This window comes from Polypterus senegalus, chromosome 2 (genome assembly GCF_016835505.1).
Source record: "Polypterus senegalus isolate Bchr_013 chromosome 2, ASM1683550v1, whole genome shotgun sequence".
Taxonomy (NCBI): domain Eukaryota; kingdom Metazoa; phylum Chordata; class Cladistia; order Polypteriformes; family Polypteridae; genus Polypterus; species Polypterus senegalus.
This window is the reverse complement of record NC_053155.1, coordinates 224,536,992-224,609,080: the sequence shown is the minus strand read 5'-3', so window position 1 is coordinate 224,609,080 and position 72,089 is coordinate 224,536,992. Positions and strand designations below refer to the sequence as shown.

The 72,089-nt window shown below is 37.2% G+C and overlaps 1 protein-coding gene across 1 annotated transcript; it reads right to left on the bottom strand.

The window, feature by feature from the left end:
• Positions 1-38,648: 38,648 nt before the first annotated feature.
• Positions 38,649-68,470, bottom strand: LOC120524463. Its single transcript, XM_039746313.1, has 3 exons — positions 66,514-68,470; positions 64,539-66,059; positions 38,649-38,746 (listed from the first exon to the last, which is right to left on the bottom strand). Exons 1-3 carry the CDS (start codon positions 68,468-68,470, stop codon positions 38,649-38,651), a joined length of 3,576 nt encoding a protein of 1,191 aa, XP_039602247.1.
• Between the last annotated feature and the right edge of the window lie 3,619 nt (positions 68,471-72,089).

The window sequence follows — 72,089 nt, the reverse complement described above, 5'->3', positions numbered from 1 at the left end:
ATATAAAGGAGCTTTAAAAATTAACTCTTTTCTACACCATTATAAAAGAAGGACATAAGATAATTTAGAAAAATAAGAGAAAATTGATGAACCAGGTTGTCTAATTACCTTATCCAGATACATAGCAAAAGCTGCCTAGGTTTAATCTGAAAGCACATCGCTTAAAGTGCGCTTCCACATGTCACTAACTGAAAAGCTGACTGTTTTTCCAAAGCAGATACTACCCCATGTACCTATATTTTATGAAAGCTGGGAATGCATGCAGGACATGGTTTATACAAAATAAATGGAAATCGGAAAATCTTTGCACTTGATACGCTGTACCTAAGTGCTTCCTAATCAACTAGTAACAAAAATGCTTGACTAATAAAAGGAACGGTGAGCATGAAAATTAAGCATATTGTAAAACTAGGCAAGTTGTGCGACCTCCCCTGCACACTGCTTCACTATTTTGTGCCATTAACAAACCAGGGTGATCCAGTTTTATTGATTTGCCTTCAATGATAGATGCTTTCATTTCCATTTTAGGAATACAGGGAGCAAAAGCCTATCAGACTGCATCGAACACAGGGCAAGAACATAACAGTGATTCATCAGATGGTACAATCATAAATAACTGCTGCTTTTTAACTCACCACTTAACATGCAAACCCTTGGAGTTTTGGAGGAAACTACATCACCTGGAGAAAACACATACATGAACATGATAGGGAAACTGCTCATTCAGCTGAGAAAGTGACCAAGACAGAAAGTGATCCTGGATTCCTACAACTGATGAGACAATGCAAACCACTGGAACATCGTGTTACCTTCTTTCACACTACTTGGAGTTAAAGCCATTGCTAGAAAAATGTGGGTAACCAACCCAAGCTGGAGTGCAATGAGTAAGAAACTGTAGAGCATATAAGATGAAACTTAGCAGTCGTAAAAGAAAAATTGTCAGAGGAAGAAAAAGGTTAGGGGATGGACACCCTGTCCATATATTGAAAATCAGGCAGCAAAACAAAAAACACAGCTTAACAAACGAAGTTCAAAATGTAACTGACTAACAAGGAACTTCTCTGGTTTTTATATTGCTGAAGCAGGAAGAGGTGGAGTCAGGGAGGCCGGAAAAGATGCTGATGTCTGTAGAGGTGGGTTCGGGACTGGATAGGAAATCATTAGAGCGTGCTGGAAGTAACGTCATCAGAGGGTGGATCCGAGGTCCTTCTACTGGGTGGTATGGTCTTCTGCAGAAGGACAAAAGGAGAGAGTAGTAGAAGGCAGCACCAATCCCTGCTCCGACTGAGAAATAACACTATTTGATCCTGTAAACCATCTCCCATGTGCATGTGTGTGACAAAGTCCATATAACAATATTGGGAAAAAGACTCAGTGATAAAAAGTAATTTTCAAAACGAGGTAAAAGAAATCTCAGGTTTGTGATTTAGGTCTAATGCAGATAATTTCTGCAATATTTTAGATGTTGTGTAGGATATGTTTGTGTTATCCACAGAGATGCAGAACACGACAGGACAGGATGATAATTTAAATCATCTAAGACACATATAAAAAAATACAATATAATTTTAAAAAAGTGCTGAAAGCAGCCTTTCAAACCCAACATTGTTAACCAATTGTTAACCAAAAACTTGTTAAGGGTAAATTTCGCACAAACATTAGGACGTTTTTCTTTACACAAAGAACAATAGACACTTGGAATAAGCTACCAAGTAGCGTGGTAGACAGTAAGACGTTAGGGACTTTCAAAACTCCACTTGATGTTTTCTTGGAGGAAACAACTGGATAGGACTGGCGAGCTTTGTTGGGCTGAATGGCCTTTTCTCATCTAGATTGTTCTAATGTTCTAATTACAGTTTGCCTATTATTATTAACATAATACAAATTGAAGTCTATGCTGTAAAGTCATACAATACATCAGTAGATAACAGTCCTGGACACTTTTATCCATAGATTGACCAAGGAGAACAGCGAACCCAATAAATGTATAGTGTCTCTGTCTTACTAGCAATTCTGTGTGGGCATTAGCAATAAATGGGCACCAGCCTGGTTCTCCATCTCTTTCTGTTTTATCTTTGCAGAGCAATTTACCTCATGATGTATTGTATTGATTTCTAACAGCTGTTGGCTGTGCCTCAGAGGATGGAGTTTGCACCTCTTTTATTTAAAGATGGATAGTAATTGACTGGGTGTGAGAAAACAATTGACCAGGTAGAAGTGGACCAAAAGTGTAAAGAAGCTGCAGAGAGGCCAGAGTCATCCTAATGTATTGTCCTGTACACCAAACAGCAGGAGGAAGAATCTGGAGGCAATGATGCAGGATTTATAGGAAACAAAGTGCTCATTGGCACTTCAAGGTCATCAGCGAATTAAATTGTCATGTCCTTGATTCTAGGTGTTTTTGTAACACATGGATGTTTGTGTATATGTGTGTTTTAATTGGTATGAATTTTTTTTACAATGTTTTGTTTTGTACTACAATTGTGTTTTCAAACTCTTTTAGCCCTTTCAAGGCAAAGGGCACTATAAAAATACCACAAACTTGTTGTTAGCTAACTTCTGTTTGTTTTGGTTTTTTTGTTGTTTTTTTTTTGTTTCAGGGTCAGTGAGGTACCCCAGCTAGTTATTCAAATAACTAATACATTGAAAAACCTCAGTCATCACTTCAGATACAGTTCATGTCCAGTGATTAGCACAAGGAAGATGTCTGCTATCCCTTGCTGTCATTATGTTCATTAATTAATTGTCATATTAATACATACTGAATGTAAGTTTACTTAAACTCTGTGCAGCCTGAAGCACATTTCTGCCAGATTCCCTACAGTACTCTTCTTTTTCCCTGGAAAGGTTGGTTTCCTGTCAGCTACTTTTGACTTTTCCCTGAATTGCTGATGATAGTCAGCATTTAGTTGATACTCTTGGGCTTAGCTATTTTCTGGATGCCCCAGTTTCATAAAGGCTTTGATTTCTGTGCTGGCTTCTCATTAGACTTCAGCATATTATGCTGACTAGTAAGAATTTTACAAGTTACATAAGATGCTATCAGACACTAAAAGATTTAATAATTCAATGAATCACAGAAAAATTTAGTTGTAATTTACTTTTCTAAGTTTATGTTAAATGCAAATCATATTTGACTTTTTGAAAACTGCTGGTACATGGTTTAGACTTTAAAACCACAGTAGCAACTCAAATACAAATGCCTTCAGATTTACTATATTATAATTTTCATGAACATTGAGGAACCTTGGTATCTTATTATGCATGGACCCTGATTTGATACTCAAAGTTTATATGAAATCTGTTTGTTCTATGTATTTCTGCATAGGCAATAAAAAAAATGACATTTGCTTGTTCATTTGGCTACTTTACTGTAGATAGCTTTAAACATTTGGGCAAGAGAGCTTGCAATTTCCCCAAAATCTGTTTGTTCTTAGATCTAGAACAAAAAAGTAATAAATACAAAAGAATAATTTATTATATACTCAGTGTCACTCGGTATAAGACTGAACCTTGCTCTTCATTTGATGCTACTGGGAATGGTTGCAATTTCCAGTGACCCTAGAAGTAGATAAAATGGGTAAAGTTAATGAATGGGTAGAATTTATATTCAAAAATACAAATGAACTGAGCAGAAAATTTGAAATAAAACATTTCTCCTTTCCTCTCAGACTACACAGATTTTCAGTCTTCCAGTTAAATTACACGGTGTTCAAAAAGCTAAATAAAATTCCCTTCCATTCACCTACTCAATAGAACACATTCTCTATTCATATCTTATCAGTGTACCAAGACATTGTGAGGTGGTAGCTTATTTACTATTAGTTGTGTGATTTAACACACAACTTTAAAATATACGTTTAAATACACTATTCAGCACAAAATACCATGAAAAAAGTTCATTTATGATTGGACTAATATGAGCTCACTGCAAAAGATGCAATTATATTACTTGACCTGCAGTCCTTAGCATGAACAGACCCTTAATATCTGAAGTTTTCCTATTGTCCTCCTATTTGAGCCACCTACATGAGAGAAAATGTAGCATTGAGGTCACTGATTTACATTCTGGAAAGGAATGAACTGAGGGACACATTAACTTGAGTGCATAAATAAAGAATAGTATTAAAGTGGTGTTCAATTTGAGGACTACTGTGATTTGTTGTTTAGCTAAAATGGAGGGCTTAGCTGCACCCTCTGCAACTGGGTTTTGGACTTTCTAACTAGTAGACCCTAGCAGCATCACATCCTTCACAATGTCCCTCACAGGGTAGAGTGCTGAGCTCCCTTCTGTAGAGCTGAGACACAAGAATAATCGGATTGGTAAAAAAATATATATTTATTGATGAATTAGAGCATTTTAAACATTGTCACCTACTGTATACTAACCACTCCCGATCTCTATACCGTTCCATATGTATCTTCCATTGATTGAAACTGTGTTGGAAGTCTTTTTTCTTGAGGCTCTTCAACAGGCTTGCCATTTATGTCTTCATTTCATCCACTGAAGAAAAATGTGTTCCCTTCAGGTCCCTTTAGATTTTTGGGAACAAGTAAAAATCGCAGGGAGCTAAATTGGGTGAATAGGGAGGATGATTGAGGACAGGAATGTTTCTGTTAGTCAAAAACTGCTTTACGGAAAAAGAGAAAATTTGTGAGAAATTTGATGTTGATTCGCTTCGATTTTTTCACCCAACATTATCACTGCAACTCATATAGTAATTGGTATGCAAATGCTGACTGGGCTATTTACAGGATATAACTAGACAGTCTTCGGTTTGAGAGGGCGTGTAGGAGGGGATATAGTTCTATGATTCACATCCGGCCAACCTCCAGACGGTTTTCCAGGAAAGCCCCAAGCCCAGTCCGGTTATTTTTGTGTCTCACCTTGTAGTAGTTCACCTATGAATATCTAGCCAGGCACACCTCCAACTTCATTATTAAATTTAGTAACGACACACCATCATATACCTGATCACAAACAATAATGACACAGCTTACAGGGAAGAGGTTTATCTACTGACGACAGGACAAGAATCTTACACTTAATGTCAACTAAATTAAGGAGCTGGAACCTCATGCATAACACCATGCGTAGAACTCACACTATAACATGACGTAAGCACAAAAGCCAAAATGTGCTTACGCACAGAAAAATCCAGATGCAGGAACACTGTGCATTCAACTTCCGCATTCTTCCACTACATAAATCCCGGTCAGCGTGAAAAGTAATGCTCGTGCATGCGCCTGCTGTCTCGCCCCAATTCCTCCCAGAATTACTCCTCTTTTCTGTGAAAAGACAATGACAAAAGCAAGAGGGAAAATGGAAAAATTTCAGCGAATACCAAGTGGAGGCGAGAAAAAACATACTATTTGTTGGTTTAAACAGTGGTATAAACAATAAAAAGAAGCTGATCGAGTGGCATAGCATGTTGGAGAAACTCGAAAGCTCAAGTTTACAAAGTCGCACAGTGCCCAAATAAAAAAGAAGTTGTCAGATATCAAAGTCACCGTGAAAAGGCGAGTCGTAGTTCACTGTTTGAGTGTCATATGAAAGCTTATTAGGGTACAGAGAAAAAAAAAGGCACACAGTGGGGAAAAAACACGAAATGTCAACTTCAATCTCGAAATTTTCACTTTAATCACGTAGTTTATTTTGTCATTAAAGTAGAACATCATAAACCTCATCTTAAAATTGTTTAATTAACTAGTTTCTCAAATCACATCGTAAGTAAAGTAGCACGTTAAATGCTTTGTTTTGTATTTGATCTTATATGTGCTCTATGTGTGTGAATCACTACGTGCTTCTTAAACCGGCTTTTTCTACCTCTGACAGGACACAGAATCCATTATATTCATGATATTACAGCTCTCTGAATAACTAAAATACTGAGATGTATACATGATATCATTTTCATGATGATGGGAATTAAAGCACATTATTAAACATGGGAACACGGTGGCCCAGTGATTGTGCGAGACCTTCGATGAAATAATTTATTGCAGCAGTACTCAGGTGCGGCTCTAGGCTCGTGGCGGCCCTGGGCCGAGGAAGAATCGGTGGTTCCTTCGCCCGCCAATGTCAATATGGTATCTTATGCATGGCGGATGTCCACGTCCGTTGCGGACACTGATGAGCCACCACGTGCTCATGACACAAGCGTTTAACTTTTGCCGAAATTTGCCGCTGCATTTTTAGCTGTGTTATTTTCTCTTTCTGTTTTATATTCAATATATATTGGCATGGTGGCCCCTGGGATTTGGCGGCCCTGTGCAGGTGCACAGTTTACACATGCCTAAGGCCGCCCTTGCAGTATGTCTCTTTCCAAACATACTAACCTCCAATTCCTGTCCTTCCTTTTTTTCTCCAAGTAAACGATCACCACACAATAAGCTCTGTAATAGAAGTCAAGCCATCTGTAAGCTTATAACGCCGATTCTTCAAAACTTTTAAGGAACATTGAAATATCTTCGTAGTACATGTTTAATTATTTTATATTTCACACCAGTCCCAGTGAAGCATACTCTGTGAGGCAGGAACAGCAACACCGTGTCCTTTAATTATTAACAATATATTATCGCCACACAATCAGCTCTGTAATAGATGTTAAGCCATCTGTAAACTTAGAGCACTGATTCTTTAAAAAGTTTAAGGAACATTGAAATATCTTCGTAGTACCTTTAATTATTCTATCCTTCACGCCAGTCCCAGTGAAGAATATAGATTATTTAAATGAAGTTAAAGTTTTATCTGTATAATATAATAAACATATTTTGCTGCATTTCATCTTAAAAATGATATTGTCATCATATGTAAATACATTCTTTATAATTTGGCTCTGTTTGCTCAATATTATAACTGTACTGCAAGTTTACAGTGAGGTAACTGTACTAATAAGTACTAACAGTTCTACAAGGAGCAGTTGATGGACTGATTGAGTGTGTTTAGAATTCTTGGGATGAAACTGTTTCTGAACCGCGAGGTCCATACAGAAGAGGTTTGAAGCTATTTGTTCAAATAGGAAGCATGGCTGAGGCAGCATGTGCTTGATGCTGTATACCGATAATTCTTTTTCCGATCAGCTTCTCCGAGTGGTGCAGTGAGAGTAATATGGAAAAATATGATCTGCTGTGGCAACCCCTAACAGGAGCAGCTGAAAGAAGAAAAAGATAGTGCAGTGAAAGTAACAATGCTAAAGCAGCTATGGTATTTAGAATAGTTTTTCCATTCCATGGACCATTATATTGTTACTGGTTAATTACAACCAGATGCATTACACTAATAAACAATATGCGGTTAATTTCAGGGTATTTATAAAGCCATGTCAGGAAAACAAAGGATAACCACACAGGAACAGTAGCACTGCTTTGACGCTGGATGCCACCAGTCTGCAAAACCGAGCGGAGAACTTGAGTACGACAGGGTATGAGGTACTGTGGAATGGCTTTACTCAAAGTTTAGGTTTTATACATCGCGATTTGAATGTAGAAACATTCTTACGCAACATTTCTGTGCGTACGCACCGTTTATACATGAGGTGGTCATATAGTTAAGAAGGCAGCCTACACTGACATCTACATCAGAGGGAATGCTATTGAAAAAGTGAGCAATTCTAAATATCTTGGAATGACTATCTCTGATGAATGAAGTGGACACAACATATTTCAGCTCTTGCTCAAAAAGCTCACCATCACCTTTTTGTCCTTTTAAATCTGAGGAAAGTTTGCATTTATCCATCTGTTCTCAATGACAACCAGTCACTGTCATCTGCGTTTGTTTTCTTTTTTGTGACCAATATTTTAATTATTTTTAACAAATTTAAATAAAAACTCAAAAAGCAGCAATATGAAAAGTTATACAAATGTAATAAAATCCCATCCAAACAGTAAATATATATAATCCACCCAACAGGAAAAAATGCACCACAAAACAAAATTAACAATGCTTGCACACTCTCAGAATATATTATGGGAAAGTACAGGGAACATCTTCCGAAAAAGAATAACACAACGGATCAGATACCAAGACCATTTTTTATCACCATCTAGGAATAAGCAATGTTCTATGAATTATCTGAAATTGTGAAAACTGATAGCTTGGGTTGTTTAAAGACAAACATACATTCTTAAATACAGTATCACAGCATATCATGAGAAAAGTCCTAAGTCGTTAGTCCAAATAGAAATGACAGAAACAGCTTTAAAAGAGGATGTAGATAATAAAGAGTAGATAGCCATTACAGGGCCTTTACTAGAAGGGAGAATAGCTAGACAGAGATAAAGAGGTTATGGAGGAAGATTAGACTGTAAAATAGACACCATTGGTCTTATGAGCTGACCTGAGATAGAGACAAAAAAAAACAAAAAACACAGAGACGGAGGGCAGATTGAATCATGCAATCAGCTCCTGAAACAAGCACAGTCCAGAGTCATTAAAATATCACCATTAGTGAGAACACCCTGAAGAGACTAAGGATAGTATGCTCATGGGTGTCCATCAATTAGGAAAGATGAATTATTAAGTATAAATATTCGTTTGTGCTACCTTGGTATAACACCAAGTCTCTTCTCAACTGAGTGCTAGGACTGACTAGTGTAAGACATAACAGGCCCAAGAGGAAGTCCACAAGTAATAATGGGAAATTTCCAGAATAAAATATTAGGCCATTTGTAAGAACTAGCTATTGAGGGTGCAAGGAGTTACATGGAAGGGGAAAATTAAAAACATTTAACCATACACAATAAAAGACCAAAGATATCATTCAAAGTCTGAGGCCTCAAGCAACTTTGGCATGAGTTAGAGTTGCATACTTTAACCACGATTTCCTATCATTCCAAATAAATATAAATAAAGGGGACTTAATATTGCACCAATAATTTGGGGCAGAGTGGAATCTAAAAAAATTTATCCAGGGAACAATATTCATTTCAACTCAATTCAAGCTGGAAAGGATAGAAAACGTGAGGACCAGTAGGAGAGAACGTTTTTGATTTCATGAAAATTCAGAGATAGTTTGAGGTAGCAATTGTATTCAAAAATGGATATACAGTATATCTATCTTTAAATATCAAATTTAATATAAAAATAAATACTAGTGAAAGAACGTTTAGAATTAAGTTTAATTAAGAATAATCTTATATCCAATACAAACTAATAAACAAATTTAAGACATTAGTAATGTTAGCTGGAGCATCATTCAGAAATGAAAGGATACCATCTGTATATAAAATGATGGAACATGAGGAGCCTCTGATGCTAACAGGAGAAATCTTAATGCAACTACGAACAGCTATAGCCAAAGGCTTGAAAGGTAATACAAACAGGATTGGAGAAAGTGAACAACACTAATTTGAACCTCTACTTGTAAGGGAAGAATTTTTAAGTATAACAGTTGAAGGAGAGTAACAGAATGTTTTAATTATGTTAATAAAGCAGTCTCTAAAACCCATGTAATACAGAACAACCAACCAACCAACCATTGTCTAACCCGCTAAATCCGAATACAGGGTCACGGGGGTCTGCTGGAGCCAATCCCAGCCAACACAGGGCACAAGGCAGGAACCAATCCAGGGCAGGGTGCCAACCCACCGCAGGACACACACAAACACACCCACACACCAAGCACACACTAGGGCCAATTTAGAATCGCCAATCCACCTAACCTGCATGTCTTTGGACTGTGGGAGGAAACCCACACAGACACGGGAGAACATGCAAACTCCACGCAGGGAGGACCCGGGAAGCGAACCCGGGTCCCCTAACTGCGAGGCAGCAGCGCTACCACTGCGCCACCGTGCCGCCCTAATACAGAACAGATAGACTTAATTTAGCCGGTGAAAAGATTGTTCAAGAACTAAAGACAAAAAAGCTTAGCAGAAGATTTAATATTAGGCAGAGACTCAATGACATGGAGCTACCTGCATAAAAATTCTATGATTTAACAAAGGCAGTTTGGTCTGGGTGGATTATTTTAGGAATAATCTATTCAAGATGAATAGTAAAGTTTTTGTAAATCCTTAAGAGAAATGGGGGCATCAAGTAATAAGGCCTCTTGTTCTGAAATGGTAGGGATATCAAAGTTAGATAAAAAATAATTCATTTCTTTATGGGTTGAAATATTCTCTGGAGGAAATAATTAAGAGAAGTAGGACAGAAATTTAAACTTGATTTCTTTAGGGCAACATGAAATATTTCCATTACTTGGTTTAATTGAAGATATTGTAGGAAATGATTTGGGCATACATAATGCAAGGTAATGTCCAGGATGGGCAGATGCCGAATACATTTTTGTTCTAGTTCTATGAAACTGAAATTCAACCCGATTCTTCAGTAAAGAGTTCAATTAACTTTAAAAAATTGAGGTTAGCAATTCAAATTTCGAGTTATGCACTAGATGGTGTGATTGTAGCAAAGCTGCCAGTTTACTTTTAAGTGCAGAAATATTTTTAAATTTTGTTTTGTAAACATGAGAGGCAAAATAAATTGAGTTATTTGTAATAAATCCCTTGATTGCTTCACATACAATAGAAGGATGTGAAACAGAAAATTGATTCTTCTAGATTTGTTTTAAACTGAGAACAAAACTGAACATTTTCAATGCTATTGTGTTGTATCTTCACTTTGGGGCTTGTAGAGGAATCTGTTAAAGGCATAAATTAGTTACAATACTCTTGGGATCTGAGAGTGACATTGGAACTAATATTGAGTTACAAATGATGGAAAAAGGGATTGAGAAATACAGAGATAGTTTATTTTAGATTGGTATGAGAAAAACAAGAATTATTTTGAGGAGGGTTAATGGCACAATATGAGACAATTGGGTTCAAATCACTAAGAAACTGTCTAATCACTTTATTGGATGGAGGAATACATTTAAATTAGGAGTGGGTGAGCGATAATTGGTGGGATTTATAACAGTATTAGCTTCCATGCCCAGGCACAACAAGTAATTGTAGCAAATCTATAATAAGTTTAAAAAAAAAAGGTTGGGTCATGTGGGGTAGGAGCATAACAAGAAACAACACCAATTTTCTTCCACAAAGCCCAGTAAGAAAATATATGATTTGACTTCTATTATAAGAAATAACATGAATTAGTAAGTTACTGCAAAATAAAATTGCCACACCTCAGGTTTTACATGCAGCAGAAGAATTTGCCGTAACGTAATATCATCTATTAGAACGTAAGAAGGCAGACTGTCAATAACAGGAACATAAATCCCATGTATTTTAGTTGTCAAATATATATTACTAGCCAACCCACGCCGTACCATATGGCGCATAATCAGGCCGTTTTTTTAAATAATTTTTAAGCACAGGGAGAAAATTTTACATTTGCAAAATCGGTAATGTAATAAATCAGCAAGAAAAGCAACATTGTAGCAATGCACAGAACGAACCAACACACAATCGTCCGTGCGACATAGCGAGGTGGGAGGGGGGTGTGTACAAAGTGCAGGAGCATCTAAGAAGACGCATGTTTGTCGCGGATGCGAATTGCTGTATGTAGCGTGTACAACACTTTGCTATGCTGCACGCGGTCGTGCGTCGTAACCGAAAACTCGTTTTTAAAGACTGCTCACTTAATTGTGTTTTAACCGATTCATCTCTGCGAGAAACATGCCTCTATGAACAGTCAATGTGTGGGAGGGGGGTGTGTACAAAGGGTAGGGACGAAAACAGTGGGAGCGTATGAGTCGCACTTAGTGGCAATTCCACGGTTTGCAGCCCGAATGGGGTTCAACGGCTTACCCACGCCTAGACACACGCTCAATCTCATGCATAATTATTTATTGAATGGTAAACACTTCTGGAAAGACACGGTTGTCTAAAACAGGTTAGTGTGAGAATACAACAGTGAGTGAATGAAAAGATGGAACTCTGGAGAGAGCAAAATACAACACAATAGTGAACCCGCGGCATAACAAAACGCCGCATAATTATTTATTGATGGTTGAGCACTTCTGGAAAGACACAGGGACACCCCTCGCAAACTGTTTTACACACTGCATACAGCGAATCACATCCGTGACATGATTTTTCCTAGATGGTCCTGTCGCGTCCACCCTCGCACTCGAAGCATACACACTGCCTGTTCATGTGCCCGGTCGCAAGAGAAACTCACGGAGAGCCGCCCACCAGCTGCCTGTGTGTGTGCCTCTGTCTGTCTCTGGCGCAGCTTTCTCTTGCGCTGCCTCTGTGTGAACCGGTCAGACACAGAGAAGGTCAGCTGCTGACAGAGCGTCTCGACTGTTGCAGGGCCTGCATTGGTGAAGCAGGTGAGACGGTTATGAAACAGAGGCACAGGGCTTATTGGTTTTTAAAGAATGATTCCTTCATTGTGCTTTAACCTCAGTTTTAAAGGATTGTTTTAAGGATCCCATGGGATACCCCTCGCAAACCGTTTCACACGCTGCATATGGCGATTCACCTCAGCAAGAAACATGCCTCTATGAACAGTCAACGTAGCTCGGAGGTACATGACATTAACCTGACCTGCACTGCATGTGGCCTCTACGACAGACGAACATAAATGACGCCATTTTTTCTGTGTCGTTGCGTCCGAGTTGGTGGGCGTGGCCCTGCGAGTTGTCGTCGTATCCAATGGTCTTGAAGTTGGTGGGTGTGGCTCCTTCCTGTGTGCGCCATAGGTGTCTCACTTGTCGGAGGCTTAGTGAATCCACGCCCCTTCCACCGTGCTTTTCATGGTTGTCTTGCCTTAGTGAATTATATATATAGATAGTGTCACGCCAGAGATGTGCAAATGTAAAATAAAAAAAGTCATAGAAAAATTAGTTATACAAAAATGCACAAAATAAAGAAATACAAATTTTGACTAATAGGTAAAATTAATTTAACAATTAGTCAAAAATCCTTAAAGGGCTTAAAACAAACATGCAGCAATTGGAAAAAACAGCAATTCACAATGGAGGATTTAAAAAACAGTTAATATAAGAGGAGGCAAAAAATTAAGAAGTGTTGTTTTCCATGGTTCATGGAAGCGCCCCAGCATGCCCAAAACATGCTCTGTAATAGTGAGTGCTTTGGTATGCGGTGTTATGACTCCCCTCAGCCATGGTTTAGGGATTCAAAACTGAAGTTGGTTGATATTCTTAAAAATGACACACTGAATCCCAGTATCCAACAAATACACTATCTCTTGATGTCTGACACGCTTCAGAATTGGACCAGATATAATCATCACATGTACTCCCAGGCTGCTTGGCCACAAGGTCTGTGAAAAGTCTCTGATGGTTGGTTGCATATGCAGTGTCGACAGGTATGGGTGGGATTCTAGGAGCTGAAAATGTGAATAAGGATGAGTGCTGTACCCACTGCACCTACAATGCCAGGTATTCCTGCAATGGCACAGAAACCAATTTTAATGTCTCACAAGTCATTGTATTATTTTCATTATGTACTTATTTGGCTGATGCCTTTATTCAAGGCAAGTTACAACATTTGACACAATTGGTTATATTTCTTTTGGTTTTCCAGTTGGAGCAAAGGCAGGTGAAGTGACTTGCTCTTAGTCTCATAGTGTCAGTATGTGGATTTGAGGCCACAATATCTGGTTTGTTGCAAGCATGGCACAATAGTAATCTGATCCCAGAATGCACATATTTGGACACAGCAGCCTTGCAGAGGCCACATGCATCACTGGTGACCTGAAGGACTGATGTAGTGGAAATAGAGGGGGTCAGTAGCTGCACAGTAGGACTAATGGGAAAAATTCTGGTGTGTTCCTCTTCCCAATACCAAGGAGTGTTAAAACTTCAATCTTGGGCAACTTGGGTTTCTCTGCTAGTTGTTGATTACTTAGCTGGTCTAAAAGGCTTAGTGTCCTCTAACAAAACAGCACTGAGTCCTGCAATTTCACTTCTTGGACAGCACCACCTCCAATGGCAACTCTGGTTGACTTGCATACTTCTCATAACATCTCCAATTGTCATTATTGATACAAAGGGGTGATCCAACCTGCAACTTTAATGGTTGTGAGTAATTACATAGGCAGTTTGATTAGTTAACTTATTATGTGGTCAAATTATCTACCATTGTTAAAGCTACAAGGGACCCTTTTTGCACTAATATATGGCCTCCTTTATCCATCAATCCAACCATCCAGTTTCTAAACATTAACCTATAGCCTGGCTGAAGTAAGGGAAAAAGTGAAGTATAGGTCCATCATAGGTCAAAAGTAAAGACCTCCAGAAAATCATAAGCATTTCTAGGAGATCAGTAAACCACAGAAGGCAGAAAATAAAAGTATGAGGATGTGTCAGTTAGGAGCCTAAGTACATGAAGTGAACCTGCATAACTTCTACCTCTCATTCCTAAAGGGATGGCAATCAAACTGGTTGCTTGGAAGTTATAAAGCCAACAGGGTCAGAGTGTTACGGACCCTCCGGTAACCCAGTAAGATTTATATTGCATCTTCAATTACGGACCTCCATGTCAGCCAGCATGTCACTATGTCTGTCTGTATTAAAATCAAAGCAATTTCTTTGGTTTGCTGCTGCTGTTCCTCTTATAAAGCAGTAATGTTGACATGGAAGGATTTTATTTCAGACAAAAATGTGTTGTGTTCCTTTCTTATGTCTGCAATAAATTCCTTAAGAGTGAAATTTAAAGTAGAAGACTGCTAATAATCTGCAAATTAAGTTTTTCTGGGGACTCATCTTGACACCCTGCCATTCTTGAAATCTCCTTTGCTTTCCTTGGGAATATATTAAGTACAGTAAAATAGCCATGCATCTTCATTAACTGATGGGCTTTAATATAATCTGCATAATTTCCAGAGTATTTATGAAAAGGCACTGCTTTTCAACTATAAATTGTGCACAACATGTACAAATAAAATAGCAGTCAAGGGTAGAGTGCAAGGTCTCATTCCTCCCAAGGATGGCGTGAATTCCAATCATCAGGAATTTGATAGAAGAAAAGCACTGATAAATACTTGAAAACCTTCCATTGGCATGACACTGTATATTTTTCATTTGCAAAACAGTTCTTGAGTAGCAAAATACATTTTCAATATCTGTATTTCTTAGATTTTGAACATCAAAACATTACATTGCAGTGCATTACTAATATGTCTTGTTATTTAATTGCACAGTATTATCCCTGCTGCAATGAACAGCATGGGAAATTCAGTTTCCCTTACATTCTTACGACCTTTAGATTAAGTTTAGTGGTAATGTCAGATTAGCCATATTTGAGTAGGTGCATAAGTCAAGCCTGTGGTAGACTGGCCCTCCATCGGCAGCTTCTTTCTGTATAGCGGCCATTGCTATTATAATAATAATAATATAAAGTTTGCAAACTTAAAAATGTAGCTGAATAAGACAATAAGGGAGAATAAGTCTGATTCTAGGTGCAATCTAATATGATCTTAGAGAGATTAATACAGTGTACAAGTAGCTCTGTTGATAATAATAATACTTATTAATAATAATAATAATACTTATTCATAGATTGACAAGTGTATTCATTAAAGAAAGGCTGTCAGCTCAAGATCTGTGAATGATCTTCCTCCTAGTGTGCCTCTTGGAAATCGAATACTGAGCTTTTTTCTGTGCATTGATGTGATTCTGAGATAAATCCTCTCTAAACAAGATAAAGGGTGTAATTTTGTAGGGTGAGGTGGATTTCAGTGAATAAAATCTCACATTTCAAGTAATGAAAATTTGTTTTTGCAGTAAATTATATATTTCGGTGGTCTGATGAATAAACATGGAAGTTATAGATCTCTTTTGAAGGATCTCATTTCCCTGCATGTTCCATTAAATTTGGGATACTTTAATGAAGTGGGAATTATGTCATTTACTTTTAGAAATGACAACAAATCAAAGTCTTTCCTGTACTGGCTTTAACATCTCGATAACCTAAACATCTGCAAAATTAGAATTGTGAACATCTGTTTTACTAGCGAATATCCTTAGAATCTGACAAAGCAGTTGCTCTCTTATTCTTCCATATGTCTAATAATGGAATATATTCCTGCATCCATCTCACAATGTGAACAGAAATGTTTCCTGCCATTATTCCAATACCATCAAGTAAGAAATACATGGTGTGATTTTAAATACATTATAGACCTGCAACATTTGCAGAATTACAAACTTAAAAAAACTGTTAGTATCTATTTTTGTTCATAATTATAACAGATGAGCTTAATTCCATTCTTAATGTCTGCTTTGTGCAACCTATACAAGTTATATTAAGTTCTTTTTTTCTTCATTTCACATTTGTTCCAGGCAACTTTTCAGATAGATAAACCTAAATGTATCATTATAGTTCTAAATTAGTCTTGTGCTCCTCTAATAAGTGTGAGGTTCTGTGTCTACAGTTTATTTGCTTGTGTCTTTTTCAGTCAGTCAGTTTGTTTAGGATGCAACTGCTGAAGATCTTAATTTTCTTGAAAAGTCTCTAATTAATCCTGTGGTATATACAATGGCAACTTTGGAGGAAGTACCAGTGGACTATAGCAGATTACGTAGAGCAAAATTTTCTAATATGTTAGCCCATTAAAAATTAATCTTTTACAAATCCGATAGCCTTGCCTTTATAGGTGTAACTAAACAGAAAGAAGCATTTTTAACTCTTTTAAATATGGACTTTAAGGGCTACCCATAGTGCATCTGATAGTCATTTACTGAAACATAACAAAACGTTAAAGATACATTATTGGTATCCCCTGTTTGAAATTGTTGTTGAAATTGAAGATAAGTGTTAACATCTAATATGTTTAGAGCTTGTTGCATGTAGCTCCTAATGTAAAGAGCTTTCCCAAAACAGTTCAATAAGGCAAATATCTAAGCACCACTACACTTTCCGCCCCACCCCCTTTTTGACTAGCAGAAGTTTTGATGGAAATTTTATAAATGTAGAGTTTAAGTAAAATTATTAGTTGAATGTGCTATTTGTGGACATCCATCCACTTTAATTAACCACTTTATCCATTACAGGCAGAAACTTACCCCAGAGTTAGAGTTGCACAACCACCAAACAAAAGAGTCAGATTGTGATGCAGCCTTATACTTTGTAGCTTACTACTGTATATGTTATTTTATTACACTTAATTTTGTCATTGATAATTATAGATTTAAACACCAGTACAATCTTATTTCAAATTTTCATCTTTCTTTCTAAAGGTTTTGGGAAAATTCTAATTTTACGTCTGAAATATTGTGAAAAGAGTTTCATTTACAAGAAGATGAAATTTAGTTTGGCTGGATCGACCCATTATTTATTTAATTATCCTGTTAATTATAACTCTCCTTTTAACATAACAAGGTTAGCATTAACCTGCCTTAAATAACATATTTACTATGTTCTTTACTCTAAAGCAAACTTTGCAATTTCAAAATACAGAACTACTTAAAATTCTAAAGGGAGGTAAAACTTTAGTCAAAATGTAGTTAGTGCATTGTATGCTGAACTTGTAAGTAAAATTGCACATTATATGAGTATTTACTGTAAATAATTTAAATTGTACAGCTCAAAGATGTACACTTAAGTTGTGTCCTAAATAATATTCCAATGATTTTCGATACGGGAAAAGTTACCATATCCAAAATATTCTTGATTTTATACTTACATGTAGCTTTCAATACTACTGGCCACAGCTTTCTACCATAAAATTTACTTTGTTTGGCAGACACTGTTTAGAGCGGATTTACTTCCCGATTAACAGATCTTTTTCTAATGTTGTATATGCCAAATCCTGTACAACAACAACATTTATTTATATAGCACATTTTCATACAAAAAAGTAGCTCAAAGTGCTTTACATAATGAAGAAAAATAAAAGACAAAATAAGAAATTAAAATAAGACATTAGTTAATATAGAAAAAGAGTAAGGTCCGATGGCCAGGGAGGACAGAAAAAAACAAAAAAAAAAAAAACTCCAGACAGCTGGAGAAAAAAAAAAATCTGCAGGGGTTCCAGGCCACGAGACCGCCCAGTCCCCTCTGGGCATCCTACCTAACATAAAGGAAACAGTATTTAGGGTTCTCACGGACGCTCTTGATGATGATGGTCATGCAGACTTCTGGCTTTTAATCCATCACTGTTGGAACATCATGGTGCTTTGAGTAGATGGTGGTGGCGCAAGCCACCATGAAAAAGACACTGGAAAAAGAAACAGAAGCGAGTAGGGGTTAGTTCCAATTTTAGAGCCACCATGAATAGTTATTATAATGAATTGGATATACAGAGTATCAGGATTAAATTACAGTGAGGTTATGAGAAGGCCATGTTAAAGTAATGTGTTTTCAGCAGTGTTTTAAAGTGCTCTACTGTATCAGCCTGGCGAATTCTTATTGGCAGGCTATTCCAGATTTTAGGTGCATAGCAGCAGAAGGCCGCCTCACCACTTCTTTTAAGCTTTGTTCTTGGAATTCTAAGGAGACACTCATTTGATGATCTGAGGTTACGATTTGGAATTTAAGATGTCAGACATTCCGACATATAAGATGGGGCAAGATTATTGAAGGCTTTATAAACCATAAGCAGAATTTTAAAGTCAATCCTGAATGACACATGTAACCAGTGTAGTGACATCAAAATTGGAGAAATGTACTTGGATTTCCTTTTCCTGGTTAGGATTCTAGCAGCTGCATTCTGCACTAGTTGCAAACAATTTATGTCTTTTTTGGGTAGTCCTGAGAGGATTGCGTTACAGTAATCTAGGCGACTGAAAATAAACGCATGAACTATTTTCTCAGCATCTTTCAGTCATATAAGAGGTCTAACTTTTGCTATGTTTCTTAAGTGAAAAAATGCTGTTCTAGTGATCTGATTGATATGCGATTTAAAATTCAGATTACAGTCAACAATTACCCCTAAGCTTTTACCTCCGTCTTGACTTTTAATCCTAATATATCCAGTTTATTTCTAATAGCCTCATTGTCTCCGTTATTGCCAATCACTAAGATTTCAGTTTTCTCTTTATTTAGCTTGAGAAAATTACTATTCATCCATTCAGAAATACAAGTAAGACATTGTGTTAGTGAATCAAGAGAATCGGGGTCATCAGGTGCCATTGATAAATAAAGCTGTGTGTCTTCAGCATAGCTGTGGTAACTCACGTTATGCCCCGAGATAATCTGACATAATGGAATCATGTAGATTGAGAAGAGCAGCGGACCCAGGATAGAGCCTTGTGGAACACCAATTAGGATATCATGGGTCTTTGAGTTGTATATCCCATAACTAACAAAGAATTTCCTCCCTGCCAGGTAGGATTCAAACCAATTTAAGACACTGCCAGAGAGGCCCACCAATTGACTAAGGTGATTTCTAAGAATATTATGATCAATTGTGTCAAATGCAGCACTCAGATCTAAAAGGATGAGAACAGATAATTGGCCTCTGTCTGCATTTACCCGCAAGTCAGCTTCTGTGCTGTGATTTGTTCTAAAACCTGACTGAAATTTATCAAGAATAGCATGTTTATTGAGGTGGACATTTAACTGCATAATGACTGCCTTCTCTAGAATTTTACTTAAGAAAGGCAGGTTAGAGATGGGTCAAGATTATTTTTCTTAAGTAGGGGTTTAACTACAGCAGTCTTTTTATATATATATATTTATTTTATTAATTTTATTGGAATCCATACAAAGCAATCAAGTTTTTACAAAAAGAAAAATTGACTTAAGAACAGATCGATCCCCACCCCTGAGAGAGAGAGTAAGCCAAACGGCATAAAATTTAAAGCTTGCAAACATACCTAAATTAATAAATTCTCTGTGCTTCATGAACTTATTTTAAAATATTACTGATTAGATCCTGCCATGTTTTGAAAAAAGTCTGTACGGATCCTCTGAGTATTTGATTTTTTCCAATTTCAAATTATATAACACATCGGTTTCCCACTGACTTAAAAGAGGAGAGTTTGGGTTCTTCCAGTTTATCAGAATAAGTCTGCGTGCAAAAAGTGTAGTGAATGCCATCACAATTTGTTTGTCTTTCTCCACTTTAAGCCCCTCTGGAAGAACCCCAAACACAGCTGTTAATGGGTTAGGAGGGATTGTGAGTCCAAGGCTGTCTGAGAGGTAATTAAAAATTTTTGTCCAGAATAATGTTAATTTGGTGCAGACCCAGAACACGTGACCCAATGAGGCTGGAACTTGGTTGCAACGTTCGCAGGTTGGATCATGCCCTGGAAACATTTTGGAGAGTTTTAGTCGAGACAGATGTGCTTGATATATAATTTTGAGTGGTATAATTGTTTGAAGATAGTAAAAGAAATGTGTAGCTGGAATGTTAAATTTGGAATGTAATTGCTCTTAGGATGCAAAGACGTTGTCTATATAAAGATCTCTAAGCAAGTTAATTCCAAATTTTTCCAGATATTAAAAACTGCATATGCTTGTGAAGGTTGAAAGAGGTGGTTCTCTTGCAGAGGTGCCACAGATAGAAGCTTCTCCGTCTTAAAATGCTTTCTACATTGGTTCCAGATTCTAAGTGAGTGGAGCACAATTGGGTTATTTGTATATTGCCGATAACGTGTGTTTATTGGAGCACAGAGCAAGGAATACAAAGAAGTACTGCAGGATTTTACTTCTATTGCGGTCCAAGCCTGTGTATGTTCTTCTATTTGTGTCCAGGTTCTTATCGCCTGTATATTTGCTGCCCAGTAATAAAACTGGAAGTTAGGTAGAGCCATGCCGCCTTCTGCCTTTTGTCTTTGTAGGGTCGCTCTTTTGATGCGTGGATGTTTTGAATTCCAAATAAATGAGGTTATTGTTGAATCTAATTGCTTAAAGAATGATTTATTAATGTATATTGGAATGTTTTGAAATAAAAAGGAGCTTAGGAAGAATATTCATCTTAACAGTGTTAATTCTTCCAGCTAGTGTGAGATGAAGGGTTGACCATCTATGCAAGTCTTGTTTAATTTTTTCCATGCAGACGGCAAAATTTTGTTGAAAAAGAGCTTTATGTTTACTTGTGATGTTTACCCAGTATTTAAACTGTTCTGCAATGATAAAAGGTAGGGTATCTAATCTAATATTATATGCTTGAGAATTCACTGGAAAGAGTACACTTTTATTCAGATTAATTCTGAGACCAGAGATCTTTTGAAATTCTGTGAGTGCTGCTAAGACTGCAGGCACAGAATTTTCTGAGTCCGATATATACAATACCAATACTGTTCCAGTCCTTCTCTGCTAATCCCCTTTATCTGATCAGTATTTCGACAATGTATTGCCAGTGGTTCAATGGCAATAGCAAACAGCAGTGGACAAGGGCATCCTTGTCTAGTGCCACGTTCTAGTTTAAAGTAGTCTGAGCAAATGTTGTTGATGCAAACTGAAGCTTCTGGGTTAGTATACAGTAATTTAATCCATGCACAAATGTTGGGCCAAACCCAAACTTCTCCAATGTAGTAAAAGGTATTTCCATTCAATCATGTCGAATGCTTTTCTGCATCCAATGATAATAATATTTCTGGGGTGTTTGATTTAGTTGGTGAGTATATTACATTAAACAGGCATCGAAGATTTGACGAAAAGTGTCGGCCCCTAATAAATCCAGTTTGGTCTTGTGATATTACTGAGGGTAGCACTTTCTCCATCCTTCTAGCTATGATTTTAGAGAGTATTTTAACGTCGTTATTCAGAAGTGAAATTGGTCTGTATGATGCACATTGTAATAAGTCCTTATTTTGTTTTGGAAAACAGTGATTAGTGCTTGGAAAGGTTTGTGGAAGAGATTGGTTATCTCTGGCTTCTGTAAATGTTGCTAATAGGAGGGAGCTAGCTGAGCGGAGAATTTCTTGTAAAATTCTGCAGGGTAGCCATCAGGGCCTGCTGCTTTCCCACCTTGGAGTGACTTTATAGCATCTAGTAATTCTGATAACACCAGAGGTTTATCAAGTTCCTCCACACTAAAAGCGTCTATTTGTGGTATCTGTAATGTATCCAGAAATGCATTAGATTGTGTATTGTCTTCTTTAAACTCAGTAGTATATAGGGATTTATAGTAGTCTCTGAAAGTGTGCATTATATTTTTGTGTTCGATGATTTTATCTCCGTTCGTGTTGGTGATTACGAGATTGCGTTGCACTTCTTGCTTGTGAATTTGTTGAGCTAAAAGCTTATTAGCTTTCTCTCCATGTTCATAATAATGATGTCTGGATTTGTAAATTAGTTGTTCAGTTTCTTTAGTTGTCAAGAGGTTTAATTCTGAATGTAGAGCCTGCCTCCTCCTATGTAGAGTCTGCTTGGTAGTCTGGCATGTTCTTCATCTATTTTAGTAATTTCGCTTTTTATCTCTGCTACTTTCTTGGCTTCGGATTTATTTCTGTGGGAAAGATATGAGATAATCTGTCCTCTTAAGAAGGCCTTAAGAGTTTCCCAGAGTATTCCTGCAGAGATCTCGGGGATGTATTTGTCTCTAGAAAGAATTTGATTTGTTTGGATATAAATTCAGTACAATTCTCGTCAGCTAATAGAAGCGGTTGAGGCCATCTGCGGGTGAGTGTATGGGGCTTAGTAATTTCAGCTCCAAGACCATAGGTGCATGGTCCGAAATAACAATAGCATCGTATTTACAAGATTTAATCTTAGGCAAGAAGTTATTGTCTATAAAGAAGTAATCAATCCTTGAGTAGCAATGATGTACTGGTGAGTAGAAAGAATATGTTCTTGAATTTGGGTTTAAAAACCTCCAGGGATCTGATAAGTTGTGATCAGTTATAAACTTTGTAATTATCTTTGCGTGTTAGATGCGTTCCCCTGTGGAGGAAGTCCTATCTAAAAGTGGATTTAAACACAATTAAAGTCCCCAGCCATTATAACTTTATGAGTGTTCAGATTGGGAATGGATGCAAATAAATTTTGTATAAATTCCTTATCATCAACATTAGGTGCATAAACATTTATCAAAATCATTTTACAGTTAGATAAGTCTCCCATGACCATTACATATCTCCCTTCAGGATCCAATACTACATCTGATGCTACAAATGGTACTATTCTATGTATGAGAATTCCCACACCTCTAGTTTTCTTTGTAAAACTAGAATGGAACATTTGGCCAGTCCAGTCTTTTGCAGCCGGAACTGATCCTTGCTTAGTAAGTGGGTTTCCTGTAAAAATACTATTTTAGCATTTAGACCTGTTAGGTGAGAGAGTACTTTTTTCTCTTTAATTTGTGATTCAGGCATTTAACATTCCAGCTTACGAGGTTAACTGTCCCATCATGGAGACACTGATTCTGAGTTTTTGATGTCATTTTATAGTCTTAACTGGAAGTGAGACAGCTTAGGTCTTAATTTCCTATTTCCCCTAGAGTTGTTGCCATGCAGCTTATTATTACGTTGATAGTTATAATTATAAAGATTAATAGATAGATTAGGTATAGATCAAGCCTGCTCTCTTTCTCTCCCCCCCTTAACCCCCACCCTCCCTTTTTGCCTCCCCAAGTGAGGCTAAAACCCACTTCACACAGTCCCAGTCCTCTGACATACCCAGAGACAGAGCACGTCCAAAGCAAAACAAGCCCCAATGCAGTGGCGTTTAGGGTTAAAAGATAGAGATATCTATTACCAATATAGTCTTTAAAAAGAAAAAAGAATTTTGCACTTAAAATATATATATAGTCTTCAGCAATTTTAGTGCATTAAGATGATACACCCAGATAATAAACCCGGTGATGGTGTTAAAGATGTGTCCAGAATAAGCATAACAAGTCTTAATGCAGTAATAGCAATAACAATAAACCAAGGGTATGATATTGAACAGTCTCGTTTAGGGTAGAGATGAAATAATTCGAAAAAAAAAGAGAAAGAAAAAGTAATTAAGCACAATAAAACAGATAGCGCCCTAGTAATACTAAGTAATAATGAGAATATATGCTGATAAAAACCCGTATTTTAAAACCGAATAGATCAGACAGTAGATTATTAATCCTTGCTTTATCATTAACCACCATGACTCATTATTATGTATCAGAATAGTCCCGGGATCAGCTTTCTTAATTCCTTTTCTGCTTCTTCCTTGCTAGCAAAGACATAGAATTGACCCTGCCATTCCACTTTCAGTTTTGCCGGATACAAGAGGCTGTATTTGACGCTGGCTTGCCGTAACCGCTGTTTAATGTTGTAGAAGGCTGCGCGTTTAGTAGCTGTTGCTGGAGAGAAGTCAGGGAAGATACGAATGTGGTTATTTTCATAATAATATCTTCCTTGTTTCTGAGGTGCTATCACCTCTAGCTTAAATGATAATCGTTCAAAACGAACTATAAAAGACCTTGGTCTGGGTCTAACGGTGTTTGATCTGTGTAAGCGATAAGCCGCTGCTATCTCAGATTCTGCTTTAAAGTCGTCCCCGATTATTTTAGAAAAAAGTTCAGCTGCGAATTTCACCGGGTTTGAACTTTCTCGATTCTCAGGCAGACCTTCAATTCTGACATTATACCTTCTACTACCATAATTTCAAAGTAGCCAGTCTGTCTCCAAGTTGTTTGCACTCAGAGCTGACATTTTCTGCTTTTTCTTCAGCACTGGTAGCTAAATTTTCGGCTAATTCAATCCTAGTCGTAAATGTCTCCTTGAGATCCTCCAATTGATCAGTAAGCATTTCAATTTTACCCAGCACCAGTCGCATCTCCACTTGCATTTCTTGTCGCAGTCTTTCATTTGCCTGTTGCAGCATCAGCCGCTGCGTTTCGTTTGCTTGTTGCAACTCCTGCTGCAGCGTTTTGTTTGCTTGTTGCAACTTCTGCAGTTGCGTTTCGTTTGCTTGTTGCCATTCCTGTTTTAATACCAGCATCTCCTGTTTCAATTCCTGTTTCAGTCTCTCATGTGCCTTTGTCCTTGCTTTCTCATTTGCTTTCTCGGTTTTCTTTATATCTTGTATGAGCTCAGCTAACATCACCTGCAGTGTAGACATTTCAATTGTGCTTTCTTGTACCGTAGGTGAAACGTCAAGCTCTACTGTAGCCGGTGTCCCCGCTATTCCTGGCTCGCGTGGAGTAACTGAGATCGCGGACTGTAAGGCCTTTTCCAATTTCAGGTGTTCTTCTCCGATCAGCGAGCTATCAAGATCTTCACTCACGATCATACATTCGCTCCCTTTTTCACTCTCAGCCGGCAACGATGTAGCAGACCTTGGTCCCGAAGAGTCTGTACTTTCGCTCAGCTGATCCAGGTCTCTCTCTGAAAGGCCGTATCTTGAGCTAGGGCTTGCTGACCTTAGCTTGGGTGCAGCTTTAGTTTTCAATTCTTTCGGACCCCCTTTCTTGCTGGCCATGTTTATATATGCTTACATATATACTGTAGCAGTCTCCTTGGGTTGAATAGATACAGGATATCTCAGGATAATAAGCAAATAATATGAAAACAACACCTCTGCTAGCGGAGCTCCACTTCAGACGTCCATCTCTCGCATCGAACGAGACCAATCTGCTAACTACAGCAGTCTTAAGACAGTTGGGAAGACCCCCGTATTTAGTGATGAATTTTCTATGTCAAGAATATTATCAATTAGCACACCTGATACTTCTTTGAAAAAATTTGTTGGTATTGGTTCAAGGATGCAGGTGGAGGGTTTCAGTTGAGAAATTATTTTATGTAAATCAGGTAAATCTATCCCAGAGAAAGAGTTTAATTTCTTTATAATGGAGTACTGTGGTTTAGGAGGATCCTTAGTGTTGGGGAGATATACTCTATTATTTCTAATATTTTTTTGATTGAAAAATACAGCAATAGCCTCACAGGTTTTACTGGAAGTACTTAGGAGGCATTCCTTTGAGTTACCTGTAGGCTTTCTCATTCCTGCCTGAATTTAAATGTTGTGCCAAATTTCTTTGTTCTCTTTATAGTAGATGCACATAATTAAAAGGTTCTCAACCTGAAAGGATTATGTCATCTTACTGATTTTTTTGTGGAAAGATTAGCAACTACTTACTAAAGCATATGAATTACAAATCTTTAACATTTGTTTTTATAGTTTATATTTCTTTTGTCATGACCAATACAATACAGAGGCAGAAATTTTTAAATCAAGTGTCGTACTATCATTCAATATCTAATGCTGTAGGCTACAATATGTCTCCAGAATGTAATTTTTTGCTTTTCAACATGTGTCTGTACCAGTGTCCTTCAAACGCCACCGTCTAAGATATTGGCTGAAGAACTTCTTCCTGGCAAAATGACTCTGGAGATGAATCAAATTCTGAATGTCCTTGAACAGCAATGACAGAAGACAATCTTGCCAGGGTGAAGCAAGTCACAATGGAGTTGGGGAGTGACAGTCCATAAGATAGCAAACACTATGTGACACTATATAACACTCATGTTATGGAATTAAACTGATGATTAATTTTACTGCAATAAGTTGTTTTTTTTTGTGACTTTTAAGCTCCTAAATGAGTGTAATGAGATTATTTTTTTCAATTTGTTAAGTAAGTCTTGTAATATTTAATTTGTGTCTACTTAAGGTTTATTTACATTTAATGTAGCTTTTCACAGTACATAAACTGTGTGCATTTAAACAGGAATTTAGCAAAAATGTTTGGACTTGACTAGTAGCCCTGATAGGCAGGCAGTTAGCTCACAGATCAAATGACTAATGACATCATGGTGTCTAAGGGATAGATTTCGCTGCAGAAAACAAGCTGCAAGGGCCAGTGATAGGATTAAAGTTTCAGACCACTTTTGAAGACGAGAAAATTTGTCAATTAGATCTGTTCTTTTGGCAATGTGTTTTAACAGAATATTGAATTCAGGGACACATTTATGTAAATAGACATGAATAATTCTAGGAAAAAATATGCAGATATAAAACAAATGTTAAAACAAGTTTTATTATTTATTACAATGTTTATGCATAAGTTCAGGTAAACTAACTAGTGTGTATGCTGTTGTAACAAGATGTGAATTCAAAGCTTTGGAACTTTGTTGTTTAACTTGTATGTCATAATTAGATAAAAATAACTTTAGGTTAACAGGTAGCATGACCAAGGGAACTTCTCATTGGCCTATTTTTTGACTGATATCACTCACTAAAAATAGCAATTAAGTCACAGTATAAGAGATGTTTTGATGCAGACACTATACAGGTTATGACAGATGGAGATGTCTTATGGCTTTTGATATGGGAGATGTGAAATGCAGTGTTGGTATGATAGAGTGAAGATGTGTGCAGTTTTGAAACATCATGCCACCCGAGGATGGAAGTACAGTGCCACCTACAAAATGAAAATATGCCCCAAGGCTATGCCATGATGACAGATGTGTTTCAAGAATCTTTCTTGGCTTAACTGACATTGATATAAATTGTTGAGGTTGTATGTTTCTTCCACTTTTGACGTTTAGTATCTGATGCCTTGTTTCTTTGCAAATAAACTTAAGTAATGATTAAATTAAAACTTGAGTATTATCTCACTGAAAGTGCCTTGTTTATTGATATCATCTGCCCTGAGTGATGAATGTAGACAGATGTGTATCTCTTAAGGTTTGAGCTATGCCCGTTGGAGTGATTTGTTATTTGGTCTGCTCATTTAGATGTAGTGTTGCAGGATCTGAAGAAGTAATCCTGACAGGAGGCAGGTTTTCCAAGCCTTTGTTAAAGTATTTTTGCAGCTTTTTCAGAAGTAATGATTTGGGAGCAAAGTACAACATCTGTTAAACCGACCAGAATGCAGCTAAAGTCTTTGCTAAGGTAATTTTAAGTATAGCCTTTTCGGGGTATAATGATTTAAGAGCTGAAGGATGGTATCCTGGCAGGAGTGCAGTTCATTAGAGTACTGATTTCTGTCTCCTACTAAAGTATTGAAGCTGAGGTAGCCACCCTCTCCCACTGTTAAGATATTCTTGCTTTGAATTTGAGGTTATCATTATAGAGACCCATCTGCTTTCCACTGTCTGTGATTGCCTGCCCACTGTTGAACTTCAGGGGTGCTGCCTTGTTCTGAGTGGAGCCTATTACTTTCTTGATGCCATCGTACATTCCTCTGATGTTGCCTATGATGTCTGCTGTCTGGATGTTTTCACTGAGTTACATCCAGTACTCATTAGCGTAACACCTAGTGATCTGTTGGACTTTGTTTCTGGCAGCCCTAAGTATTTATAGGCTTCTTTCTGTCGGGGAGTGCTTGTACTCAGCCAGGGCAGCACGGTTGGCTTCAATGATGGGAGTCATCTTGCTGGGCTTGGCTTCAAGCCAGTTAGTCATCTTTGAGATCTTCCTCACAAAGTTGGCCATGGCTGTACTGTAAATGTTCTCCCTTAGGGTTTCCAATTTCTGTGTGTCTGAGTTGTTTGGCTGTTAAGTGATCAGTTCCTTTTCAAAGGATTTAGTTAACTGATCAATTAGGTCTGAGAGGGACAGAATTCTGTTGTTGATGTGGGGGTTTCCTCCTAGCTTGGCTAGATGAAATTTCTTAGGCTGCATCCTGATCTTGCAGCAAACCATTGAGTGGTCTGTGTCTCAGTTGGTGCTATGGTAGGAGTGTGTCAGCAGTACACTCCTAACCAAGGAGAGCCTAACTAGGATCAGGACTAGCTGATGCCAATGCTTCGAACAAGGGTGTCTCCAGGATACCTTGTGTTGAGGCTTCTTTCGACATAAGGAGTAGGTTATGCACATGTTCTTGTAGAATTTGTCCTTTGCCTAAGTAGTGACATTCATATAGGTCCATAGACGTTGACCCGGGTATTGGGGCTTTCAGTGGTGTTGAGGCAGAGATTGAGGAGTCACTCTGTGCCATTGCTGCCCTGTTCAAACATCTTCAGCAAGATGTTCTTCATTCAGACTTCACTTCACTTCTTCCCATGCCAAAAGAGGGTGCAGTCTGAGGGCTGGTTATGTCAATGTCAAGCGTTTTGAGGTTGTCATGGATCACAGTTATTTTCCTTGCATCACTAACATCATGGGGGCTATTAGTAAGTCCAGATGTCATTGTACAAACATTCCAGGCAGGGCTGTTTCTAGCTTTTTAGGGGCCCTATGCAAGATTCAGAGCCACTATTTTGTAAAAATACTGTATGTTTGGGTTAGTTAAATCCCTGTAAGAAGCATCATTCTGTAACAATTTAATAAGGAAACAGTTTAGATTTGTAATTCTAAAATTCAAATTAATGATCAAGTTGACCCAAGCAATTTAAACCAACAGAAAATGACAAAAAAGGTAAACAATGAGGCTCACCTATATCCATAAATTCAAAAGATGCAGCACTTTCCTCAAATTTTCAATTATGTCATACTAATACAATGTCCTTTTACAGCATGCATCCAATTTCAAAGTTGTCACTTTCAGACTTTTGTTTTTATCCCATTAAAGTAATAAAAACAAGTGTAAATTAATGATATAGAGTGATATACAGTTAGGTCCATAAATATTTGGACAGAGACAACTTTTTTCTAACTTTGGTTCTGTACATTACCATAATGAATTTTAAATGAAACAACTCAGATGCAGCTGAAGTGCAGACTTTCAACTTTAATTCAGTTTTTTTGAACAAAAAGACTGCATAAAAATGTGAGGGAACTAAAGTATTTTTTTAACACAATCCCTTTATTTCAGGGGCTCAAAAGTAATTGGACAAATTAAATAACTGGAAATAAAATGGTAATTTCTAATACTTGGTTGAAAACCCTTTGCTGGCAATGACAGCCTGAAGTCTCGAACTCATGGAGATCATCAGATGCTGGGTTTCCTCCTTTTTAATGCTCTGCCAGGCCTTTACTGCAGCGGCTTTCAGTTGCTGTTTGTTTGTGGGCCTTTCTGCCCGAAGTTTAGTCTTCAACAAGTGAAATGCATGCTCAGTTGGGTTAAGATCAGGTGACTGACTTGGTCATTCAATAATTTTCCACTTCTTTGCTTTAATAAACTCTTTGGCTGTATGTTTTGGGTCATTTTCCATCTGTATCATGAAACGCCGCCCAATCAATTTGACTGCATTTAGCTGGATTTGAGCTGACAGTATGTCTCTGAACACCTCAGAATTCATTTGGCTGTTTCTGTCCTGTGTCACATCATCAATAAACACTAGTGTCCCACTGCCACTGGCAGCCATGTACACCCAAGCCATCACACTGCCTCCACCGTGTTTTACAGATTATGTGGTATGCTTTGGATAATGAGCTGTTCCACACCTTCTTCATACTTTCTTCTTGCCATCATTCTGGTATCTTGGTTTTATCTGTCCAAAGATGGTCTGGCTGATCTTGGTTTCTTCAGTCCAAAGAATGCTTTTCCAGAACTGTGCTGGCTTTTTTAGATGTTCTTTAGCAAAGTCCAATCTAGCCTTTCTATTATTGAGGCTTAGGAGTGGCTTGCACCTTGCAGTGCACCCTCTGTATTTACTTTCATGCAGTCTTTTCTTTATGGCAGACTTGGATATCGATACACCTACCCCTGGAGAGTATTGTTCACTTGGTTGGCTGTTGTGAAGGGGTTTCTCTTCACCATGGAAATGATTCTGTGATCATCCACCACTGTTGTCTTCCATGGACATCCAGGTCTTTTTGCGTTGCTGAGTTCACCAGTGCTTGCTTTCAGGATGTACCAAACTGTAGATTTTGCCACTAGTAATATTGTAGCAATTTCTCAGATGGGTTGTTTCTGTTTTCGCAACTTAAGGATGGCTTCTTTCACCTGCATGGAGAGCTCCTTTGACTGCATGTTGTCTGTTCACAGCAAAATCTTCCACATGCAAGCACCACACCTCAAATCAACTCCAGGCCTTTTATCTGCTTAATTGATTATGACATAACAACTGAACTCGAATCTTCAGGAGCCCTTTGCATCTGCATAATCCACATATAGTAAGAACAGCTCTTATTCAGGGTACCCAGTTTAAGAGCTGGTCTCTTTCATGGTCTTTGCTTTTTGCCTTGTGCAAGGTTTACAGTCTGCCATTCAGATGAATCCTTTTTCCCATGCACCCAATGAGGAAGAAAGGCTGTGGAAGAATAACATTTTTTTGGCTGGGAGCTGCCCAGCTTAAGGTGGGCAATAGCTGTCCAGTGGGATCCTAGAATCCCTTCCACCAAAAGAAGCAGCCCCTTTGGTGTCACACTTTGTTGTTCCATCACCGATGTGAGAAGCTGGAGTGTCCTGTCAAGTGAAATCAAAACAAAATCGGAGCACAGGCCAGGGCAGAAGGATATTGAGAACAAGCTGTTGCCCATGCAGCAGGTTCCCTTTTGCCACACATATAATGGGTCCAAAGGAGCAGCCAAGACTGCTACAGTTTGGCATCAGCTGTGTTGCAGGAGTTGCCAGCCACCTTTGAAAATAAAATACGACTGCCTTAGAGACTTGACTCCTGATTTTTTCTCAGGGTTTGCACGCAAAGCCTTTTATCTGACCAAAGATTATCCACAAATCAGTGGGGAACTTATGGAGGGCAGGAGCATCCATTTTCCCCGAGCAAGTCCATAGGACTTGTCCACTGCCCTGGGGAAAAATGTAAATGTCCTTCTAAAAAATAATTTGCAACAAGTCAAGAATCTTAGAAAACTGGAATTCAAGAATTAACAGAAGAGATTTCATTAATTTCATTGACTATTAGGCCTTATTGAAATTCTACAGTTCCTAAAGTTGTAAACAAAAAACCCTGGGATTTGAAAATTATGGATTATGTTTCTTTAAGACAGAAATGTGATTTGTTCATAATAACAATACATTATTAATAATGAAAAAATCTGTCTTGTATTTTGTTGCAGATAGGCCCCTATCCCAACATCACATATATAAAATTTGAGTTTTATTGTTCTATTTTTTACTGTTATTTTTTTGTAATCCTTATTTTGGATATGCATGTAAGTAAATGGAAAATAAATAAGCATTCATGTTAGGTTTCCATTCCTACTGTCAAATACTCATTGTATAAATTAGAACAATGGTTCCCAAACTCGGTCATGAAGACCCACTGTGGCTGCAGGTTTCTATTCCAGCCAAATTCACAATTAGTGATAATAATTTATCACGTATATTTAGATGGTCTTTTCCCCCTTCTCTTATTCTGCCTTTTGAAAAGCATAGCAGTATGATTTTTACACGTATAAGACATTTAGAAATATTTCTACTTTTGCTTTAAATACTTACCTGTCTTTAATTGGTATCCTATTATTTTGTTATTCTTTGTGCAGTTTACACCCTTCATTGTATCCTAATAATGATAATTAGAATCAACAGAACGGACAGCAAGGTAAAAAACACTAAATGATGAAAGGCTGCAATAACTTTAGCATCAGACCCACTAATTAGTAGATAATAAATTAAACAATCAGAACACCTGGAAAAGCGGAATGAAAATTGAACTGAACATTGTTATAAGTGCTTAGAATATCCATCCATCCATCATCCAACCTGCTATATCCTAGCTACAGGGTCACGGGGGTCTGCTGGAGCCAATCCCAGCCAACACAGGAAGCAAGGCAAGAACAAACCCCAGGCAGGGTGCCAGCCCACCACAGGGTGCACACACAAGCACACACTGTGGACAATTTAGAGTCGCCAATCCACCTAACCTGCATGTCTTTGGACTGTGGGAGGAAACTGGAGCACCCAGAGGAAACCCACACAGACACGGGGAGAACATGCAAACTCCACGCAGGGAGGACACTGGAAGCGAACCTGGGTCTCCTAACTGCGAGGCAGCAGCGCTACCACCGTGCCGCCCCTGCTTAGAACATTTTAATAAAAATGTACCAAACTTAGGTAAACTTAATAACTTTAGTTATTTCTCCATTGACTACAAAACCCCGAAACTGGGAAATAACAGCTCACCTAATTTTGTTAGGAGTTCAATTAAAAACAGAGGTCGGTTGGAGCAAAAACCTGCAGCCACAGTGGGTGCCAGGACTGAGTTTGGAAAGCACTGAATTAGAATAGAACAATATAATACACAATAAAATAACTGTTGATGTTAAAAAAAGGTCAAACACAGAAAAGGTTAATGACTATGAAATTAGATAAAAAAAAAAGTAATAGCAGTCACAGTGTTTCTGCAAGACCATGTTTATGAGATGCTGTTGTGTATGGCACAGTCAGGCTAGAAAGAGAAAAAGAGAACTTTTTTTTCTTTTCTTTTTATGCAGCAGGTCATAAGTGTTGTTTTGAAGTAATTTGTGCCAACATTAAATTGCCAAAAACAAAACCACTGCCACCATCATCAGAATGTTAGCACTAACCAGGAAAGTGAAAAACATATATACCCTGTTTATGGATTTTGCTTGTTTACTCCACACCCATGTAGGTCTACTCTAGGTAGTCAGATTTTTCCCCTTCTCGCAAAGACATTCAGGTAACTTTGATTGGAGTCTCCAAATCGGACAAATATAGTTTTGTCATCATCTCACTTTTGTTTTCCTATTTTCACTGCTATTCTCTGATCTCTAAAAATATTTTAAATATGATATGGAAAACAACCAAATGCAATGGTCATATTTATTTTAGTATATGTTTTACTTGAGTTAAAAATGAACTGCTTTCTCCCATTGCACCATTTTGAGATCCTTTATGTCTGTTACTTCTATGGTGTTGCTCGGTAGGATAAACCAGACATTATGCAGCACATAGCATCACCTGTTCCAATGTGTAAAGGTCAGTATCATTCATTCCAAGTTTAGGGATACTTTCAAAACTTGAGGCTGTTTTCTCATTTCTCCTTCTTGTGCAGTCGGTACAACTGTATGTTTGTGTATGGCTGTGTGTTTGTGTAGGCAGGTGGGAAGCCATGCTCCAAAATAGACTGTCATCCCATCAAAGGTTGTTTCGTAGGCTACATCTTCCAGTGGTTCTATGTTTTCACTAGCAGATTTTAAAAATGTATTGTTTAATATTTTAAAGTCCTGAAGCGTATTTGCAATGAGACTGTATATCATATATGACCTTTCACCCCTAGCCAATATGCAGCATGCATACCCAAACAAGCATGTCACACTCTGACCTTGGCCTTTTGCTTGTAATAATCACCTAAGCTGCTAGCTCTCCTCAGCTTTTATGCTCTGCTGAGCCCCACCTGCTTCCCATTATTAATTAAATTAACAACACCCATGAGACTGCAGCCAATTAACATACAAACCACATTGCCAATTAAACATAAATAACAACAAATGTTAGATATGAATTCATTAACCAATAATTAAACAATAAACAACCCAATTAGACATAACTCTTTACTTTGGGGATATTTTTTTTACTCAATCAAATGGTTGCAGAAACCAGAAAGTCTCTAATAAGGGTAATGAATACTATTAAAATGTCAGTACAGAAGTTCAACAATATATGTTATAGAAATCTCAAATAAAAAAGATTGGATGTCCTACCACACTGCACTGAAATTCCTAAAAGGCTCGTTAACTTGGGGTAAAGATTAAAAACATCTCTTTTTTTAGTGTGGAGGTTTCTTCATTTGCAGATAACAATGGCATTCAATCAGACGTATGGTGGAGAACTGGAATCCTATTGTTCTCATAACATGTTTGCAGAGAGAGGGGAAAGGTCCTGCTGAAAGAGTTTATTTTACATATCCAAGATTCAGCCACATCATATTCTTGAAAGATAAAAAAATATATATTGACCTGGCCTAATATCTATCTAGCATATTGTTGTATGTGAACAGAGCTATTATTTATTGGGAAGTGCTGTATTGCTGTTACAATTTCCTAGTTGTAAGCCTGGCACAGCATTTATCATATATTTTTTTACATTCAATATGTAAGCCATTCTACCCTAAAGTGCATTTACCTTGAGTGCTTGGATAATGATATGGTTTGTCAATATCTACTTTTGTGATTTGCAGGTTTTACATATTTAACATGTATAATTGGTGGAAATGTAGAGTTCACTTCGTCTGTCCCCTGTAAATTTAAATTTAATAGGAACTTACATAATTCCAGGCATTATTTGTGTTTCTTTAACAGATACTTTTAAGTGTGTAGAAATCATTATTTAACCTTGGCAAGGCATTGTAGCCTCCATTGTCGCTTTCATAGCAAAACAAGAAAGCATACAAATTAAATTTTAAAAAGCCTAGTAGGACAATGAAAAAGAAAGTGTTTTCACATCACAAATCATCTTGTACATGCTTGAAGGACAAAGTCTTTTTCATACAAGAGTGAAGTATTCTGATTGTAACTAACAATAACAGCACAGTAAAGGTAAGGCAAATAGCATGGTAGTTCATTGATTAGCACTGCTGCCATACGGATCCAGAATCCTGGGTTCATTTCCTATGCCTGGACATGGTGGTCTGTGTGGATTTTTGTATCTTCTGTTTGCATCAGAGTGGGTTAATTTTGGGATACTGAGTTTTTTCTTCCACATCCACAAAGACATGCAGGTTAGGTTCTTTTTTGAGATTACAACTGTGTGTGTGTGTATGTATAGGTGATCCTTGTGTTGGGCTGTGCTCCTGTATTTCCTGCTCTATGCCCAGTGCTGCTGACCCAACGCTAAAATGGGTTAAGCAAATTTGAAGATTTTATGTTTTGTTATGAAGTCAATCTTAATATTTTAGGTTTAAATTGTTGTGTTAAATACAGTGGTATTATTTTGAGCTTTAGGAGCTTAAAGGACTTGAAATTGGACTTCTTTTGAATATTTGTAATATAACAATTTCTTTCAAATTTAGGAAAGAATGTGAAAGGCTTGGGAAACGTATAGATTTATGATGGAAGAAATAATGCAGCAAATTAACAGAAGTTGCACTTTCATAGCAAAAGAGCAGTCCTTTAACCTGCGAAGGAAAGAAGAGAACACTTTCCAGTGGCATCAGATGAAGCAGGTTATTAAAATATTATGAAGATTAACCCTTTTTTGAGTATTGTAGTAGACCAATTTATAGTTGATGGGTGCACCTTTTAATGATTGTACTTATTGTGTGAAGTTGAAGATTCAGATGATTGAAATTTTCAATAATTTCTGGTTAAATCTTTGTTTTAGCAGAGTTTGTAGTAGCTTCTGCCTCCTACAAGAATGAGAATTATAGGACCATATTAACATTAACTATATAGTGGCATATGGGGCATTGTTGTGACCATAGCAGCTTTTCAAAATACCCATTCATTATGCTTAATCTGATGCAGGGTTGCAAAGCTTGGAGTCCATCCCAGCTGCATCAGATGGGGCAGCTTAAAATATTATGATTGGAAAATATTAAAACTAGGAATATAAATAAATATTGTTAAATTAAAATATTTTTACTAGCCTTTGACAATAAAGTACATATAGTAGCCACATTCTAATTCTTTAGAGGCATTTTAATGCTTAAGTTTATTTATGTTCAGTTCTATGGTTATTAGCACATAGTACAATGAATGTCTTAATTACTTGCATGTCGCCTGAAAATAGTGACAGTGACAGAGAGACATACATATATAAAAACAGCATACATAGAGTGCAATATATAGGGTAGTCCAGATCTAATTATGCAATTTTCATTACACTGTAACTTATTAAGTTTATTACATAGAAAATCACCCGAAAAATCCTGGACCACCGAGAAGTGTGCGAACTGACGACATGAAGAATCGCCTTCACGCTGAACTGGAATCATCCCCGCATAAATCAAAGTCATCCAGATGATCTGGATCTGCATAATTAGATCTGGACCACCATGTATATACTATATATATATATTGTGAGGTTTCTAAACTCTTTTGAGACTCCCCCCAACGGGATAACACTCCAAAGAGTGTCCTGAAGTGCGAAGACTGTTTATCCATTGCCGGGGCAACCACAGGCTCACAGCACTGCAGTGGCTCGCCGCCAAAACAAATCTGAGCTGATTGCTGTCGCACTATAAGTGGCTGTCATCAGTGGGTGATACAAGGAACATTATAAATGCAGGAAACAGTATTACTTGGCCACTAAGCTGATGACTACCATGCCTGACTGCTCTGTCTGGGTATAGGAGAGTGGTAGATCCCATTACAATAAATAATCGTGCTGTTCCTGTTTTAAGCTGAATAAAACTGGTTTTGCTAAAGAACTGGGGTCAGCCTCGTGTTTTAGGGTGCAAGACAGTGACTCATGCTTCACTATATATATATACATATACACAGGGTGGTCAAGAACTAATTATGCAATTTTCATTACGCTATAACTTATTAAGTTTATTACTCCGAGCCTGTATCCAACTGAATGGAGGACAAGTGAGACATTACATGGAAAATAAGTGAATTAATTCAATGTAGGTCCATTTTCGTTTATTACAAGATATTTTGAACAATTCTTTTGTCTTTGATTGTTTTCCTGCATTGCATTAAAAGTTGCATAATTAGATCCAGACCACCCTATATATATATCAAATATATTATATATATTTGAACACCAGGGTGAAAATGTTTAATTAAGTATGTATAATAAAAGCCAGACTGAAAGTTCTAAAATAATTGGTAACATAAATAACCAAAAAAAGTATGTTTGAAATTGACCCATTACTTTATAGAACTTTTGGGTCTAAATCTGATATCTTTAGAAAAGGACTCCAGATACTGTGGCAATGTGTGTTCTGCTCCACCTCATGCTCCCATCTCCTTTTTAGGAGCTCTTGAACCCAACACCATCGGTAATGTCACCAGATGAGGTGATCAGTTAGCGCACAACGAAGCAAGGGGATAGTGCAAAGTGCTTTTAATAAAAACAAAAATAAACAGTGTTCAAATAAATAGTGCAGGGCATCCAAAAATCTTTAAATAAATAATCGTTAAAAACATATGAAAATTGTGGAGGTTAAAATAAATAAATAGGTCCTTTAAAAACTGAGGTTAGAACAATTGCTGGTAGCAGTCCTTTTAACCCTTTAACTGCCAACTCCCTAAATATTCCCCACGCTGTGCGAAATCTGAACAATTTTCGTTTTTTTACTTTTTTACATTTATTCAAGCAGTATTTACCACTAAATGTTGTGCAAGTTCTAGAAATGGGCAAACGCATAATAAAACACAAAAATGTACATTTTCTCAGGTAGCTTGAACAAGCGGTCACGGTTTGGATCTTTCTTATCTGGCTCATTGCTGTTGTCATTCAAATGAAAGAATTTCAGCAGCAAAGAGAATCGGTTATGTTTCATGATAGCTGCAAAAATAGGTTTTGCATACATAAGATCTGTAGACCAGTACATCTCAATATCAGGTTTTCTGATTATTCCCATCAACATCAAAATCCCAATGAATTTTTTCATTTCGTTTTCATCAGTGTCTACCCAAGCATGAACACGGGAATGTGGAGGTAAATTGGGATTTTTCTCAATAAACTGTGCTGCATACAGATTTGTTTGATGAACAAAATGTCTGATCAAGTCAGGTGACACAAACAGATCATAAAACTGCTCAACAGTGTAATTGTTTACATCAACAGTAAATCCACGCTTTGCCTCAAATGGATACACCCACTCATCGCCATCATCTGATGCGTCGTCATTCACAGTATCATGCAGCGTACGTTGCTGATCATCATTGTCGCTAAAATTTTCTTCAGAACTGCTAAAATTGTGATCAGAATTATTGTCCAAAATCACCTGCAAAACCTCACTTGAAGTCAGTTTACGTTTCGCCATATTCACAACTTTCACTTCCGAATGGTTATCAAGTGACCAGCAAAGAAAAATTTGCCGGCCAATACAACCGCAGAGTTGTCGAAATACAATATAGTAATAATACTCACGCCAAATCGTCAGTTATACTACGCGCCAGGCATTCACATAACGATAGGCAAATGTGCCGGATAATTCCGGCAGTAAGGCGTCAGCAATAATGCTACAATGCAGGATATAACCTGCAGAGGGCTTTTAAGAGGTTAAAAACAAAACCTAGTGCCTTCTTTCTACTGGCGACTCCCCAGCTTTTCCCATCAAGGGGAGCCACCCTACCTGCAGCTGTCCTTTACGTCTGGTTGCCTTTTGGTCCCTGGCTCCGTCAAACCAAGACTTAGGTTCCCCAACGGCAAGGGCGCTCACGCTGGGGTTCACTCTCCTAAACCTTCCTGGCTCCCGCTGCCTAACGTGGCCTTATGGTGCGAGGCAACTACCTTCCAGGTCACTCCAGCTCCTTGATCTCTCAGCTGGAGCGACCACTTCCTACAGTCCCACTGAGCGTTGGCCAAACACTCTTTCCAAGGGGCTCTCCTTCAAGCTGCCTGCAAAACACCAGCGAGTCTACTCTCGATCACTCACTCTCTCAATCTCGCACCAGCTCTTTACTTCTCCAGCCTTGCTAGTCTTCCTCCTCTCACCGTTCCCATCTCCCTCCGTTCTTTCCAAACTTTTTTCTCCTCCCCCTCCGCACTTGTGCTCCTACTATATATAATGGGGATGTGGCTCAGGTGTGGTGATTAGCAGCTCCCAGCATCAATTACGGATGCAGACGATTCCTTATCTGTGCACATAAGTGAGGAAATGCCCGCCTCACACAGGGTCCAGGAACCGCTCCAGCCACATTACCATGTACCCTCTTTAAGCCATGAGTGTGGCGATTATCTATTTAAAACCTGGGCTTTTTCATCTGAGCTGTGGACCCGCTATACCACATTCCTCCCCCTTAAGCCCCAGTTGAAAGCTCCAGTCATCAGTAACTGTGTAAAAAAATATAGATATAGAGTAACAGCATTTTCCAACAATCTTTTGGCAACTGAGTCTAAAAGTGTCACATTAAAGTCATTTGGAAAAATTTCCTACTCAATCATTAACCTTAAATTACTAAAGTGGAATGGTCTAAAAGTGAGGTAGTTTGTTCCAGCAAAACTAAAGTAGAATCTGACTGCCCACAGAATGGTTATAGATAAAATGAAGAGGGATCATCCCTGAAAGTTCTGGTTTCGTAAGAAAAACAGGTTCTGCCCAATAATCTGAAATATTTACAGTGGCCTGTATAGAGAATTTTTATATTGTTCAAGGTGATGCAGTTGATTAAATATAGCACCCCCACACACACATACATGCTTAATAGTTTTCAGCACTGTGTTTTAGAAGAACTTATATAATTAAAGCATGGCAAATTACATTTCATTTTAATTTCTTTTGTTTTGAGAGGAACTGCTTCATCTAAATCCTGTTTCAGAGACAAATTGTATTTAATTGCAGGCTGACTTACAATTGTTTAAAAGCAAATGTTTGAGGGTTTCAGCATACTATTAATACTTGAAGTAACATTAAGAATCAGATACTACATTGTTCTAGTTCTTTCTCATGCATTTATTGGCAAGCAAAAGAAAAGAAATGCTTACAGGTAATTAAATAAGGATTTTGAAAGGTTTCATTGGGAGCAGAGACAATTTTATTTTAAATGTCAATCTTATGAAATACTGTATATATGTCACACAAATATATTGTACATGTATCTATGAATGTTGTATACCATTCAATTAATAAAGGAACAAATATTATTATGATCTTGCTTCTAGTTTTAACATATATAAATAAAAATATATAATATATATGTATAATATGTAATTCAATATATAACTAATATATATACTTATACTGTATACTGTATAATAGTTTCTGAAAGGAGGTAAAATCATTTAGATTTTCTGATATGAACACAATTGTTAAAAATCATCCTGGAAAATCTTTTATCTGTGGCACCTCTACATGAGAGCCACCTTTTTTCAATCCTCGCAAACATATACAGTTTTTAATATCTGGAAAACATTTGGGATTAAATTGCTTAGAGATCTTTATATAGACAACATCGTTGCATCCTATGAACAATTACATTCCAAATTTAACTTTCCAGCAACACATTTCTTTCACTATCTTCAAATTAGAAACTTTGTTAAACAGAACCTGCCCGATATTCCTCATCTTGCACCTTCCTCTATGCTGGAAAAAATATTTGCTGCAATATATAAAATTATTTTACAGTCCCTTTCTTTCAAAGATCCAAGAGGACAATGGGAAAAAGACCTCTCACTCAACATATCAGAAAAGGAGTGGCAGGTAGCAATGTAGAGAAAGCATACAATTATTTAACTTAAAATTATATATCGAGCACATCTGTCTCTCTTTAAACTCTCCAAAATGTTTCCAGGGCATGATCCAACCTGCGAACGCTGCAATCAAGTCCCAGCCTCACTGGGTCACATGTTTTGGGCCTGCACCAAATCAACACCATTCTGGACAAAACGTTTTAAGTGCCTTTCAGAGAGCCTTGGTGTCACAATCCCTCCTAACATATTAACAGCTGTGTTTGGTGTACTTCCAGATGGGCTTAAAGGACAAACAAACTGTGATTGCCTTCACTACAATATTGGCACGTAGACATATTGTGCTAAACTGGAAGAATCCTAACTCTCCTCTTTAAATCAGTGGGTAACTGATGCTTTATACGGTTTGAAATTGGAAAAAAATAAATTCTCAGTTAGAGGATCTGTGCAGAACTTTTTCAAAACCTGGCAGGATCTAATCAATAATATTTTAGAATAAGCTCTTAAAGCACTGAGGAAATCATTCTCTTCGCATTTCTTTTTTTTTTAATCCGCCTATTAAACTCATCAGTTTATGTATTTTGACCAGCTTTAAGTTTTACTCCATTGGCCATGGTCTCTTTCTCAGGGGTGGGGGTTGAGTTGATTTGTTTTCAATCCTATTTTTTGTAAATATTTATCTATCTGTATGGAATGATTACAATAAAATCAATGAAATTAGAAAAAAAGAACATTGTGAATGTTGTCTGATACATTGTAGGTTTAGATGAAACTAGCCTGATCTGGATGGATAACTGTCAGCAGTCAATGTCTAAGTGAATTAGTTAGTAATTTGGCTCTAATGTGCATATATTGGATGATAGCTTGAGCATTCAGCTTTATCCTGTTTTAACAGAATGGTAAATGAAGCTGTTTTGACAGCGGCATATGTACATAAGGAGAAACTGTGAAAAGGGGGTCTGATAACTGCTGCCATTAAGCAAACAAGACTTCCTCTGAAACACCCTCAGCCCTGAAGATTTACCCTTGCTCTTGGTGTCCAGTGTCCCTTTTTGTGCAATTTAGTTACAAATTTCCTTTGACTGATTGTTATTTACTTGTATTTACTGCAAACACATAGTACCAGGTTCTTGTGCATTGAAAGTCAAATTTATCTTTTTATAGTTGGAGGTGGTTTAAATTAAGTTTAGTTTGGTAAAACTATACTTTCTGAGAAGGTTGGCATCCTTCAACATCTGCAGTAAGACGCTGCAGATGTTCTACCAGACGGTTGTGGCGAGTGCCCTCTTCTACGCGGTGGTGTGCTGGGGTGGCAGCATAAAGATGAAAGATGCCTCACGCCTGGACAAACTTGTTAAGAAGGCAGGCTCTATTGTAGGATTAAAGTTGGACAGTTTAATATCTGTGGCAGAGCGACGGGCACTAAGCAAACTCCTGTCAATCATGAATAATCCACTGCATCCACTTAACAGTGTCATCTCCAGACACAGGAGTAGATTCAGTGACAGACTTTTGCCACTGTCCTGCTCCACTGACAGACTGAGGAGATCGTTCCTCCCCCACACTATGCGACTCTTCAATTCCACCCGGGGGAGTAAATGCTAACATTAATTTTATTTTAATTTTTTTCATTTTTATTAATATTTAATTTAATATTGTTTCTTTGTATCAGTATACTGCTGCTGGATTATGTGAATTTCCCCTTGGGATTAATAAAGTATCTATCTATCTATCTATCTATCTATCTATCTATCTATCTATCTATCTATCTATCTATCTATCTATCTAATTTGAGTTTCATAATAAAGGGCTACCACAATAAGGCATGCAATTTCCACAGAAGTGAGATGAGATTCTAACTCAGTGATTTTTTTTGTAGTTTTAAACACACCATTGACTGCTGGTTAAATAAAAGTAGGATTCTCTATTTTGCTTTGATTAATAAAAATTAACTTATTCCAATGATAAATGGGTTCCTGGTAGAAATTGGTACTTTGTGAGAGGGGAATAAATGAGGGTACATATTCAATACCGTCAGTATTGTGCATTAATGATTAATGGAAAATAATGTTTATGTCTGTGATATAAGAAGTGAACAGCTATGAAATGAAAATGTAGTCCATTCTGGACTGAGTGTGATAATGGGGAGAGTAAAGAGTATTCTTTAATGATGGGATTTATAAGGTAGAATGAGTTACATGAAGTTAAAAGGTCTACAGAGGATGTGAGTAGACAAGTGCAAGGAATTAAGCGAAAAAGAGGTTCATGGTAGCATCTGTGTCAATGCCAAAGATTATTTAATCGCATGTCAATTTCAAAAGCTATTTGGAAATGAAATGCCCAAATGTTGAATGTTAGGAAGTTAGAAACTACACACTGCAAAAAACATATTTTTTCTGCCAATTTTGTCAGAGAAATGACGGACTCTCCTTTATGAATCTGAGTCTGTATCAGAGATTTTTAAGTGGAAAGTTGCATCTCACTACTATATGCACAACACAATTACACAAGCTGGTTGAGGAGGAGGCAACAACATGGTAGTATTATTTGTGAAATAGAGACCATCTCTTTCTAAAGGTTTACATTATTTTATGATGGCAATAACCACCTCCTCAGCCACAGGAAGTGTCTTTTGTTATTTTTTCTGAGGCCCCAGACATTCCAAGAAGAAATCGTTATATAAAACATGGTTGTTGCAGTAGCTGATTTTTCAACAATTCTTATTTGATTCTAAATACTGAAATGATAATTTAAAATTAATGTTTCATTTAATTAATTTATTGATTCTGTGGCATCGTTAGACTAGCCTGAATAGCGCGGTATATGCCGTTACTGGGTCAGAGGTATAAATATAAAGTTCTTATTTGTTGAAGATTAATGATTTTCAGAATTATTCTCTTGCTCCTTCTTTGTTCTTATATCATATTATACAGTACATTGTACTGAATCTACACGACTATGAACTGGGGCTTTGTTCTGGTTTTAACCATTTGTTTGTTTGATTTCCCTTTATTAATTATATTTCATCTCCCAGTCCATTTATTCTCTAAGAATCTGTCATTCCCTTTTCTCTGCTAGAATAATAACCAAAGACAGTGTTAGAGAGGCAAAGAGACTGAAAAAAATAATATAACAAGGAGGGGATAACTGAACTGGCCTGAAAGAATAATACATGTGTCACTGTCCTTACCAGCATCTTCTGAAAAGCACTTACAAGAATTCTACACATAAAATATCTCCCTTCAAATGCCAACAAATTAACAACAAATGTTGAGTAAATTTGCTTTCAAGTCTGCCATCATGTGCCAGCTGTTATGTTACATCAGGGGCTGTTTTCTAGTTTATGTTTTTTTATTATTGTTATTTTTGTTGTTTATAATACTTATTTTTAATGTTTTAGTGTGTTTTGTGAATTTTTAAAATATTGTTAACTGGGGATGATGCTATTTTATAACCAAAATATAAACAAAATGGGAAGTGTATATAGACTGATATAAATTCTTTCTTTTAAATGTCAGATTTGATTCTTATTACATGTAAAGCTTCATTTGTAAACTGCACAAACTGGCTATCTGTTATGACATTATTAATTCAGATACAAATCCTAGTAGACTAAATGCTGATTTAAAAAGAACACAAAACAAAAATGTAATGTAACTGTGCTGGAGAACAATACAATGTACTGGGATTTTCTTTGTTTAAAGGAATCCATTTGACATTTATCTGAATTGAGTTTTAATTTTACTCTTAGCTGCAAGAGGAAATTCTTTCAATGTAGGCTTTACATATTGCATTTAGATGGAAGAACACACAAATATTATAGTATAACACAAAGATTATTCTGTTTTTATTCAACTAAGAGATTTTGAGATTCAGAATGTTGTATAAGTATAGTATATTTCTTCAGAAACATGGAATACCATTTGTGCCAAAACAAAATACCTGTAAATAAAATGGCAATAATGAAATAAATACTAAATACAAAAGTACTGTGATATATATATATATATATATATATATATATATATATATATATATATATATATATATATATATATATATATATAAATGAGTCAATACATTGTGAAAAAATAAAAGTCATCTAATCATTATAAAACGTCATCTAATCATTATGAAATACAATTTCACCATTTTATTTTATTATTCCAGGTTTTATTTCAAATTGCCTTATTTTTTAAAACAACTTTTTTTTTTACAATGGATTTTTTCTGAACACCATATTTGGGAGTTTGGCTTTTTTAAGGGCAGCACTATGTATTTCAATACGCCTCTTCTCCCAATGTATTTATCATTTGTCAATAAAGATAAAGACCACCCTCCTGAACCTATTCATATTGGTCACTTTATTGCTGTTGATTATTTTTCCCTAAATGGACAGGCAGTAGGCTACCAAAGATCTTGCCTTCCAAATGGCAAACACAAAGCAATTAAAAGTCGGGATGGTTGGTTTAAACAGACAGAAATCATTTAACATGTGATGCGATTTTGAGACAAATGCACGATATATTGGAAATGATCAGAAAGAGAAATGCTTTTCAAAGTCGATAGTAATTTAAGATTGACTGAGCATAGTGTCTGCACAGAAAACGCCTGTGAAGAAATCACATAGGCACACATTAATACAGAATGTCTGTGGCTGGAAATTCCAAGTGACTTTCTTCCAAATGACCTACTCTGTGGACACAGCATTCAATTGATCTTAAACTACTGAGAACCTCTTCATCAATCTGTGGATTCCTAGTGGGTCATCAATTCATCTTAATGCAACATCATGTTGGAGGTCTAAATGCTTGAGTGACAGTAACCCATTAGAATGGAACAGGGAGGGAGTCCATGCAATCCACAAGCCTCAAGAACATTCCAGGCGATGAGCAGAAAATTCCAGAGAGAGGATTAAGAACAGGCCCATTAGGAGTTGTGGGTGATTCTTGCTGATCAGGAGCAAGAGATAGTTAGTGACAGTGCGATGGAACAATCAGATATACCAGCTAGAGGCATGTCTTCTTTCACCAGGCATTTCCTATTAACAGTCAATGCACTTACCTGAGCCTTAGTAACCTGGTTAATCATAGGAAGATAGTTTCAAAAATGCCATATGTAGTTTCCAGTTGGAGAAACTGGGGTAACACACAGAGATTTCTCCACAAGTAACACATTTATATGGCCATGTAAACCCTTTAATCAGGTTGCAGTTAAGGATTTTGTAGTCTGTGCATGTCCATTGTTCTCTATTAGCCTGCACGTCTTTGCTTCACACATGCATCCACCAGCCATGGTAAGAACATGGTGTTAGCATCCACATAGATAAATTTCCTGAGGCAAATGTTTAGATGATCACATTATTTCTTCTTCCAGTTGAATACGTCTGTCTCAGTATTTTAGAAATTGATACATTTATGTTGATAACTGAACGTACAGTGCTAAACTCAGCAGCCCAGTCTTGGGAGACACAGGCTGTATGCTTCTTTTCAGATTCATGGCACCATTGTTGATGTTTAATTTTTTTTTCAAGCACATTTTTATAAAATTGTAGTACTTTGCCAAAGCACAACACCAAATGTGGACTCACTAGTTTTAAACAGGAATTTTTAAGAAGCCAGGTTTCTGCCTTAAGTGGGTTACTCAACTAATCCCAGTTTTGTGTGTGCATGTAAACACACTCAATGAGAATGTGTAACTAGGTTATTAGATTTTTAACGTTCAGTTAAATACCATTTAATAAATGCACCCACTGTTTGGTACAATAACAATATATTAAATTATCTCTGTTCTGCCCCTCATGCTGTTAGCTGTTACTGTTATTTGTCGTACTGTGCTCCCCCTTTGCCTTATCATTTATTAACACACCTCTCAGTTACGTCTCACACTCAAAGTGGAGTTATAAATGTCTATGAAACTCACGTAAAACATGTAGGTCCCATAATAAACATTTGAATACAATACACCCCATGTGTCTCACGTAGGCACCCCTTTATTTCTTGTTTCGGTCACGTCCAAAGCGTATCTTTCAGGTATATAAACCCCTGGGTGTGATTAGTCGTGGTACGCAGAAATTTGGACCTCTGTCTACACACTTCTGTTTGTCTCGATCCAACCATGGAAATCACTCACCTTGTAAGTGTCTTTTAAAGCTTCATTGTTTAATGTATACTCTCTGCTATGTATTGCTTTTTAAATCAATATTTATTGTCTTTGGTTTTTGCACCTGTAAAAACCTGTATGTTTCTTTTGTATATATTTCAGTTTACAACGAGGTACGTCCAAAGCCTTCATGAAAGCTCCCACCCTTATTGTTTTTATGTGGATGTGTCGAGCTGTTTAAGCTCTCTGTGGCCGCTTTGCACGGCAGAAAAACCTCTATTTCATCTGCAAAATTAACTAACTCCTACTGCTTTGATGTTTTGTCTGTTTGAATGTGACAAAGGTGGTGTTAAAAGACCTTTGGTAGCCTACGGTCTACAATCAGAGAAAAGTAATTAATAGCAAATGATTTACCAATAAGAATAGGTTTAGCTTGTTAGTCTTAACAAGTGATGAAACATCTTGAAAAGAGGTGTTCTCAATTAAATAGCACTGGCATTAAAAGAGCCATTCAGAAATGTACTGTGCAGAAAAGTCTCATTGTAAGATAAAAAAGGTCTTTAAAAATAAGGCCATTTTGAAACCTGTAACCCTTTTCACATTGCTTTTTCAAGCCTTTAGCTTGCTGAAGAGTGGGCCCTGGGGATATTTATTGTGTGCTTTTCAGTGTTCTTGACTATGGCAAGCTGGTGCTCACCTGACTATCATATTTTGCCATGCAGTGCCAGTGTAGTGGTTATGTTGTTATGTTTTGTCTAGTTATTTTGTTACTTAGGAAGTTCCTTTTAATACCTTTGCATTGCAGTTTGGGGTTTTTGTACATGTAGAACTTATCCTAAAATGTAGTTTTCTTCCCTTGTTTCATTTATGTCACTTAAATGTTTTTAAGATCTTCTTTATTTTCTAACAGAATGCGACTTTGTTCCTAGACACTGCGATCTGTGGCATCATCTAGCCTTCTGGTTTAAATATTGTGACATGTATTTTTAAGTTATAATAAAAAAAAACATTTGTAGTGATAGTTAAATTTTTTTTTCAAAAAGGCCTAGTGTTAGGTACCTAATCTCTTGACTTTGACCCTGGTTTTATTCTTTAACAAGTTTGCTCTTCATTGAAAACTTCAGAAAGAGTTTCAGATTTACTCATTCTGATGCAGTCAGCTCCCATCATTGTATCAAGCTGAAATTCCTAGTCTGTCCCATCAACCTCTGAATTGCATACCAAACAGTTAAAAAGCATTGTCTGCACATGTGATGGGGTCAATAGTCAAGCAATCAGATGTATGGAAGAGGTACACACACACACCTAAAAGTGAGTACTCAATGGGAAAGACAAAACAGCTCTAAATTTTTATATAGTGTAAGAGATGGCCGGCAGCTTATCCTGGCCAATACATCCGCACCGCCAGATGGAGTCCTCCCTGCAACATGGAGGTGCCCCAAATTCCCACAGGGCATCATGGACAATGGAGTTCAGTTTCACAGCCCTGCTGGATACCGTGGGAGCCGCCAGGGGACACTGCAGGGAGACACCAAGTTTGTTTCTATTACAACCCGGAAGTACTCCCAAGTAATGGGGACGGAAGGACAGAAGTACTTCTGGGCTAAAGAAAAATATAAATCTTTATCTGACCCGGAAGTGCCAATGGATCACGTGGGCTGAAGGACAGGAGCGCTTCCAGGTCAAGGAGTATTTAAAGGACTGTGGGAAACCCAGCAGGCTAAGCCAGAGTTGGTAGGAAGTGCAACAAAGCTGCTGGGTGGAGAGGAGGATTTATTGGATTGATTATTGTGTATTATTGTATTATTATAGATTATTGTGGAGGTGGAGGTGCTTTGTGCACAGTAAGAAATTAAATTATTTCTTGTACATTTACCTGGTGTCTGGACATATTGACTGTGAGTTACACGGGGCAACAGCGACCCCCTAGTGTCACAATAGGTAATACATTGGTTAGTATAGAATCAATTTAATGAATAGGAAAGAATATAAATCTGAAATATGTTATATAACTCTGAATAATACCCTGTATGACTAATCAATAGGTACATTCGTAACTAAGATTCTTACATTTTAAATATTTAGTTAAGAAATCTCATGCAAGCCTTAAGAAATATCTTTTGACTTGATGTTAAAAGATGAATGGTTGTAAATTTAGACAGGATAGTGATGAATGGACTAGTGTTTCAGCCTTATAGCACTGAGGATCTGGGTTCAATTCTCTGGCCAATGGAGTCTACATTACCTTCTCCCTATCTATTGGAGCTCTCTTTATGCCCCCTTGGTTCTTCCACTGTTTAAAAGACATGCGTTATAGCTTACTTTCTGGTTGTGAAGTGACCCCAATGCAAGTGAGTGTGCACTGCAGTGCTTATGCCTGCCTTGCATCTGCTGTAATAGGTTCTAGTTCCCAAATATCCATAATGTACAGTACAAATTTAATTTGGAAAATATTTACTTCTAAGTGAACATGTTTGGTCTGTGGCCTAAGCAGTATTGACTATTGTTTATTGTATAAGTAAATTCCAATTCTTTTATGCTATTCAGAATAAAGGTGGGAATTAGACATGTATGGTTGAAAGTAAAGTTTGGGGAGATTTGAGTTAGTCTGCTTTTGTCTCCTATTAGATTCTTTCAGCATGGTGAATGCCCAGCTATGCCTATAACTACAGCATATTTTTATTTATTCAAATTTAGAATTATATATAGGGCCCCATAGTGGTGGAGTGATTACTACTGATTCTTAATGATTTCAGCACTTTGCTTTTTAATCCCATGCCCAGATGTTGTCTGTGTGGAATTCACTCACTGTATCTGTTTCTGAGTGAATTTTTGTTTGGATACTCTGGTCTTCCTCCCACCTTCCAAAAACATGATAGTTGAGTCAATTGGCAATTGTAATATATCCCTATTTGAGTATAAGTATGGTTGTGGGGACAAGTGGGACTTGTGATGAATGGGATTGTAGCAGATGCTGCAAAGATTGGCTTTGCTTCCCTATGACCCTGAATTGGACTGCATGAATTTGTGCAAGTTACATTAAAAAAGACTGGTCTTGATGTTGACAATCTTAACAATTTTCAGTCTATTTCTCACTTACCTTTTCTTTCAAAAGTTCTTGAGTGTGTTGTAGCCCCCCACCTCACCAATTACTTAAGTTCTAATAATTTGATGTAACCCTTTTATTCTGGTTTCAAAGCACAGCACAGCTGTACAATTGTTCTTCTCTGGATAACCAATGATTTACTTATGGTCACAGACTGTGGACAAACCGGCATATTAATTCTGTTCCGGAACATTTGAAACTGTAGGACATGACATTCTACTGTCCAGAATGGAGAGCAAGCTGGGTATCTCTGGCACTGCCCTCCAGTGGTTTAAGTCCTATCTGACTGACAGGCAAGAGTTTGTTAATCTTTGCAATAGCAGATCCAGCTCAGACCCAGTCACACAAGGAGTTACTCAGGGCTCTGTCCACGGCCCTCTTTTCTTCTGTATCTATTTGCTTCTCCTTGGCCATTTCATTCATGGCTATGAACTTGGTTATCATTTTTATGCAGATGATGCTCAACTTTATTTCATTGTTAAAAGTGAAACTTCATCAGAACTTTCTCATCTCACAACTTGCCTCAGTGAAATTAAAACCTGGGTGGAGCAGAACTCTTTAAAATTAAATTGCAACAAAACTGAACTCCTACAAATTGGCACTAAAGCACAACTTAAGAAAATGAGCTCTTTCTCAGTTACTCTTAATGGTGATCTTATCAGACCTTCTTCTAATGCAAGGAATCTTGGTGTCATTTTTGATTATTTCCTTTCTTATTCCACTCACATAAACCACATAAAGAAACATTCTTACTTTGACCTCTGTAATATATCCCATGTTCGCTCATTCCTGTCCTTTTCTAATGCTGAGAAACTTGTACATGCTTTTATCACACCCCATACTGATTATTGTAGCTTTGCTTCCAATCTTATATCCCAGCTCCAGTTGATTCAAAACTCTGCTGCAAGAGTCCTAACATGGACCAGCAACAGCGAGCACATGATACCCATCCTGCTTCACCTCCACTCACTCCCTGTGTCTCACAGGATTGAAAGTAAAATTCTGTTATTAACCTACAAAACTTTAAATAGCCTTGCACCAGACTACATCACTGACCTTCACCATCACTATACTCATGTTTGCCAAAAAAGGTCTTCTGATTCTGGCAATCTTGTTGTACCCCCACACTAACCTGCACTCTATGGGTGACAGGGCCTTTAGCTGTATAGCGCCCTAAATTACTCAGATCAGCTTACGCAGTTCCTCCTTTTCAGTCTTCCTCTCTGTCCAGATGCTCAGTATAATTTGTGTGTGTGTTATATCACAAATGATATCATTTGCTAGGCTTTTTTTAATATTGAATTTAATATTTTACTCTGATTTATTGTCTTTTATTCTGTTACATGCTTTGTATATCCTGTATCCATCTGTTTAGTGTTGTATTCAGGAAACATTTGTATCCAATGTGAGGTATACCTGCTGTCTCTTTATGAGACTCTGTGAAGTGCCTTGAGCATGGGAAAGATGCTATATAAATAAAATGAATTATTATTATTATTATTATTATTTTACTTATACATATGTATAGTTTATATGTGTGTATGTGAGATGTATTGTTTTGTTCCCAGTGGTCATACTGAGAGTGCTTAAAAATCAAATACTAGAGGGTTCAATACATATTAAATGCAGATTGTACATATTCCCATTTATTAATTATTCAATACTGTAACACTTAACAAATGTCCAAAACATATGAAAATGCTTGTATGAGCATGACTGCAATGCTATAAAAATATGTTCAGCTGCCTGGCCAAAGTGTGTGTTCAAACATCAAATTTTCTTTTTTCCAGATCTCTTTTCTACATGTCCAACACAAATGTAGGGTTCTTAGTGTTTATGATTCTTCTTCGTATCTAAAACATACAGTATGTTTCATGGAGTTGCCAGTGCTCTAAGCAAAGATTTATCTTTTTCAATAGTTCTTCATTAATCTTCCCTTGAAATTGTTTTCATGTCAGCTTCTGCTCTGCAGAGACTAACTTGTCTATTGGATATGACCTTTCTTTTCAGTGTCCATTGAATGGGCAGAGCTGTGCAGTTCTTCAGCAATTGACCATTGTGCAAAGAATGTACAGCCACACATTCAAATCTCTAGAGTACTTGGCATCCAAAATTTTTTTTTTCTTTTATAAAAGAAGGTCAGTGACTGGAGCCTGAATAGGACATTTGAAACTACGTTACTTTTATCCTAAATGTGTTAATGAACTTCGGAAGATAAAAATGTACATTATAATAATGCGTACTAGCTTATATGAAAGTATAGTTCTGAAATTAAGTGAAGCCTATTTTATAAGAAAGGATTTTGTGTAATCTCAAGTAACTGTGCTGCATAATCAATTTGGGATAATTATATACATAAGGATTATGTCAAGCTCAGTTCTATAATGATTTAATCACTGTAGTGTTAAGCAAGAAACCTTGTGCTACTTGTTGAACATAAGGGCACTTTCCCTGAACAACTGTGTCTATAAATTACTAACAATGATCTTTATTTCCATATTGAGATGCTTAGAATATGAAGTGCCATCAAATATTCTATTCTGAGGGCCACTTACGTACAAGCTCCCTCAAATATTACTTACATACTAAACATTATTATAGAATTCAATGCTTTAAAGGCCATTTTCATTTTTATATTTGAGCAAAAAAATTGAGCAAAAGCCCTCAACAGAATAAACCAGAATTATTTAAAGAACAGAACCACCTACTCCCTATGCTTTTGATGAACTAGAACAAGTCATTCTTAAAGATGACTTTAAGCAACAGTTTTGATTAATAGTCACTTTATTTTTGATTAAATTTAGAACTGAAGCAGGGATGCCCCTGAAACAGGTTGATGTATTTAAGATTTATACTTTGTGGAGGTGGATGAAAAAGTCTTTAAAGCAAAAAGGCACTGATTTAAAACCTCGCAGCGGATGGCCACTCAACTATGCAAATATACATTAGTGCTGCTACAGCTTACTATAGGTGGTCTGCAGTTTCCATTTAAATTTGATACACTTCTGTAGATTATTGGATAGAGAATAATTCACATGCTGTGAAGTGACTTCTTGCTGAAAAGAATGTACAACTACAGTGAGAGAAAGTTTCAGTCAAAATAAATTGAAATGTAGCATTTGGAAATATGATGGAACTCGCAAGCAGAAAATTTCAATGCAGCCTATAAAGGCAGGTCAGAAAATTAGAAACTATGAAATGTGTCTGTTATTTTTTATCTAATTTTCTAAAATTGTATGTCTGTGATTTTCTGCACTGAGCCTTATAAGACAGGGTAAATATTAATCTGTAAACCCCATGTGCAAGTCTATTTAAAATTTCAATACAAGCAGCAAGACAGTAAAAAGCAAATGTTGAAAAGACACAGTTTTATTTCCGATTATTCAAAGCAATCTATTTCGTTTAATTTTAGAATATTTTAAGAAATCTTGATTTATGTTACATATATGCTGCATTTAAATAGCCTCCAGGCCAATCAATTGTTTTATTACCTTATGATACATCCTGAAACGTTTAGCATTTATGTGCAGTTCCTCTGCTTCCAACTTTATTTTTACATTTAGAATGTATTCTCTTTTAGAGCTTCATCATTCTAAGGGTTTGGAGTGAGTGAATGGGTTTGCAATAAATCCAAGCAACTTGCATAGTGTGAGGTGGTGCCTGAGAGGAGTGCTTCCCATCAAGGCTGTTAATGATCCCCCTGAAGTTCCTGTGTGTGATAAATGAGACCATGCCACTTAATTAGGAAGGCAGGCAGTTTATAAGCAAATGGAGGCCTGGAGCTTCAAGGGCTCCTCAGACCTCAGCATTGTAGGGGCACTGGGGGCCACTAAAGAGAGCTGTAATGTGTTGACTCTTTAGTGAATCAAGGCTGTCCCTGATCCTAGAAGTGATTCTAGGGCTTGGCCTGGACGTGCCTCAGTGATTAGCCACTTAATTCACATGAAGGCCACATTTCAGGTTGGGGCTGTGGAAAAAAGTTTAGGGTGATACAATGGCTATATAGTAGAGTGACTGTAACACAAGGAAATTTAGTTAAAAATCAGGAAACAGACGGTGATAGACATAGTAGTGTCCTTCTGCCTATGTTTATTCCCCTTTCCGAAAAGGACATGTGCTATGAATTTCGAAATAGTTGTATTTCATTTTTTCTACACCTGATTTGTGATTTTGTTGACTGCAGTAGAAAATACTACAGTGAGGAACTTAACTTTAGGGACCTCGATACTCCCTTTAACATTCTTTATACATAGAATGCTTTGGTGAATGAGTATGGTCAGCTAATAGGAAGCTGCTTTATTATGGGTCATAGAAAAGCTTGAACCTCAGGGAGTATTAATACATGAGTGCTTTGTATTAATATTTTACATATGAAGTAGTTAAACATTTATGATTGTTTATTTTTAAGTGTGTTTATGATGCGCTACACTCTTGCTAGGCAGTGCCTCCCTGAAGGCACTGTGTGCCACTTTATGGGTACTTGGTTTTAAAATCACATGTGGCAATCAGTTTGTTGTCCAAGATTCTGGATCCAACAGTTATGCAATCTTTTAATGCACAGAATTTCTTGGTTTGGCCTCGGCAGCAGTCTTGTGTCTAGATTTTATGGACACCCTTGTCTTCAGATTATAGTATGGTTTCATGTCTAGATTCAGAGTATGGTATGGTTTCAACTCTGTAATTTTTGTGATGGTATGTTTTTTGTATGTGACTCCTGAATGTTCACCTTCTTGCTACAGTTTTGACTATATTTCACTGTCTTTGATTTAACACTAGAATCCCTAAAGCCTACTAAAACTTGTTATCCCGGGCCACCTTAAATTCCTTCGCACCTCTCCATTAGCATCTTTTATTTTGTAAATGTGTCAATTAGCACCAACAGCAAGCAGCCTCCTATCTCATTCCCCCACCACTGCAGCTTAACTCGGGCAAAAAGTTCTCCCAGCTCAGGTCTTGTTTATCTCGGTATGAGGTGCCTGGAGTTGTAGAGGGTAAATAATATATTGTTATTGGGAACACATGCATTTCTTGTGTGTTCTGTGTCTACAACAATATAGGAAAATGTAGGATAACAGGAAATAAGACAAATGCAAAAAATATTAAACCCATTCCTAAAACAAAAATTTTTCCTGTTATAGTACTAATGACAAAATTTTGACATAAAGTGTATAATGTGTGAAGACTAAAGTCCAAATATCAAATAAACACTTTCACAAAAGGTACATGTATAACAAAACAAGTGCGGTTTTATTCAACAATATAACTGAAGAAAAAGAAATCAGGTCAGGGTACAATGCTGACACAACTACTTGGGTGGTACAGCAGTAAGAACTGTTGACTCATAGTCAAGAGGTTGCAGTTTTGATTCTGGCCACTTCCCAAAATTACTATTTTGAGTAGTTAGCTGCTCTTATTGTTACTATTATACAATAAAAACACACATTTGATTTGAGTCTGTAACAGTCTGTAAATTTATGGTACTTGTACAGATTAGTGCAGGTTTTTTTTTTATTATTCAATTTTATTCTCTCAGTCACTTTCACACTCCCCCCTGATCTGATACTGCTGTTTTCAAATAAAGATGTGTTATAACAGAGGTGAACTCAGATGAGGATGAGGGTTCTACATCGGAGAAAGAGAGCAGAAGCCCTCCCCGCAAGAAACATCCACTCACACATAAGAACAATGCAGCTCCACCAGGCATAAAGGCGAAAGATGGCACTATTTGGATGCAGCAACAGGTCATCCTGCTGATCAATATGCCACACACATTTCCTTCAATGAAACAGAAGGGCTTACAGAGCTCTCCAAGGTATTGTGCAAAGTTCCGTTTTTGATTATGTTTCTTGATGGTCTTTATATGAAAAACATTTATATGTTACTTATATAAACACCACATTGAATGTTGTTTACCTATACTTATTTACTTATCTTCCTACAGCGTGAAGTCACAAGTAGACTGCAGAGCATATTGTGTTCGATCGACATAGGCATGCTGACAAAGTACATGTGCAATGCCACTCCTCATTCAGGAAAAGCTCAGTTATGAAAAGTGCAACGGCAGCTTCCACCTGCAGCTATAGACACTTCTGTAAGCGAAATGTAATGAAGTTTAGATCTGATGGTGTATGTGCCCAAAAAAAGAAGTCTGACTACATTCTCGTACCATTGCTCGCATGCTGAAGTACTGACTAACCTGAATAATGTGACTGGCACAGTCATAGAACGTGAGCTATAAAAAAAGTCTCTTAACAAAATGTCAATGTAAACTAAATATATTTGTAAACTCTAAATGCAATGTTTTGAATAAAAGTGAATTTAAAGTATTATCACATTCTGCAGACATTGTTTTAAAGGAAAGTCTAATTTTTGTGGTAGATAGGGGGCGCTCTCGCTCCCTTGAACCCCTGTCCACAACTCCAAACACCAGGTTAAAGTCTAAATGTTGACTTTATTAAATCTCCACAGTGCACAAAGCACACTCTCCACCACTATACTCATAAATCACACCAATACAATCAATAAACAATCCTCCAGCTCCCAGATGCGTTGCCACCCTTCCACCCAGCTCAGCTCGCCGTCTGGGAACTCCCACAGTCCTTTTATATTCCCTGACCCGGAAGTGTTCTCAATCCCCAGTCCATGTGATCCTTAATCACTTCCGGGTCAGGTAAAAGTTCTTTTCTTCCCTGCAGTACCCTCTTGCGGCCCCTGAGGTATCCAGCAGGGCGGAGGATAAAAACAACAGCGTCCATGATTCCCTGCTGGTCTTCGGGGCACCTCCATACTGCAGGGAAGGCTAAATCTGGCAGCCTGGGGGTATTGGCCGGGATGACAAGCCAGCCACATCTCACATTTTATATACTACACAGTTCTAAGGGAACAAATGCATGAATGGAATATAAGTATTAAATGTTTCTTCTATTAGGTATACCTAGCCCTCTCTGAAAGATATTGATTAATTAGTGATATAATCATATGTGCATGGTGTTTCTCCTTTGGAAGAAGCCTTGGTGAAACTATGTAGCAAGTGCAAGCAGATGGCAATAATGCAAACAGAGTGTAATTAAAGGCATAATCATCAAGATCCCAGAGGAAGGTGATGTCAGCATTTGTAGCAACTGGCAGGGGATCACACTTCTTTCTGAGCCTGGGAAGGTCTTTTTGGTGCTGCTGCAGTGACTCCAAAAGATGGTTGGACGTGCTGCTATGCAAAGAACAAGACCATTTCCATCAAGGCTGATCCTGCTGCATGCAAATGGTTTTCCTATGAAACACTATATAACAATAATTGAGTACCTAAAACTGTTACTGATCAACTTCGTCAATATTCAAAAAGCATTTTATCCATCGGGAATCAATGTGGAAGATTAAGTAGCACTACAGCATCCCTCAGTGCTTCATCAATGTTTATATTATATTACCTGACATACTGTGTGAAGACAGAAGAAGGATTTACAGATTACTTTGTCATCAGTACTGGTGTGGCATGTATATATTTTCTTGTCATTTCTGTTCAACCTTGCCATTGATTTTGACATGAACAGAGCCATGATTAGCAGACAGGGAAGTGTACTTTAGGCCGAATATACTCAACTAATCAACCTGGACTTCATGAATGAAGTGGCAAAATAGCTGATATATAACTGACTCTAAATGCTTTGAGTACATGATTGAAACACAAAATGACCAAAATTGGCCTTTGATTAAAGTCATGAAAGTTCACTGAACTATTAAGCTGTGCATCATGGTAGGAGGCAAGATGGTCAACGAGGTGACAGAGTTCACCTATTTAGGCAGCACTGTCACCGTGACAACAGACTCTCATGAAGTGCATGGTGATGGATTAGCCAGACAATGGCATTATTTTAGTGTCTAAATAGACTTTGTTCAACAGTGTTGACTGATCAAGGGACTAAAATTCACCTCTACCATAACACTGTAATGCCAATGGCCATAAATGCCAGCGAGATGTGGAAGGTAATGCAGACCATCACTCAACGACTCAATATATGCCATCAATGATGCCGGCCAGAGCAATATTCCTTGTTTTCTCCCTCAAAAATATTACAACAACAACAAAACTTTATTAGAGAGTTTGGCACTTTACAACTGCATAATTGCCAAAAAAAAATTATTTTAGTACAAGTTTTACACAAAAGCAACAAACAGAGGCTGAGTAACAGATTGGAGGTTAATACAACAGTGTTCTTGAAAAAGATGTATCAGTATGCACACCTAATGTATTTTGTCTGGATAGGAGCTGCTTTTCTGACAGTTGCTTTCATGGTTGCTGAAAATTAGATGGGAGTGGATTCCTACCCAAATGGAGTTATAAACTTATTGATATTCTCAATAAATATGTGTCATCTCATTTTCATTAATAAAAGGGAACTGGGATTCATCAGATGAGCAAATATTTCTATTCATTTAACTTGTTTTTTCTAACATGATTGCAACATTTGGTGACTATTGACTTCCAAGGTACTATACTTTAGAACTATAATATGCATTGTAATATGCTTCTTTTTGGTTCCACTCTTAGTTGATTTACTTTTACCCATGTGCTACTGTCAGGTTCTCTTAGACCCTGTTATAAACAGTTTGTTTCAGACCACGGGACCAAAGCTGGATACATTCATTATGAAAGGTGAACCTTCATGATACAACTGAGGCACTATTGTGTAGCAAAACTCCATAAGGTTTCTTATTTCTGATCCATTCATGCTGAAATTTTCTCACTTCAGGGCTGCTTACATCTTTACACTTACCTATTCTTCCTTCACACTACACATATACAACAACAACAACATTTATTTATATAGCACATTTTCATACAAGAAAAAATGTAGCTCAAAGTGCTTTACAAAATGAAGAATAGAAAAATAGAAGACACAATAAAAAATAAAAATAAATCAACATTAAATAACATAGAATAAGTAAGGTCCGATGGCCAGGGTGGACAGAAAAAAAAAAACTCCAGACGGCTGGAGAAAAAAAATAAAATCTGTAGGGGTTCCAGACCACGAGACCGCTCAGTCCCCTCTGGGCAATCTACCTAACATAAATCAATCAGTCCTCTTTGTATTTAGGGTTTTCATGGAAGGACCTGATGATGATGGTCACGTAGACTTCTGGCTTTCAGTCCATCAATGTTGGTGCATCATGATGCTTTGAGTAGGTGGTGGTGGCGCAGGCCGCCACCACAAAGAAACCGGAAAAAGAAACAGAAGAGAGAGTTGGGGTCAGTACGGATTTTAGAGCCACTATGAATAGTTATTTTGATGAATTGAACATACAGAGTATCAGTATTAAGTTAAAGTGAAGTTATAAAAAGGCCATGTTAAAGTAATGTGTTTTCAGCAGTGTTTTAAAGTGCTCCACTGTATTAGCCTGGCAAATTCCTATTGGCAGGCTATTCCAGATTTTAGGTGCGTAACAGCAGAAGGCCACCTCACCACTTCTTTTAAGTTTAGCTTTTGGAATTCTAAGGAGACACTCATTTGAAGATCTAAGGTTACAATTTGGAATCCGGCCGACACTGCAGATAGCTTCACCTGCCAAAAATGTTTAGTTAATTTAGAGTTGGTCGGGAAAATACGCGAATTGGAGGACCGCGTTAGGAATCTGATAGCGATTAGGCAAACCGAAAATTGGATCGACTCGGTTTGTTTAGACAATTCGGCTACATCTGATTCGGCTTCAGTCTCTCCAGGTCCCACTGTAGTCAGTGCGAGGCCGAAATCAGCAGCACCAATTCAGCCACAGGGCGAGTGGGTAACAGTAAGACGGGGGTCTAAGAATCCAAAATTTAGTCCCCCAGCACCCAGGTCACCAATTCGGACCCAGAACAGGTTCTCAGCTCTCCGCAGCGCGCCTGTGGAAACTGAGAATAATAAAGTGCTCATAATTGGCGATTCCATAGTGCGGAATGTTAGAATTCCAAACTATGTTAAACCAGCAGTTAATGTTAAGTGCCTTGCAGGGGCCAAGATTTCTGGCATAAAGGCCGCATTGGACCGTGTTGCCGACGATGAAGTATCTACCTTATTGCTGCATGTCGGCACTAATGATATTTATTTACAGCAATCTGAGGTATTAAAGCGAACATTCATCTCTATGCACCAAAGCTAAAACAAAATGTCGGAATTTAATTGTATCTGGTCCCTTACCAAGATTGTATAGAGGGGATGTGATTTATAGCAGATTGCATTCCTTTCACTGCTGGCTAGAAACCTGGTGTGCAAATAAAAGCATAGCATTTGTGAACAATTGGGATGATTTTTGGGAAAGGCCTGGATTTTTCAGAAGAGATGGTCTTCATCCTAACTGGAGGGGATCTTAGGTATTATCCCAAAATATGGCAGCAAAACTGCCTGGTTGACTGATTAGAGCACCATCCAGGCCGCAGTCATGTGATCTTAAATCACAGGCTGTTGTTTATCCCACCTGTTATTTTCCTGAAGCTGTTACCCATAATCCCTGTTGTGGGGCATCCAGTAAATTTAGTCTTGAAACAAACCATAAATTAATTGATAACCAAAAAATAAGGTGTATAATTAGACCAAGGGATAAAACCAGACACTCCACCAGGGGCATCTGTAATAGAAATTTAATTCAAATTAAAACAAAAAATATATCAGCAGTTCAGAAAGAACCATGCAGTTTTAAATGCTGTTTATTGAACATTCGCTCTCTTGGCACTAAAGCTGTTTTGGTAAATGATATATATTAAGTACAAAATCTGATCTGTGTCTTCTTACTGAAACCTGGCTTAGTAAATGTGACACTGTTCCCTAGCTGAGGCGTCACCAGATGGATACTCGTTCCTTCATAAGTCTAGAGATTCTGGTCGAGGAGGAGGCCTTGGAATAATTCATTGTAACAAAATGCAAATCACTCCTAAAAATTTAGGCAACTTTACATCCTTTGAGGCATTCATTTTAAATATGAAAACAGATTCCAACACAATTATAGTGCTAGTCTACAGACCACCAGGGCCATATTCATTGTTCATGACTGAATTTAGCAACCTTCTGTCTGATTTGGCTATAAATTATGATCACGTAGTTCTGATGGGGATTTTAATGTACACATTGATGTGGAAACTGACACTTTTAGCAAATGTTTTACTTATTTGTTAAATTCAGTAGGATTTTGTCAGATTGTCAAAGGTCCAACTCATAATCATAACCATACATTAGATTTAATTATAACTTACAAAGTTGAAATTCAAAATTTAAATATTACTCCATTAAATGTAGTTATTTCCGATCACTTCTTAATTACGTTTGATTTAGTTCTGCCCATGCCAGCGCACTCGCAGATTAAAACAAAGACAGTGCGACATCTAGATTGTAATTCTGCTTCAAAATTTATAGATACCTTGAGTAAGTCGAGTGTAATTGTGGAAAACCATTTAGATCAGTTAACATCAAATGTAAACGTGGAAAACAATTTAGATCAGCTAACATCACATTATAATGTGACCTTGAGAGATGCTCTGGACACAGTGGCTCCCCTAAAACAAAAGTGATCAAAGCACATAGAAACTCTCCCTGGTTTAATGAAAACACTCGAGCTCTTAAATTAGAGTGTCGAAAACTGGAGCGCAGATGGAGAACAACAAAGCTACATGTCTTTCAAATTGCATGGACAGAGAGTGTTAATAAATATAAAAAGGCCCTCTTTAAAGCTCGCTCAGAATACTATTCTACATTAATAGATAGCAATAATAAAAATCCTAGGGTACTTTTTAGAGCAGTGGCTAAATTAACAAATGGGAATTCAGATCAACAGTGCAAAATACCAACAGATATTAGCAGTACAGACTTTATGAACTTCTTCAATGAGAAAATTAAAAATATAAGATCCCAGATCTCAGCATCACAGTACAAACCAAATACTAGCTTAGCAGACCCTGCCTCAAATTGCATTCAGCACTTTAATAATTTTAATCCTGTAACTGAGCAGGAAGTCTTAACTTTAATTTCGAAAATGAAGCCCACTACTTGTTCCCTAGATCCAGTGCCAACAAAACTAGTAAAAAGTGCAATGGATGTTCTTGTAGCACCTATTCTAACATTATCAATAGTTCATTATTGCATGGCACAGTACCTGATGCACTAAAAGTGTCAGTCATTAAACCTTTACTTAAAAAGTCAGACCTAGACCCACACATACTAAATAACTATAGGCCTATTTCAAATTTACCATTTCTCTCTAAAATACTAGAGAAAGTAGTCGCCAGTCAGCTTCAGTCACACCTTACGCATTACAATTTATTTGAGAAATTCCAGTCTGGCTTTCGCACTGGTCATAGTACAGAAACGGCACTAACACGGGTTGTAAATGACATTCTGATATCCTCTGATGAAGGAAATTCCACTGTAATTATGTTGTTGGACTTAAGTGCAGCATTTGACACCATTGACCATTCTATTTTACTGCACAGGCTAGAAAACGATGTTGGGCTTACAGGCCCGTGCTCGCTTGGTTCAGTTCTTATTTATCAAATCGATTCCAGTATGTACAGAAATGTGCTGACAGTACTCCATCATTATACACAGAAGTTCAATATGGTGTCCGCAGGGCTCAGTACTGGGACCTTTACTGTTTTCACTTTACATGCTTCCACTGGGATCTCTCATTAGGAAACATAATGTTAATTTTCACTCGTATGCAGATGACACCCAGTTATACCTTTCATTTAAATCAAATGAAGTTTCTCCGATGTTGTCTTTAATTAGTTGTGTTAGTGAATTAAAGGAATGGATGAATGAGAACTACTTGTCTTTAAATACAGATAAAACAGAGATGTTAATTGTTGGAGGGAATGACGCTGATCACAGCAATATTTTGTCGTCATTTAACTCAGTTGGAATCCCAATTAATTTTACTGAATCAGCCCGCAATCTAGGAGTTATCTTTGACTCTAGCATGTCATTTAAAGCATATTACAAAGTCGTCCAAAACATGTTTTTCCATCTTAAAAATATTAGGAAATTAAGCGCTTTCTAAATAAACAGGATTGTGAGAAATTAATTCATGCATTTATCTCTAGTAGGATTGACTACTGCAATGCGGTGTTCACTGGCTGTTCAAACTGTTCTCTATACAGCCTCCAGTTAATCCAAAATGCGCTGCAAGAATTATTACAAGAACAAGAAAATATGAACACATAACCCCAGTTCTTAAATCTTTACACTGGCTCCCAGTTAAATTTAGGGCAGATTTCAAAATCCTCCTTTTAACATATAAAGCATTAAATGGCCAAGGTCCGCTTACTTGTCTGAACTTATCATGACTTACAAACCTGAGCACATTAAGATCTCAAGATGCCGGTCTGCTTAGGATTCCAAGGATTAATAAAATAACAGTGGGAGGTCGAGCTTTTAGTTACAGGGCCCCTAAACTGTGGAATGGTCTTCCTGCTTCCATAAGAGATGCCCCCTCGGTCTCAGCCTTTAAATCCCGGCTGAAGACTCACTACTTCAGTTTAGCATATCCTGACTAGAGCTGCTGATTAACTGTACATACTGCATCTCTGTTGTTAGTCATTAGCACTATAACATAAGTAACATGATAATTATATTTGAATACTAACCCTCACCTATTCTGTTTCTTTTCTCGGTACCCAAATGTGGCCATTGGTGCCACGGCCCACCTGCCAAGTTGTTTGCCTGCCTATGGTAAAGTCATCCCTGATGGAGGATCACAGGAATCATGGGAAAGAGGGGTCCTTTCATTGGAGCAATGTTTCAGCCGTGGCATGGCCAAATGGAGATGCAGCTAGATGGATGAGGTCTCCAGGACTCTAAAAATATCCAAACCTAATTATGTCATATCATCTACTGTTAAACCGTAATTCTAAAATTTTTATTATGCTGTCTTAAGGAATTGTTCTGTTGTGTATATTGTATTGTATTGACCCCTACTTTTGACACCTACTGCACGCCCAACCTACCTGGAAAGGGGTCTCTCTTTGAACTGCCTTTCCCGAGGTTTCTTCCATTTTTCCCTACAAGGTTTTTATTGGGAGTTTTTCCTTGTCTTCTCAGAGAGTCAAGGCTGGGGGGCTGTCAAAAGGCAGGGCCTGTTAAAGCCCATTGCGGCACTTCCTGTGTGATTTTGGGCTATACAAAAATAAACTGTATTGTATTGTATTGTAATATAGGGTGTCAGACATTCCGATATATAAGATGGAGCGCGATTATTTAAGGCTTTATAAACCACTAGCAGACCTGGTGCGCTTCGCTGTAGTCGCTGTAGTTGGAATAATTATGTACCTACATTGGACTTATAGAGCTTCTTTGTATACAACATTTTTGGTTTGTCCTCCTGGAGCCAAAATATATACATTTTCCCTATGACTAATTCGTGAACATGCTACATAAAGCTGGCCATGTGAAAAGCAAGAAGTGCGTAAATCAATACCTGCAAGAGAGAAAGTTTGACCTTGAGCTTTGTTTATTGTTAATGCAAAACAAAGTTTTATAGGGAATTGCAGTCTTTTAAATTGAAACGGATAGTCATTGCTAGAGATCATTGGAATTCGAGGAATAAACACTTTTTCACCTTTTGCACAGCCAGTTAGTATTGAGGCCTCAATAATGTTTGATTGCAATGCTATTACTCTCAAGCGTGTACCGTTACATAGTTTCAGAGAATTTAAATTCCGCAATAAAATTACTGGTACACCAACTTTAAGGAACAATTTATTAGGAGCCATTCCAGGAGGATTAAGGGAATTCAAAAACTCAATAGGATAATGAACTGTTTCTTTACCATCTAAAACAGAATCGATAGAAAAGTAAGATTTTTTATCACCGGGCAATTTTTGCAGCACATAGTTATTTATCTCATCAGCGCTATTGTTTGTAGGCGACAGGAGAGCTCTTTCACATAACCATGCATCACTTTTTTCCTGTAAATTTATAACATTGGGGTAAAGTCTTTCTGTCAGTTCTTCAACGGTGTTGACTAAGTTCGCAAGATCATTTGGAATGTCAATGTTTCCATTTGAAGTCTCTTTTATTTCTCCGTTGCCTATTGCTAGAAGCAATTTTGAAAAAGCATCTGCTGAAGTGTCACAGTGTAATAGAACTCTCATATTAATGGTAAGAGTCAATGTGTGAATACAACTCCAAAGAAATGATGACTTTAGCAATGCTCTGACTTCATCGGCCCGTGTACCTCTTGGAATAACTGGAAGAGTTTGTCTGAAATCTCCTGAAAAGAGAACAGTGACTCCACCCATTACATTTTCATTATTCCTTATGTCCTGAAGCGTTCTGTTCAAAGCTTCTATTGCTGCTTTGTGGGACATAGTACACTCATCCCAAATGATAATCACACAGTCTTGTAAAACTTGAGCTAGAAGAGTCCCTTTCTTCACATTACAGACAGGAGCTTCATTGTAAGTTAGGTTTAAAGGCAACTTGAAAGCTGAATGAGCAGTTTTCCCCCCCTCCAATAACGTGGCAGCTATGCCTGAGGACGCTACAGCTATTGCAACTTTACCGTCTGACCTGATTTTAGCCAATATTAAATTAATTAAGAATGTTTTACCTGTGCCTCCTGGTGAATCAAGAAAAAATATTTTTCCGTGACTCTTATGTACACTTTCCAATATTTCATCATAAGCTCTTTTCTGATCGCTCACTAAAAGGTTTTCATTTTCTTGTACATAAAATAGAAGCCTGTGAATATCATATGTTGTTTGTGTAGTATACTTGGTACGAAAGGAAGTGCTAGTATGAAGGTGTGGTGCGGGAAGACCATAATCCTGAAGAGTTTTTCCAGACACAGACTGTAATTTGTGTTGTAACATTATTAATACTTCATTATACATAATGTCATTGTATGTGATGTTAAGATCAGGAAACAGTCTTTGTTCTCGACGATAAATGTCTTCTGTTAAACTGTTGCGATGTTTTACCCATATACTGAACGGATCTGATAGATTACAAAAACCCAACATTACTACAAACAAATCCCTTAACATATTTGGTGAATCTGACAGAGAAGCTTGTTCAAGAGTGGTGTCCCAACGCGAGTCATCTTCTAAGAGGCCTAAAGCGCGACATGCTGCTTGGAAAGTAGGATATTCTTGTCCAGCAACATGTCGTATGTGCCTGAACGACGTGGGCCCTCTAACATTGTGTAGCAGGAGACGTAAATAATAACACTGTATTATTAGGATGAACATTATACACACGACCAACAGCATTGGTTTTTCTAATATCTGGAAATCCTTGTACTGGCGACCCTTGTTTTCTTCTTTGAAATGTTTTCCTGTTCCATGTATAGTAACTTGGTATTTCGTTGTATAATAAAGTTTTAGCAAAATCATCTTTCAAACATAATTCGAAAAATGCTGTAAGTGTGGTAATAGGTGGTTCAATAATACGTTGTAAAACATTGGTAGTCGTAAAGTAAACACGCTGACCCTTTTCTAGGTGAACTGCCAAATGTGTCACAGGAGGATATCTCTCATGAATTGGGAAAGATAAAATCCTCCACACAGCTTCAGAAGAACTTATGTAACGCCCTGATTGATACTGGTACAGTTCGTCATTTTCTTTGTTAACAATAGCAAATGTTGCTTGATCTGTACCTTTGTTTACATATTTACAAATGTATTTAATTGACTTAACAGAATTGCAAAACTCAACGTTAATGTGAACGTTAAAAGTCTTGCATAAAAGAGGACAATATGGTACTACCCAATGATTGTCATCAGTGATTTCTATTCCACCTATCTTAATTTCAACAACTGATCCTCCCTCTTCAGGAGATCGTCTTTTGTATGTAGGATACCCATCTTGTCCGGTTATTGTGTGACTTACAAAAGACCTAGGATATCTCTTAGTGCACTTGTCATTTTTCATGCAAGGAGATTTAGGATTTAGTGAGCCGCATGGTCCATGAACCATATTAGATTTGATGATAGAAAATAGTAATGGATCTTGATGTTTGTCAGGGAATTCTGCACTGATGATTAAGTCTATCTGATTAGGAGTAATTTTTTGTTCCAACCACAGGAGAATGTGTACATGAGGCAAGCCTCGTTTCTGCCACTCAATGGAATACATATAGCAGGTACATGTGCCAAAGATTTTTCGTTTTGTTAACAAATTAATTAGTCTTTTAACTTTTAAATGAAAAATTCTACTAATAATGTCATGTCTATCATGAGCTTGTTGGCCCTGTAATAACGTGTCAGTTATTTCTGGCCATTTTGGATTAGTTGTGAAAGTAATAAACAAATCTGGTCTGCCAAATTTCCTGACATACGTCATGGCATCCTGAGTTTTTTCGTGCATATAACGTGGACATCCTGTAAAAGATGAAGGTAAAATAACTAATTGATCCACATATTCAATGTTTCCATCACTGTGTATTGCATCTTTCAGATGAATATAATCGTCTACCCTAAGTTTCTTTTGGTTATTGCGAATAAATGAAAGACGTTCTGATTCAATTTTTGCATACATATCAACTAAATATTGGTTGTATATTTGACGAAAATAATGCAAGTAATTTGTTTCATTTTCTCTAACCATGATACGATACCTATAGAAAGTCATTGCTGAAACTGTTTTTGTTGAGTTACATTGTAATACATTAATATGGTAACCATCTTCTCCATACGGAAACATTAGAGGATATTGAAGAGGATCGTAAGATCTGTGAAGTTCAGATATTCGCTGAAGTTGATCACTTTTCAAATGCAAAATAATGTCTCTCTTTGTAAAATCCTGGCCCACTATTAATACAGCAACTTCATTATTAACAGGTGCATTGTACCGTCCCTTGTGATGCTGTATAGGTATGTTCTCTGCACGAATAATAACTCTGAAATCATTATTTTCTCTATGAACATGCTGATCTAGCGCTGTTTTGAAACTGTTAATGTAATTGTTTTCCACATGTAACATCTTTTGTAAATCTTGAACAATACCTAAGTTAAGACCTGGATAAATATTACATCTTAAAGTTGCTTCTATATTGTCGCTGTCATTGCCCATGAAGTACAACTGTAGAAATTGTGGATGTTCATTACCTTCAGGAAGAAGTGAACCAATTAAGTGGTAAACTTGACCCTGAATTTTAAAAGTAGGCATAAAAGTACCTTCACATACAATACTTTTTGCACCAAAGGAAGTAATTTGAAAGGCATTATTGTAAGTTCTAATACAGGAAAGAAACATTTTTGATCTTGAATCTGTGCCCATTAAAAGCCCTTTCAATGGTTCTGGAGGATGTCTCAATGGTTCCAGTTTGACTTTACCATTATTGCAGCAGATGCCTGAGCTCTCTCCTTTCCATGTAACGGCTTTACAGTGAGAACATATTACAGACATAGTACCAATCAGCACATCTGGGTCGGTGTCGTATAATGTAGATGGGTTATATTGAAAAGCTGAATTTTCCTTACAATTCCAGGGGAATAGGTGCATTGATGCTTCTTTGTGAGTTTCGTTCAACCGCCTGGCTTTGGCAGCCAATCGTTTTTCCAACCTAGAAGTCCTTTGTTCTTGAGATTCATTTAACCGCCTGATTTGGGTAGCTGTTCTTGCTTTTTCCAATCTAGAAATCCTGTCTTCTTTAGATTCGTTTAATCGCCTGGTTTTGGCAGCCAAGCGCTTTTTTTCCAACCTAGAAGACCTCCCTTGAGATCCGCTTAATCGCCTCGTTGATTGCATGTCTTCCAAGGTAGTTTCAATACCCATTTCCTGCACCGATTTTATGAGTGAGTATGTAAGTACCGCGTGTACTAAACAGTAAATCAGTAAAGGAGAAAGGACTAAGAACGGCAAGACTCAGCTCAGCGGAGTTCAGCTCGGAGCGAATTGAAGTGAATGAAATGACGTGAATGGGAGGGAAGAGGATCACGTGACTCCCCCACCCACCTTAACTCTCCACCCCTCCACAAACGCACAAACACAGTCTCTCGGATCCCAACTCTCCTTTATATGTATAGATAAGCAGAATTTTAAAGTCAATCCTGAATGACACAGGAAACCAGTGTAGTGACATCAAAACTGGAGAGATGTGCTCGGATTTTTTTTTCCTAGTTAGGATTCTAGCAGCTGCATTCTGCAAATGATTTATGTATTTTTTGGTTCGTCCTGAGAGGAGTGCGTTACAGTAATCTAGTCGACTGAAAACAAAAGCGTGAATTAATTTCTCAGCATCTTTCAATGATATAAGAGGTCTAACTTTTTGCTATGTTTCTTAAGTGAAAAATTGCTGTCCTAGTGGTCTGATGAATATGCGATTTAAAATTCAGATTACAGTCAACAGTTACCCCTAAGTTTTTTACTTCCGTCTGTTAATCCTAATGCATCAAGTTTATTTCTGATAACCTCATTGAATCCATTATTGCCAATTACTAAAATTTCAGTTTTCTCTTTATTTAGTTTGAGAAAATTACTATTCATCCATTCAGAAATACCAGTAAGACATTGTGTTAGTGAATCGAAAGAGTCGGAGTCATCAGGTGCTATTGATAAGTACAGCTGTGTGTCATCAGCATAGCTATGGTAGCTCACGTTGTAACCTGAGATAATCTGACCTAACGGAAGCATATAGATTGAGAAAAGCAGCGGACCCAGGATAGAGCCTTGTGGAACACCATATTGGATATCATGTGTCTTTGAGATGTGATTACCACAACTCACAAAGAATTTTCTCCCTGCCAGGTAGGATTCAAACCAATTTAAGACATTGCCAGACAGGCCCACCCATTGACTAAGGCGATTTCTAAGAATATTATGATCAATGGTGTCAAATGCGGCACTCAGATCTAAAAGGATGAGAACAGATAAATGGCCTCTGTCTGCATTTACCTGCAAGTCATTTACTACTTTAACGAGTGCAGTTTCTGTGCTGTGATTTGTTCTGAAACCTGATTGAAATTTATCAAGAATAGCATGTTTATTTAGGTGGTCATTTAACTGCATAATGACTGCCTTCTCTAAAATTTTACTTAAAAAGGGCAGGTCAGAGATGGGTCTAAAATTTTCAAAAGCAGAGGGGTCAAGATTATTTTTCTTGAGCAGGGTTTTTAACTACAGCAGTCTTAAGACAGTCTGGGAAGATCCCCGTATCTAATGACGAATTTACTATGTCAAGAATATTGTCAATTAGCACGCCAGATACTTCTTTGAAAAACCTTGTTGGTATTGGGTCAAGGACGCAGGTGGAGGGTTTCAGTTGAGAGATTATACTATGTAATTCAGGTGAATCTATCCTGGTGAAAGCATTTAATTTGTTTATAATGGAGTACTGGGGCTTTGGAGGTTCTGCAGTGTTGGGGAGATATACTATATTATCTCTAATATCATTAATTTTGAGATTGAGTTATTGCACCTTTCACTGTAATTATCGTTAGTTGCGTCATCTTTACACATAATGCTTGTAATAATTTAGAAGTCAGCCATTAAATGTAGGCTACATAAGTTCATAAAATGACAGGTAATTCTGCAACCCGCATTTGCAGCCAACCATGTGATACCATATAAAGTAATAATTTGTGGTATTTTGTCACTTGCCTGATATGTTCCGTATAAAAACTACAGCCTCTAAATATCATAAAAGTTCATTAATTAAAGGGTAATGGGCATTCATTTGTGTTAAATGATAAGGACTCACAAACAGTATAGTACCAATAAAAGACACTAGGTAAGAAAAAAACTGAACACTATGCGTACATTCAGTATTGGAAATAAATAAGCAATAAAGTTACAAATTAGAACAATACTGTAGAAGGTTTAACAATGAATCATTCTTAGAAAGGAAGAAATTCAAATATAGGAAGAAAAGAAAAGCTGGCAAAAGCAGTGAGGCAAAGATCCAGTATAGTGAGTCACCTGTCAGTCACTTTTGCATATACTATTAATGATAGTTTAGCTCACGTAGCCGGAGAGCAGAATGCAAAATTGCATTTCTAGTGTTACCTTCAACTCAACCACAGTCCCATAACACCCTAAACCATCTGCTCATACAAAATCATTTTGATTCAAACACACAGTAGCACTTCTTGTTGCCCATACAGAGTTTGTGTGCTGTCACATCATAAAATCACAATAATAGGTAAGGGATTTTTAACCCTCTTAATGATCTATTAGAATTTAAGCCTTTGTGCTCCTGAAGAAATACATTTTTGCTTATAAAGTAATAATGTTAAATGTCTTCAGTGTGTTATACCTGAAGCGTGATTTTAAAAATATATTTAGTTATCTAGAAAACATGTAAAGTTAATTTAGGCCAATCCTGAAACTATACATAACACATTATTTGTGTGTTTTTTTTACAATGCGAGGCATTTTCTTAAATAACTTTAACTGAGTAAATTTCACCTCTGGGTCTTTATAAAATCTGTTGTTTTTCTTCTCTGATTCTTAACAAGACTCTTGGGTCTGCATGACATGTTGTATAACTGTAAAGTTTGATGTGTGTTAGCTTTTAAGGAGGAGAGAAGTATTAATTTCTCACTTTTTACTGTACTTCCCCTGAAGATAAGTATGACACCCAATAATGAAATCAATGAAGGAAGAATAATGTAATATAACCTTGAGAGATTCGGGCAGTACTGCTTTTAAATGGAGATGTGCCATTATTACGGCTTTAGAAACCAAAGGCCAACTGCACTTTGGTACCAAACTGCACTACTTAAAGCAAGTGCGAGAACTTGTGGCAAGCAGAATCCCTGTCAAATGTACTGCATGGGCTTTTTTAACTCCATTCCATATAGCCCTGGTGTGGTGCTTAGTGTTGGGGTCTCACAGAGCAGGTCAGTGGGCTTGAATCTAAGCCCAAGAAAAGTCTTTTTGCAATCTGTACTTTTCCCTGATGTTTCTGTGTATTTTCCTTACAAATCCAAGAGGTTTGTGTAAAATTAATTGGCAACTTTGAATTTGCTCATTTGAGGGGAGTGTACAGTGATTGTGTGCATGAGTGTATTCAGTTAGGAACTGT

Bases quoted from the DNA above. Each gene is read 5' to 3' on its own strand.
- LOC120524463 (XM_039746313.1), bottom strand. From the start codon at position 68,470: ATGTCTGTAATATGTTCTCACTGTAAAGCCGTTACATGGAAAGGAGAG. The intron at 66,060-66,513 runs GTATTATTGAAC...GTAATCTATCAG, and splicing joins GACTACCAATGTTTTACAAC to ATCCGTTCAGTATATGGGTA. The intron at 38,747-64,538 runs GTATTGATTTAC...AGCCCTCTGCAG, and splicing joins TCAAACTTTCTCTCTTGCAG to GTTATATCCTGCATTGTAGC.